This window comes from Dipodomys spectabilis, unplaced genomic scaffold (genome assembly GCF_019054845.1).
Source record: "Dipodomys spectabilis isolate Male_0828 unplaced genomic scaffold, ASM1905484v1 ptg000414l, whole genome shotgun sequence".
In the NCBI taxonomy this organism is placed as follows: domain Eukaryota; kingdom Metazoa; phylum Chordata; class Mammalia; order Rodentia; family Heteromyidae; genus Dipodomys; species Dipodomys spectabilis.
The window spans coordinates 74,236-146,324 of NW_024871091.1; positions in this window are offsets into that span (position 1 = coordinate 74,236).

A 72,089-nucleotide genomic window follows, 5' to 3' on the forward strand; every position below is an offset into this window, starting at 1 on the left:
TTTCCTTGCACTGAGGGTTTTGTGGAGAGTTCTGTAATGATTCAGATTTTCTTTCTATTACTTAATTTGAATAATACAGTTATGCATGCATGATTTAAAACATAACATTAATCCAAGTATGTTAATGCGCCTATAGTATTAACTACATAGGAGGCTAAGGAAGGAATATCATTTGAGTTCAATAGTGCAAGTCCACCTTGGATAATATAGAGAGATCACTCATGTCAAAAACAAGAGTACCTCATCACATAATTATATAGAAATATTGTAGATGGCACTTCATACTTTACAAACCTTCAAATAATTTTAGTTTATCATCCCTTTATCTATAAATTTCCATGGCCAATTCCTATATTCCTTTATGTCTGTTTCCCAGCTGCCATGATGCAAAAGTCTCTGCTCAGCAGGGTCCTCTTTGCCATGGTGCACATAACCATTTTAATTCCCTTTAAGTTGTTCTTGAGGACTTTGGTAGAGTAATGCAGAAGTAACTAATTCAAAAATAAGTAACTTAAAATTCAAACTTCATGATCAAACTGATTCATTATGTCTATATAAAATCCACTTAGAGGTGAGGACACACATAGGCTGAAAATGATAGGATAAAAAAAATATAATTGCCAGAAGATAGCATAAGAGGCTGTTAATATCAGACAAAATATATTTCAAATTTGAAATGGCCATAAAGGTAAATAAGGATTCTGCTCTTAGGCCCTTCTAGCTAAGGAGCAGGAAAAGGTTTCCAGGGACAGGCTTCAAGCAGAGAGGGCTGAGTTGAGGTGGCTGGAGGTGGAAAGGAAGAGAAGGGAGCAAGAAGAGGTAAGAAAGCTACAGCAGGAGCAGATGGAGAGAGCAGAGAAGATGAAAGAAGAGCTGGAGCTGGAGCAGCAGAGAGGGGCAGAAGAGATCCACCTGCAGAAACAGAGACTGGAAGAAGCACAGAAGCAGCAGCAGGAAGAGGAGAGAAAGCAATGGCTCCAGCTGCAAGCGGCCCAGGAGAGGGCCTGGCAATAGCAAGAGGATTTTCAGAGGAAGCTGCAAGAAATGCAACAAAAAAAGTAGCAGGAGCAAGCTGAGAAGGCAGAAGGAATTGGAAATGCAGTTAGCAGAAGAACAGAAACATCTGATGGAAATGGCTGAAGAAGAACGACTGGAATACCAGTTGAGGAAACAGGAAGCAGAAGAGAAGGCTCGAGGCTGAGGAGAGAAGGCAAAAGGAAGAGGAAGCAAAGCTGGCTCTGGAGGAAGTCAAGAAACAAGCTCAGGAGAAAGCCAGCCAAAAAGCTGCTTTGGAGAAACAATTTCATTTCAACTGAGAACTCCATAAGGAAGCCAGTGGCTTGAAGTGGACACAAAACGTTTCCAGACCATGGGTTTATTCTTATTCCCAGTTCCTACAAATACCCAGGCCATAAGGCTAGAAGAAAACTAAAAAGTAAGTTGAAAGGTTCTCTCTCTCTCTCTCTCTCTCTCTCTCTCTCTCTCTCTCTCTCTCTCTCTCTTTCTCTCTCTCTCTCTCACACACACACATTTTTCATAATAAAATTTCATCCTGAGCCTGATTAGTTGTCTCACCTGACTTTTCTGAGTCCACATCAGCACAACACACTCTGTTTTACCCAACTGCTCTTCACCTATTTAAAATCTATGTTCTAGAACTACAGTTTCAGCGTTAGTGGATAAAATTATCCAGATTCTATAATTTCAGTTTGAAACAAAATTTTATGACATTCAACGTATTTCATTCCAGTTAATGTTTTTGAAAGAGTTCCAGGTATATGGAAATTATGAAAATTCTGAATTAGCTGATGCATATAGAAATTCTTTAAGCCTAACCTCACAACCATTAAATGTCTTTGTAATCACAAAAAAGGTAAATAAGGACATTACAAATGATAAAAATGTTAATTTTCTTTAAAAAGTTAAACAAATTGTAAATGTATATGCATGAAGCATGAAATCTTCCAGATCTTTTTTTTATTGTGAAAATACTGTACAGAGGGGTTAAAATTACATGAGCAAGATAATGAGTACATTTTTATCAAACATTGTTGCCTCCTCCTTTGTTTCCCCTTTCCATCTTCCCTCCCCCCACCCTCAAAGTTGTAAAGTTCGTTTTCCGACATAACGTCTTGTACATCTCATTGTTGCAATGGGTCCACCTGTATCCCTATTTAAACGATTTTTTTTCCTTCCCCTCCACAACTTATACCAACTTGCAGATCTTTTCTATTCATTTATTTTATTTTTATTGTATTGATAGATTTTAATTCATTAAGTCGCTTTGTAAGTTCAATGCATCTTGATTAATGTCACCCCTTTCACAATTCTATTTCTCTCAACCCTACCTGCCTCGTCAGTTTGCAGAGTTGTTTTATAAGTGAAGCAAATTTTGATAGTACTGAGTCAAATAGTGACACAATAAAATAAGAATTCAATAACCCAGTTTTAATAAAGGATAGGACCAAGTGATCATTAAGAAAGTATTGCAATATTGTATACCAATTGTATACCAATTGTATACCAATTATAATTAGCACACATATACATAACACCCATTACCAGCATACTATGCTCAGGTGCAGAAATCAATCTTCAGTACAGTCTATAGGTTAAGCTTCAAAAGTGGTTTAACAAATTGAAGAAGACTTTTAATTGTACATAATGCTTTTCCTCATTCCCATGAAATGAAATGAGAAACCAATGGCACAAGCAGACTAGAATTGTTTCTAACTTATTTATAAGGTGATATTTTGTTGCTTTGTATGTCCCTCCCCCACAGTATAACCCCTGCTTTCACTGTATTTGATGTTGGTATAATTTGGGGAGGGGAGAGGTAAAAACAAATTGTTTAAATAGGAATACAGGTGGACCCATTGTAACAATGAAATATACAAGATGCTATATCAAAAAACGAACTTTACAACTTTGGTTGGGGGGCAGATGGAGGACAGGAATGATAAGGAGAAACAAAGGAGGAAGCAACAATGCTTGATAAGAAATATACTCATTACCTTGCTCATGTAATTGTAACCCCTCTGTACGGTATTTTCACAATAAAAACTTACTAATAAAAAATAAAAAAAGAAAATGCACGCGCTTGCAGAAATTAAATGACATTTTCTTTTTAGTACGGTCATAGGGCCTGAACTCTGGGCCTGAGCGCTGTCCCTCAGCTCTTCAGCTCAAGGCTAACACTCTACAACTTGAGCCACAGTGCTACTTCCTGCTTTTTTTCTTTTTCTTTTTTTGCTTATGTGGTGCTGAGGAATCGAACTCAGGGTCTCAGGCATGCAAGGCAAGCGCTGTACCACTGAGCCACCTTCCCAGCCCAAATGACATTTTCTTAATCAAGCAATGAGTAAAAGAATAATCCACAAGGAAAATTAGAAAGTACTTTGAAATAAATCTGAATACAAATGCAAAATACCAAAAATTATGGAGCATAACAAAAATATTTTAAGAAGGAAGTTTATGGTCCTAAATATGAACATTAGAAAGAAAAGACATATTATATTCAGGTACCTAACTTTATACCTGAAGCTATTAGAGGGACATGATTAATGAAATAGAGTAGAGAAAAAGTTGTTCTTATTATTCCCTACCAATGAACAATCTGAAAAGTAAATTAAAATTGGTAAATTTATCATAGAATCAAAGCAATAAAACACTTGCGAATAAGTATAACCAAGCACAAAATGCAAATAAGAAACAACAAAATATCAGCTTTCACCCTTTAAGATGGCCTCTAATAAAACCAAAAAAACAAGCATTTACAGAAGTGTAGAAAAATGGAATGCATGTGCACTGTTGGTGGGTTTGCGCAAGTGCAAAAGAAAATTATATGAATGTGAAAACTCAGCAGTTTGACTTTTAGGTATAAATCTCAAAGGATTAAAATCAATGGTCACAACTAGATGCACAGCTATATTCATAAGAGTACTATTCAGGTCTGGGAATGTGGCTTAGTGGTAGAGTGCTTGCCTAGCATGCATGAAGCCCTTGGTTTGATACCTCAGTACTACATAAACAGAAAAAGCCAACAGTGGTGGTGTGGCTCAAGTGGTAGAGTGCTAGCTTTGAACAAAGAAGCTCAGGGACATTGCCCATGCCCTGAGTCCAAGCCACAGGATTGGCAAAAATAAAAAGAAAGAGTACTATTCATAGTTGCCATGATATGGAGCAACAGAAATACCTATTTTTATCCATATATGAATAAACAGAATGTGAGCTGTACATATAATGGAATATTATTCAGCTTTAAAATTATATTGAAGGTTAATGGTAGTAAAATATAGACCTAGTAAAATATAGACCCTAAGAATATTATTTGAGGTGAATAATGTAGTAGTAAAAAAAAAAGACAATTCCTATATAATTCCACTTACATAAGATACCTAAAGTCAAAGAAGTGAAATTTATAGAAACAAAGAATAATAGTTATTATAGAGACTAAAGGAAGTAGAAAAGAATTATTAGTGCCTCTGTAAGTTTTGTTAGTTTAACTAATACATGACAGAAGCAATTCAAGGGAGAAAGGATTTATTTTGGCTCAGAGTATCAGAAGGCTGAGCCTGAGCTCCGATATTTCTGCATTGTGGTTAAAGAGAACTTTAAGGTGGAAGGGTATGGCAGAGCAAACTTACTTATCATATAGCCTGCAGGAGGCAGGGAGGCAGGGTGCGGAGAGTAGGAGAGTAAGAGGAGAGAGTTAGAGAAAGGAAGTATGTTTGACTGTTTAGCCATTTCTCAGCTCAAACATTAACCATTGCAAGTGAGTGTAAAGTTTCAGGTGTACAAATATACCAAGTTTTCTTGATCCATTTATCTACTGAGGGGCATGTGGGTTAGTTCTGTATCTTATCTATGGTAAATAATTCTGTAATGAGCATAGTTATGCTGGTAGCTTTAGTGTAGTATTGTTTGTGGTCATTTGGGTAAATGCCCAGGAGTGGAATTGCTTGGTCATAGAGGAACTATATGTTTAGCCTTTTGAGGACCTCCATACTGCTTTCTAGAGTGGTTAAACAAGTTCACATTCCCACCAACAGTGTAGTAGCATTCTCTTTTGGCCACATTCCTGCCAGCATCTGTTATTTGTTTTCGATAATCTTCTATCTGGGGTGAGGTGAAATATCAATGTAGCTTTGATTTCATTTCTTTCATGGCCAGTGATGTTGAACATTTCTTCATGTGACTATTGTCTATTCTTATTTCCTCTTCAGGGTGTTTTTTTTTCTTTTAGGCTTTGTATGGGGGGGGAGATAATTTTTGTGCTGAAAGTTTTGGAGATCTGTTTCACAAGAACATGACTATATTTAGCATTGTTGATCTATATTCTAAAAATAGATGCCAAATTTTATGTCATATGATTTTTACAATGAAAATAAATAAAATGAATAAAACAGCTCATGTTTTAACTGTGATATCTGGCTCTAGCAGAATTTAGCTGCCTCTTAAAAAGAGTATCTAAAAGGAGTTTAAGATAAGTATTACTCATAAATGAATGAAGAAATTTGAAGTGTGTGTTCATGACAAATGTTAATAAAGCCTTCAGAAATGATTTTTTTCTACCTAGAATTAAAGGGATAAGATAAGGTGGTGATTAGCAGAACTTTGTTGTTATCTATGAGTGGAGAGAGCCCCTGCAGAAGTTCTGTGACATTGCTAGAGAAGAAATCAGGACCAAACTGCACCAACACCAAGGAAAACTTCATAATCTCCTATTAACCAAACCTAACATGAAGTCTATCCAGGAAACCCAGGTGATACCATTGTAATCAGCATTTCCAGACACAGAGCAAGATGGAGAGAGGGACAAAGAGAGAGCATTTCACATTTTGTGAGTTTCTTTCTTCTTCAGTAAATGGGAGTACATGTAATATTTAACTCCATCACAGAGTTAGAAAAATTGAATAGGAAAAATCCACATGAAAATTCAGTTGACACTTCGTTGACACTTGCCAAAACTGCCAATAATGGTTAGCAGGTACTATTCTCTCCCAGTATAACCACGACTCGACTGTTCCTGCAATGAAAGCTTATACAATAAACCACTCCCGCTTCAGAATGTCTATTCTTTCCAGATGTGTAGGAATGACCTAAATACTTAAGAAAGTTGTAATGACTCACTATGTTAAATTTCATTTGAATGTGTTACCATATTACTGTTTTTAAATTGAAATAAATTCTGAATAGCAACGTAATTTGGACTTTTTTAATCTTACTGGGGTTTGAACTCATGACTCTATGTTTACTGGGCAGCCATGCTACCACTCACACCAAGCATTTAGTCTCTCTTTTTTTTTGCTTTAATTAGTTTTCAGGTAGGGTCTCATATTTTTCATGGCCCAGCTGTGAGCCTCCTACAAAAAGGTCCCTACATGCTGGAAATATAGATATATAATACTACATCTATTCTTTTTTAATGGCATAGGGGATCTCACTAAATTTTTTGCCTAGGCTGATCTTTAACTGATCTTTCCAATATCTGCCTCCCATGTAAGTGGAGTTACAGACATGACCCACCAAGTCTGGTGACTTTGACTATTTTAACATTCTATCATTTAAATTCGTTATAATTTCCACATTACCTGTATTCCATCTACCAAATCACCAACTGTGTATCACCCAGAAACTCTAACACTATAAGTCTGGAGCTTTTGGGGAGCAAGTGGTAGACAGAAGCATTAGTGAGAGAATCTGTTGAAAGGAGATTAGGAGAAAGGAGTTAAACTTCAGCCTGTGGTGATGTCTGAACCCTGTCATTGACCACAAATCAAAGAAGTAGGCACTTACTGAGCCTGCCCAGAGAATATGATTTGATCATGATTTGTGAAAATTTCTTTGGAATTCATTCACTTTCTAGTACTGTTAATCATTGTAAGTTCAGATGCTGAAAATGTTCTAGTTAGAAAAGTATCTTATTTTCTTTTATCATGTGCCTTATTGAAACTTGAGAAGTCTAAACTTGAATTTAATAGCAAGAGATTACATTTGTCTTCCCCTGCTCATGACATTTTGTGCATTATCTTATCTCTTTTGCATGCAGTAAGTATCTTTGCCTGCTGACAAGTAAAATTCAACCATTTGCTTCTATTCAGCAGTGGAAAGTAAGTTGCTCTTTATGCCTGACATCTTCTTTCATACCATACATGTTACAGACTTCAATATAAGCAATTTTAATACAGGTTCAGAGTTTGAATGATATGAACATAAAATGAAGACTAAAAATGAATGAAATAGAATATGATAGCAAAAAAGGAATTCTTGAAAATCAGATTCTTAAGAGCAACTTAAAAGGAAAACTAGAAAAGGTAATGATAAATAGAACTTTTCTCAAGACACATACCATTTGTTAACTGGAAGACCAACATCATGCTGGATAGCTCATGTCTGTAATCTTGGCAACACAGGATCTAAAATCTAATGATTCCCAGTTCACAGGCAGCTAGAGCAAAAAGTTGGCTAGGATCCACAGTTGACATGAAGTGTAATAAAAATAAAAGATGAAAAACAAAAATGACAATGTTCTTGAATCTCAAGAAATAGGCAATAAGAACTTTTGTATTTTTCCACTTCAATAAATGGCAACCAAACCTATCGGCTACCAATAAATCAATTCTCTCTTCATACTGGATCATTTTGAGATCCTCATGAACACTTAAGAGTATATGTCTTTTTTTCTTTCCAAACTCTTATATAATTTATTCTCAAGAAGTAGGTAAAAGGTCTGCTTCGGGCCATACAGGACCTGGCCCTCACATCTCTTGGCTAAATCTCTGTCGTTACCTAGGTAACTGATACACATGGAGGTAGTCACCTCTCCCTCCTATGAGGTCACACCCTTAGCCATGCCACCCCACCCCCTGTCACGCCTCCCATCAGACCAAGTGAGAGTCCCAGGCCTTGAGGTCACATGCTCATTGGGTGTGGACATACCTTCCTTCACTTGACCCCACCTTCGCCCCATCCCTTCTCTACTTAAACCCAGGTGCCACCTCAGCCCCTCCCCTTTTGGTCATGCCAAAATAACCAGCGGGACTCCAATAATTAGCAGGTCGGTAATCAGCATGGCTGGGTGGCCCAGCTCACTGGAGAGGGTGGGGCATCAAGAGGCAAGCCTCACTGCTCCACAGACAGGGCCAGTGGAGGGGGCGGGATATTGAGAGGCTGAAGTCACCACCCCATGGGGCATGCTAAGCCATCGGAGGGGCAGGGCATGCCCCCAAAATGGTGAGGGGTGCAACCTATATATTAGGCTGCATGTTGCAAGTCCTGGGGAGAGTCCTGAGGAGAGTAGGGGGAAAGTGAAATGAAAAAGTAGAGCTATGGAAAAGGAGAGAAGGAGTGGAGAGAGAGGAGGGGGGGAAGCCTGCAGGAGTAGAGCAGGGCAGTCCTGAGGAGGGCAGAGCAAGCCTCAAAAGGTAATTTGGGACCTACTGCAGAGGTCATTTGGGACCTCCTCTGGAGAAGCTTGTGGAGAGGCAATTCCTAGAGCACAGTAGGGTAGGCTTGTGAAGAGTGGAGAGCCTGCAGAGAGGGAGGAAGAGAAGAAAGGGAAAGGCCTTTCCTATTGGAGATTTGGAGCTTTGGAGTTTAGGAAGTCTGAGGTTTGGAGGTTTGCAGACCAACTAATAAAGGTTGGGGGCTCAGGACTGCCTGTTGGAGGCTTGGAGGTTTGGTGGTTGAGGCTGCTCTTGGTTTTGGATATCTAGCCCAGGACAAGGTAGTCACAGGATCCCTTTCTGGTGTAAATAGTGTAAATAAATTTCTTTTGTCCACCTTTAACTAAATGACCCTTCAAGGAGGTCCCAAATGGCCTCTTGAGGCTTGTCCTGCCCTCCTTAGGCCTGCCCTGCTCTACTTGGGCAGGCTTTCCCTTCCTGCTGTCTCTCTGCACACCATGTTTCTGCAGCAGCTCTATTTCTTTCTTTTTTTTGACTTTTAAAAATTGTGATAATACCGTACAGAGGGGTTACAATTACATGGGCAAGATAATGAGTACATTTCTTATCAAGCATTGTTACCTCCTCCTTTGTTTCCCCTTCCCATCCCTTCCCATACTTGCCCCACCTCCCCTCACCCAATCCTCTCTCGCCCCCCCCCCACCAAAATTGTAAAGTTAGTTTTTCCACACAACGACTTGTACATCTCATTGTTGCAATGGACCCACCTGTATCCCTAGTTAAATGATTTGCTTTTTTTCCCCTCCCCTCCACAATTTCTTCAGTGCTCTCTCCCTGAAGTCTCCCCAGGACTCTCCTGAAGATTCTACGTCTTTTCAGGATTCCTCTAGGGATTCCGGATCTTTCCTCTACTCTCTTCTCCTCTGGACTCCCTTCAGGGCTCTCCTCAGGACTTGGAACAAGCAGCATGTATATATAGGATGTGCCCTCTCTCTTTCAGAAGCATGCCCTGCCCCTCCGGTGGCACACTCCATGAGGTGGTGATATCAGCCTCTCGATGTCCCGCCTCCTCTGGTGGCCTGGTCTGTGGAGTGGCAAGGCTCTCCTTTTGATGCCCTGCCTCCTTCAGCGGGCCTAGCTATGGGGCCTGGCTGATTATCAGGGCCCTGCTGGTTACCTGCTGGTGGCCCTCTCCAACCTGCATGACAGGGACTACAGTTTGATAAAAGTAAACGTCTCTCCTGCCTGCATACCGTGTGGTATTCTCTTTATTGGCCACCTAAATAAGCCTACCTCTTAAATTTACCTAACATAAATGGTGCTAAGCGATATTCAGACAGGAAGACTAATTTATTCCGAACTGCTGTCCCCCTCCCGCCAGGTGGAGAATGGTAGAGTCACACATGCCAAAGAAGCATATATGAGGTTTCCTGGGTTTAAGTAGGGAAGGAGTGGTGACAAGATGTGGCCAGGTGAGGGAAGGTGTGGTCACACCAGATGCAGATGTGACCTCAGGATGCGGGAAGGTGATTGACTCCAGCTGTGTCAGTTACCTAGGTGTCAGGGGTACTGCACAGAGTTAGCCAAGAGGTGGAGAGCTAGGACCTGTACGGCCCAGGGCTGACCTTACAGCAGGCAGGGCCAGGCCGGGTGGCACAAGACTGTACTACCAATTGCTCAGGGAGAAGAATGGAAAAATCATGGTTGGAGGTAAGCAGGGTTGGCAAAATGTAGGCAGATGCTGTTTCAAGAAGAAAAGGAAAAAATGTGGGCATGGTAGTGTAATCTTAGTTGGTCATTTTCACATACCCATAAACACTAGCTGTAAGATCATAATTACTCTCTCCATGGCTCTTCCTCATCCTATGAAATACATAAAGTATTTGGGGGCCATTCCCATATTCCACCTCCTTCACCCTGTCTCTCTGCTTCCCTCTCCCCCCCTCTCTCACTCGCTCATATGCACACATTCCCTATCAAAGACAGACCCTGTTTAAAACTTCTGTCATTCCCATTCACTTTTTAGTGTGTGCTAATTGTTCAAATAGGTTTCATTATCATATTTCACACATGAATATTTAATATTTTAACCAGATTGTTTCTTTTGGTCTTATTCCCACTATCACCTCTCATTTGTTCTATTATCTTCATTGATAGGGGCACTCTATTTTTAGGTCACACATATTTAGAACATAGTTATGCCCATATACTAAACAGTTACTTAACTATAGAAAGGCTGATATCTTGAAACTTATGCATTATGAAGGATCTAGATAGACTGTGCTTACCCAAATTATGTAGGTGGCATTCTTTCACACACACACAAAAATATTGCTCTTTTTGCTGTTTTAAGTTCCCCAAAATGCCACTTTGGCTATGTATATGATTTTTATTCACAAATAACTCCCTAGCAAGGACTAGGAATGCAGTTCAGTTGTAGAGTGCTTGCCAAGGCCCTGGGTTCCATCCCAGTCCAATAACAACAGTCTTTCCCAACCTTCTGTAGAAATATTTCCATTAGAGTATTAATTTTAAAAAAAGGAAAAGGAAAACTGCAGTTGAAAATTTGCATCAAACTGTTTTACCCAGTTACATTTTTAAAAGGAAAAAAAAGTGTTAAAATACTAATTCTAAATATTGAGATTTTATTACTTTATGATGCATGTTTAGGTTTTCTTTTAATAATTTTGATTCTTGATTATTGAATTGGATTCATTTATACCCTGTGGTATATTTTTATTTGGAAACTTCAAATTTGTATTTCTATAAGTTTTTAAATATAGTTTCATTTAAAAATAATTTGAAGATTTAACCGTATTTCTCATATGACAAAACGTTTTATTTTTTGTTGTTGTTGTTTTGTTAGCCCTGGGGCTTGAACTCTGGGCCTGAGCACTATCCCTGAGCTCTTCAGCTCAAGGCTTTGAGCCACAGCACCACTTCTGACTTTCTGGTGGTTCATTGGAACTAACAGTCTCACAGATTTTCCTTCCTGGGCTAGCTTTGAACTATGATCTTCAGATCTCAGCCAGCCTACTGAGTAGGTAAGATTACAAGCATGAGCCACCTGTGCCCAGCATGAGAAAACTTTTGAAGTAATATAGAAAGATAGATCTCTTGATTGCTTATAAATCTGCTCTAAAACCAAAGGCAAAGAGATAGAAAGAGAACAATTGGAATTAAGAACAAAGATAATACAAAAATATCTACAATTCTGATATTTTGGTTATACTAACAATCGTAATCTAGAATAAAATTGATTAAAAGTAGCTTTAGGTGACATGATTGAAAATGACAAAATAAAAAGCCAGGTGCCAGTGGCTCACGCCTGTTATCCTAACTATTCAGGAGGCTGAGATCTGAGGATCACAGTTCAAAGCCTGCCTGTGCAGGAATGTCCCTGAAAGTCTTATCTCCAATTAACTATCACTGGAGCTATGGCTCCAGTGATAGAGTATTAACCTTCAAGCACCACGACAAAAAAAGAGAAAAAAAATCCCTAATTGTTTCCATTTTTCAGAAAGTTGAGTCATTATTAAAATTGAATTTGTGAAATAGAAAAGCTTTCGCATGTTCATTAATTAGAATTAGTAATATTGCTAAAATAGACAGTGAGGATATCTTTTTTTTGGGGGGGGGGGTCTGGTCATGGGGCTTGAACTCTGGGCCTGGGCACTGTCCCTCAGCTCTTCAGTTCAAGGCTAGTGCTCTACCACTTGAGCCACAGCACCACTTCCGGCTTTTTTCTTTTTGCTAATGTGGTGCTGAAGAATCAAACTCAGGGCCTCAGGCATGCAAGGCAAGCCCTCTACCACTGAGCCACCTTCCCAGCCCCGCTAAAATAGACAGTATGCAATGAGTGCTATCAATTCAGTTATATTATTTTCAAAAGCCCACACATACGTTTTACAAAACTGGAAGAAATTAATCCTAAAATGTGTATGGAGATACATAAAAATCAAAATCTTTAGCAACAAGACAACTAATTAGATTATACTGTAAGTATTCCAAACATACTTCAGAGATAAAATGTTTAGAAGAGCATGGCATTGATATAAATTCTGGATTAGCAGAGCATAATAAAGAGCTCAGAAATAAATTCACACATGATCCTTGACACATGCAAAAACTTATTTCACTTTTCAATGACTTTATGTTTTATTTCTGACCTAGAAACAGAACAATATTCACTGTTTCTGTTTATTGTAATTGTTCTATGGTTGTATTTTATGAGGATAAAAGTACAATTTGAACATTCATATGGATCTTATTTCTACTCTAAGCTATACTTGAATTAGCATTTTGGTCTCTTGCACTTTAAAATTACTTTTTAATTTTTTTTTTCCAAACCTGGGGCTTGAACTCAAAGCCTGGGCACTATCTCTGAGCCTCTTTGGCTCAAGGCTAGTACTCTACCATTTGAGCCACAGTGCCACTTCAGGCTTTTTTTCTATTTATGTGGTACTGAGGAATCGAACCCAGGGCTTCTTGCATGCTAGGCACACACTCTACCACTGAGCCACATTCCTAGCCCATATTAAGCTTTGTTGATATTACCTTCTTTTATATGCCAAAAAGTAATGGTATTTTCCATTAGTGAACACAAAATTGCTGTGAATGTATAAAAGTATGCAGGATATATTATGAGATTTTGATTTCTGGACTATAAAATAGTATATAAATATAAAGTATTGTTACAAGACAGAAGAAAATATTGGAAACTACATATGATTTTGTCATGTTGATGAGTCATCTGTGAGGAATGTAAGACATATTACTAAATCAAGGTATATTGAAGATATTTAATATCCCTAAGTACAACCTATTTGAAGTAGAATAATTATAAAAGCTAAAAAATCATCAATGCATTGAGGACATTAGGTCATTCTGATTGCTTTATAATTTATGTTTGATATGAAAAGCTGGTGATGTAACTTATTTCATATACACTGAAAATCTAGGTAGATCAAAGATTCAGGTACAAAAAACCTAAATTTTGAATAATTCTTTTATGTTGAAGTATGTGCAATGAAAAATTGCCCTCTAAGGTAGGACCACTTAAAAAACCAGATTAAAAATGGATTAAAGGAAATTATCAAATAATAATGGAATATAGAGCAACTGCAAGTGATAACTTTAGCGACTCTAATCCAAGCAACTGATTAATTCCTTATTATAAAACATTGAATTGGTAATTAAATGAACAATAGGATTTTCTTCAAATGCATACTTATGTCAATTTCCATTTACAATAGAGGTAAGGACACCAAAGTTAATCTTAATTTGAGAATGATTTTTAATACAAGATACACTATGACCATGGGAAAATCACATGATCCATAATATCTCAGTTAATCTTCATGAATGCCTTGTCATGTTGTTACTGAGATTTCCACTTACTTATTGCTTAAGTGAAATTTGAAAGATTTCAATATTTTCCTAGAGGCATGCATTGACCTCCAATTCTGAAATGTAAACTGTTCACTGCAAAAATCTTATCTTCTTTCTGTAATTGGGAAAGCTTGCAAAGAAAACAAACTATTCTAGAAGATTGTGGATTTGTGGCAGTACTGTAGTTTGAATTCAGGGCTTAACACTTACTAAGCAGCTCTTTTTCCTTTAGGTATTTTTCTGGTAGAGTATTGTATTATTTTGGGACAACTTACCTGGACTATAGTCGTCCTATTTCTAATTTGTGCATATAACTGGGATGATAGGGAAGTATCACCATACCCAGATTTTCATTGGTGATGATGAGAATCTTGATAAGTTTTTACATAGGCTGGCTTCAAGCAATGATCCTCGCAGTTTTCACCATCTCTATAGCTAAGGTAAGCCACTATATCAAGTAATTATTTGCTCTTCATTCTGTAAGAAAGTTAGTTGGATATTATACTAACAGATGTATTTAGTAGTAAAAAGGCACAGAAGTTTGTAGGAGCATAATATCCATGGGTAAGAAAGAAATAATGAGGGACTAGGAGGAAACATGAATTAATCAATTTTTATTTATTTCATACTGTGATCAGAACAGCATTCCTTAATATCAGAATTTAACCACAAAACTATTTTGCATGGTTTTATTGTTGGTTCATTGGCATCATTCAGTGTTATATAGGTACTTAACATCTTATACAAGTGAAAATTGGAATATTAATTAGAGGGGTTTTTTTGAGCAGTGAAATTTCTTTAGTCTTTGCTAAGATTAGAAGAAATTTATCTAAGTAATGATGACTTACTAAAGGGAAATTAAAACAGTCTCTAAATTTTCATATTCAAAAGTAGGGCACAAGATTAGTAAACCTCATTTAAGTGGAAAGGGTACTAAAATACAAGTTAACAAAAAGTTAATTATCCATTATTGGTGAAAATCTCTAAAAGGCAGTCCAAGTTTATAGTATTAGGATGAAAGCAAAGGAAAAAAGCCAAAAATGTTTAGTGAGGATCTGTTATAAAATCAATTAAGTAGGTAAAATGACAAAAAGTACCAAGGGTGAAACATAGAACACAATATGACTGGTTTATTTTATAGGAATATCTACTCAATACCTATTCTCTAGCTATATTTTGAAAGCCAACAATTTGTTCAGTTTCTGCTACATAAGGACACAGAGAGTAAATATACAACTATGAAGCAGAAAGTGGCATCTCAGCAGACACCAAATCTACCACTACTTTGATCTTGACGTCATCAGTCTATTTACTTATTTATTTGTCAGTCATGAGGCTTGAACTCTGGTCTTGGGCGCTGTCCCTGGGTTCTTCAGCACAAGGCGAGTGCTCTACCTCTTGAGCCATAGCGCCACTTCTGATTTTCTGGTGGTTTATTAGAGATAAGAGTCTCACAGACTTTTCTGCCTGGGTTAGCTTTGAACCATGATCTCAGCCTCCTGAGTAGCTAGCATTACAGGTGTGAGCCATGAACGCCTGGTGACTTCATCAGTCTTTAAGCCTCTCGGAAACGTGTATTCATTACCTGACCTGAATTATTTTTATGTCAGCCAAAACAAACTAAAAATATTATCATTAATTAGATTTTATAGATAAGAACAGAGATACAGAAAAATTGAGTTATCTGATGTTGTAATGTCATAAATTACACAGCCAGGACTAATGTATGTATTTGTGATTCTTCATTGCTTATCTCTTCTACTATCCCATTGTGCTTCTTTCACAAACAGAAAATGAGAGAAGCACATGCAATCACTATTAAATTAATTATCAGAGTCATCTAATGAGACACTAGGCAGAGAGCTCTTGATGAGCTTCTCAGTCTCAATAAAGTTCCCCCTCAAAGTTTCAGTTTTCATTTTGACTTTATATATGGTCATCTTGAAGTAATGCTGTCTCCTATATGTGTTTAAAGACAATAATTACTAAGTTTCTTGGGGTATCTTATTTTGCTTATTTTTCTCAACTTAAAATGCAAATATATGAAAATACATAGGGAAGTCCTCCTCCTGAAATTGGTGTCTTTTTTAATTTAAATTTTATTGTAAAGATGATGTACAGAGGGGCTATAGTTACATAAGTAAGGTAATGAGCACATTTCTTTTTGTAAATTGTTATCCTCTCATTTTCTTCCACTTTTTACCCTCCCAGTGGCCCCTCCCACAAAAGTTGTAAAGTTTATTTCCAACATAGTGTCTACAGAGTATCACTGCCGCATTGGTTCACGCTTTGTCCCACCATTTCTTTGATTTCCCCTTCCCATGCCTAAATCAGATAAACTTATATACAAGACAAAGGGTACAGGAATCAAAAACAGTAACAACAGGGAATAAACCAAAGGAGAAAGAAAGAAAAAGAAATACCCGAAAACAGTACAATAAAAACTAACTTGTTTCTTGTAGTTCTTTCAATAAGCATCATTTTATATGACTGTATTCACACAGCTATTCAGCCATTGCGACCCTCTCCTTTGTTCTCAGTCTGTGAATGCTTAGAGCGCTGTTTAATTAATCCTATGCAAGTATTATTTGTCATTTACTATCCATTGGATTATCCGGTAGGCATTGTCTTTATAAACACTGGATACCTGTGCTTACTTTTCCTCCCAGAAAGTAAACGTTTTTCGCAAATTAAGTACCTTGAAGTGTTTTTGAAGCTATTCTCTGTGCTATAAGCTTGTTTAAAGCACTTTAAAATATATAGAGAGAATGATGGAGGGGTGACAATGCATTGTCTTCATAAATGGACATTTTGAACTGAAATCCCTTTGTACAAACTTTTACAGATAAAAAATAATTCATTAATTAAAAAATACAAATTGTGACATTTAAAAATCTCCAAAGAAATGTTACCAATGAGTAAATTTGCATGGAATGGATTCTTTTCCACTTTTTTAAAATTCTGGGTACAGAGGAACATTTATGATGCATAAACAGAATTCATGAAGTACTAACTTTGGACTAATTTCTGGAAACTTTTTGCCTTTGAGGTAATTTTAGATTCTGAAGAAACTGACATAAAAATCTTGCCATTCATACAGATTAGACCAGTGTAGGCTGTCCGCTCACTTCTAAAAAAAAGTCACTATGACCAGTAGGATGTTCTGAGCTAATTGTTGTATGTCAACTTAGATTGCTTGCTTGCCCTCCCCATCTCCTGCCTACTGGTTATTTCCACATTGACCACAAGTGGAGGAGAATTTTAACCTAATTTCTTCATATATTTTGAAGTAAGGCAGATGGATGAAGTTGCCAAAAAATGTGCTTACACTGTTTAATCTAACTGAAAATCAGATTCAGACTTCCAGTTTTCCATCAAGCTAAGATGGTTTAGTGAGTTCAATATCTAACCGAATCACAGTGGTAAAGTTACAGATCATTTCCTTGTTTCCTTGAAAAAATATTGGATTATTGTGTGAACCAAATGTATGTTTTGAAGAGGTTAAGAAGGAGAGAGGTATCAACTATGTAAATATTCGAGTGTATTTCCAAAACACCTGAGATCTATCGGAATTTAAATTTACTCACTGCTGTATGTTTCATTTTCCCTATTTCACTGTGTGCATTTACCTGTCATAAAGGCTACTATTATTTGTTCACTTATAAATTGTAACATTTGACAATTAAGATTTGCCACTAGATTTGTAAATTAAAGAAAATGTGTCCCATTAAAATGTCAAAAAATAAACATGTTCTTTAATGGATCACCTAATTGAAAGCCAAACTTCCCTTAGTATGTCTTGAAGAATCATCTCTGAATTTAGATTCCAAATCATATGATTTTTAGGTAATGTCAAGTTTTTATTGAAGTATTTGTGCCTATAGTCATTCCAAAGTGCCAAATGGTAAATGCTATGAGAGAGCATTCATTTTGAAATGATGATGCATTCGATTCACCTGTTAAATGATTTCTAAAGTGAATGAAGAGAAAGCTCAAATAAAAAGTAGAAAATTCAGTGTTCAGTTTGCACCAATGTTCTTTGAGTTTGTATCTAGTTATATAAAGCACAGACATTTTTATGGAGAATAGCTTCTGTTTCCAATGGGAGTTTTACATGAATTCATTTCTTAAGTCCTGAGGGGGGAATGTTAAGGATATGAAATTGCTAAGTGCTTTTGAAACGATGCAATCTACATTATGAGTATCTCGAACACTTAATCTTAGCATTAAGGAATACATCTGCATATACTTTTCCTGCTCATTTATTTTGAAAAGGTAGTAAAATAGAATATATATAGCTATCTGTCTCTCTACTCAATGTAAAGTAAATCCCTTAGCATATACTGACAACTCCTTCAGGGACAGTGCTCCACTGAAGATAGGCCCAATGCTACCATTTCCATAGACATTACATAGTGCCTGTTCTTGACTAGATTGTGTGTGTGTGTGTGTGTGTGTGTGTGTGTGTGTGTGTGTGTGTGTGTGTGTGTGTGATGGTCCTCAGGCTTGAACTCAGGGCCTGGGCACTGTTCTTGACCATTTGATCCACAGTTCTATTTCTAGTTTTGTGCTGGATAATTTGTGATAGAAGTTTCACAGATTTTTCTTCTTGGACCTTAACTTTGGACTTTCATCCTCATATCTCAACTTCCTGAGTAGCTAACTGTGCCCAGGTAGGCCAGGTATTTTTATGTGCAGTGTACATACGAAATCAAAAAACATTTTTACCAGTGAATATTTTAGAATATCATATAATAGTAAAAGTAGGTACACTATAATTTAGAAGCTCCTGGAAACTCATCACTCCTTGGGAATAACTGGGAAATACTATAATTCATGAATAATAATTAGATATACTGAGAAAAATTAGAAAAGAGAAGAAAAGAATTCAGAAGCATCATACTGTATAAATTCACCCTATATGCAGAGAACTTAAAAAGGCCCATATAAATAAGAATCCTGATGTCATACCAAAGGTATGTGAAGACCGAGAAGATGTGAATTATTCCATATTACAATCTAGAAACCAGTATCTCTCCATTAACTAATCTTTCCAGTTCACATTATATTTAATTATTTAGTAAAAATATACCATGGTTGGGTGCTGGTGGCTCACACCTGTAATCCCAATTACTAAGGAGGCTGAGATCTGAGCATCACAGTTCAAAGCCAGCCCGGACAGGCAAGTCTGTGACTCTTATCTCCAATTATCCACCAGAAAACCAGAAGTGGTGCTGTGTATCAAGTGGTAGAGTGCTCGCTTAGAGCTAAAGAGCTCAGGGAGAGCACTCAGACCCAGAGTTCAAACCCCACTACTCACAGTAAATAGATAGATAGATAGATAGATAGATAGATAGATAGATAGATAGATAGATTACCATGAATAATTTCTAGCCAAGCTCATTTCTTTTCATTGGCAAGGATCCTTGCATGTTTCATCTAGATTAGATGAATATTTTATGTAACAAGTCAGTGAAAGATACAGAATTGCTTTTATTTTTCAAACTTTTCCTATGCCTGTATTCTTTATTGTAAGCATCCTATAGAAAACAAACTCTTGAATATTATTGTTATTTATATAGCAATTGCCATATAGCTACATTTAAATTTTCCTATTTAAATCATATCAAGAGACCAAGTAAAACTATGATAACAGAGACATAACCAGATTGAATAAATATTACCTTTTATATTGTTATTGTAAATCTGTCATTAAAAATAAGTCAAATGAATATTTTTCCTAAAATGTGAGCAGATGGCATACAGTATTCCCCAGTATGCATTCTTGAATAAAATTATATATATGCTTTGAATTGTAGTAAAATGGATTTCTTTGGAGTTCTGTCATTTAAGATCAGTGATGCCTTAGAAGTCCTAACAAAGCATCCACTGTCCCATTATCAAACCAATGTAATCACCTATACAGGGTAGATAATAAAATTAAATAAAAAAACACATACACTAAACATATAAAATTGTAATTACATTATTTCAAAAAATGAATATAAAGAGCAATGCCTTGTATTAGTATAAAATTTTGTATTTTTATAAAAAGAAATGTTGTTTTGTTGGTATGAATATAAAATAATATACACCAGGGAAATCAGTATGGAGGTTTCTAATCAAACGACAGTAGACTACCATATAATCTATTTATACCTCTAGCTGGACATGTATTCAAAGTCAAGATATATCAGAACTTACATATCTATTCTTATCACAGCGCTATTCACAAGGGCCTAGCTATGGAAGAATTACAAATGATGAATAATGTGGTATGAAAGTAATAATAAATATTATTTACTGTAAAGAAGAATGAAATTATATCACTTACAGGAAAAAAAGATGGTACTGCAGAGTATTGTTTTCAGCAAAATAAGCCAGGTTCAGAAGTCCAAAGTTCTCATATTTATTCTTTTTTTAATTGTGAAACTATTGTACAGAGGGGTTACAATTACATGGGCAAGATAATGAGCACATTTCTTATCAAGCATTGTAGCCTCTTCCTTTGTTTACCCTTCCCATCTCATCCTCCCCCCACCCCCACCCAACCCTCCTTCCCCCTCATATTTATTCTTTATGTAGAATTTTGACCATATATACATAATTTTATATGTGATTATATTACATTATATGTATATTGTACACACAGCATTGCTGTAATCATGAGAATGACCAGAGGGGTGTGAGAGAGGATGTGAAAAACAGGATGATGGAAGATGAACAATATTTATTGAAATACATTCACAAGGCACCCCACTAAAACTTGTTGAAAAAGAGAGGGAAAGAGCAATACAAAAGAGATTAATAGAAGGGGTGAATATGATCTACTCACAATGTATACATGTATGAAACACCACTGTGAAACCTATTGCACAACTATAGCACATTAATAGAAAGAAAATTAAATAAATTTAGATCTGTGTCCCTCCCCTACTGTCTTAACAATACTTTAGAAATATGACCACCAAACATTCAAAAATTCATTTGTTGGATAAGCTTCCAATATGGGCAATTATCTGGTTAAGATTTCTTTTATTAGTTGAAACAAATACCAAAAGTAATTTTCACAAGCAAGATTTTAAAGCAGCTTATTCTGTTTTTATTCTAGTCACCATTAGTCCCTATGAATATGATATCAAATGCATGCTTTTAGCAGGTATTAAAGGATTCTTATAATGAGTCACAAGAAGCTGATTAACAATCTCATGGTGTTTTTCACTTCTCTTTCCTTTAAGTCAGTTTTTACCAGGAGGCTTCTTGAGTAAACCTTTTGCTGTTAATGGAAAATAATAAATCTTAATGGATTTTTCCCTTACCATAGTACACCACAGATTCTGTTATTACCAATATGTGAAACCTATAATTCCCCCTAAATCCTGCTGTTTTAGCAGTAGAATGATGTTAAATGGTTTTATTCTTTTAAGAATCCCTGATTTTAGCATAATACCCTGGGGAATCTTAGCATGACTGATAGGCAAGTATACATACTGGAAAGAAGGAAGCCAGGTATAACTGTACAAGAGTGGGTTAAAAAGCTTTTTAAATTCTCTACATTTCAAAAACCACTTTCCTTATTTGTTTAAAAATATTAGGGTCAATTCTATGTAAAAACTCTCACCTAAAATAATAAATGCAATGTGAATGGAAAAATAATGTATGAATACATTACTTGTTGAAACATTTGGCATTATAGTACTTCCAAGATAACATTTTGTGTACAGTCAGGAATTTGCAAGAGTGTCTTAGAACTAGTATAACAAAGCACCACAAATGGTGTGGCTTGAAACCACAAATCATTGTCTCACATATTCACAGTTCTAGAGTCTGGAAATATTCCTAGAGTTGACATGACTGTGTTTCCTATAGGGATTCGAAGGAAGAATTCTTTTTGCTTCTGGCCCTAGGTGTTCTTTGGCTTTGGGTAGCATCACTCCATCTCTATATCCTTGGTAATGATGCACATGCCATGTCTATCTATGACTATTCTACTGTCAGAACACCAGTCATATTGAATTATAAGGCCACTCTATTCCAGTACCACATCATTCTAACTTAACTGGTTATGTGTGCAATTACTTTAGTGTAAATAAACTCTCATTTGAGGTACTTGGGTTACCAACTTCAACTTATCTTTTTGTAAGGACATAATCCAATCCCGAACAGTTTGGGGTTTTTGTTTGTTTGTTTGTTTGTTTTTTGTCGGTCGTGGGGGCTTGAACTCGGCCTGGGTGCTGTCCCTGCTCTCTTCAGCTCAAGGTGAGCACTCTACTGCTTGAGCCACAGCACCACTTCCGGTTTTCTAGTGGTTAATTGGAGATAAGAGTCTCATGAACTTTTCTGCCCGGGCTGGCTTTGAACCGTGATCCTCAGATCTCAGCCTCCTCAGTAGCTAGGATTACAGGCGTGAGCCACTGGTGCCCAACTTCAGTGCATTCTTTATATTGTTCAAAATTAAATAATCTGGTAAAAATACTTTTTCTGTCCTTGTGCTTCAAATGTAATAGCTCTTTCTTACATTAGAGATTAATAATGTGTTCATGTCTGTTACAAACTATATAGTTTCTTGATGTATACACAGACAACTACAATTGCTTATTTTTCTTTACTCTTCATAAACTGTAGGCATCAGATTATTACATTATTAGTTGCTTATTATTTTCGCTTAGGAATTTAGGCGTTTTCAACAAATCACTGTAAATTTATCCTTTGATGACATAAATGGAGGATTTTCAAAGTAATTCATGTATTTTTGAAAACAGTCACTTCATGAAGAAATGTAAATTTTATGTTATGACAGAAATAGGGTTCAGTATTTATTTTTTTGTCAATTTATTTCCATAGATATATGTTCTGAGAAAATTAGTTCAGTTATTACAGGATACTTGTCTAGAGTATCCTGAAGATAATTTTTCTGCTAAAGTCTCCCATTTGTATCTTTCAATTTTGTTTTAGATAAAGTACTGAAAATCACCTAGCTTACAAGAGAAAATAAAAACCATGAAGTTTATGAGGGTTTTTTATTCACCCAATTACTTAATATTGTCACCAGTATTCCAAATTGTCTCTTTATTAATCTTTGGATTTTAAAACCTTTGGGGCAATGCATTACAGTAGCCTAGAGACTGAAGAAATGTCTGGACCTTCTTTTGAATAATTGGAGAGGAAATCAAGAACACATAGAGCAGTGGCACTCACTAGACACTACGTTGAAGATAAACTATACAACTTGTATGTGGAGACAGGAAGGAAAAAGTGAGTGAGAGTGAGTGAAGGGGTGATACTGGTCAAAAAGAACAGTATCATTACCTTACTTATGTAACAGTAACCCCTCTACACATCGATAGATAGATAGACAGACAGACAGACAGACAGACAGACAGACAGGTAGATAGATAGATAGATAGATAGATAGATAGATAGATAGATAGATAGATAGATAGATAGATAGATAGATAGATAGATAGATAGATAGATGAGTTTTCATGAAAAGTGCCATGATGGAAATGTCAATGCAACCAAAACACTCCATATTTACTATAGAGATCATCATTGAAAAGTTCTGAAGCATCAAAATTTAAATAAGTTAAATCTCATAGATTACTAAGTAAAATGAGAGGATATGGGTTAAGAAAGACAATATTGTCAAGTGAAGATGGAAATAACATATACTACTTTAAGCATCATAATAATTCTCACCCCCATACCAAGATTAGCTACTTTTGTTAATATAGATAATACCAGAAGTGTAGTGTACTTAAGTATGACAAATTAGCAAAAGTTACTTAGGCCTGTCACATGCTTATTCAGATAAAAACCGATGAGGTAAGAGTGCCTATAATAATACAGAGCTGAAGATTGCCAATTGCATCCTGAATAACTCTGGATTTTATAGAGATTTTAAAGAATAATGCCTTGCATATGTGGGAAGAAAATGGGATCAAATTTGGTGTCACTATGATTGCTCAAGACAAAAGTGGCATAACTGAAGTGCCACAGACTGCCTGATTCTAAATTTAACTTGGTATTTAAATCTTTCCATAAGTGTTTATAATCTATCTTTTAATGTGTTTTCTATTTATTCTACCTTTAACATATATGATATGTAAGTTGTTTTATTCCAATCTATATTTGATCAGTTTTATAAATTCTAACCACATCTTACAAATTGCTCATTTACCCATGATCACAAATTCATTTACATATATGAGTGTTCCTGTTATATTGAATGCCATATTACTATGCATCCTTATCACTTCCCTTGAACCTTCTCGTTTTTTCCCTACCCTTTAGTCCTCTGGTAAGGAAGGGATGGGGAACAAGCATTATGAAGGCAGCTGAAATCTGCAACATGGAACGTGAAACCAGAAGCACATGGTGGTGATATTAGTGATAGAGTAAAAACGAAGAAACGTGTTCACGCCTCATATCACTTGCTGAATGCATTGGTCATATTATTTAGGAAGTGTTTAGAAGTATAAAATAGAAAATACAATTTCAGAGCAAAAACTAAATGTATTTCTATTTCTAACTTTAATTTGTAGAAATTGGTATTTCTCAAAGTTGATGGATAATACATAATACTTACTATATATTTATACATATTTAAGTGAATACATCTAGGAGTTCATTTTTGTATGGATAATTAACTATTATTACACTCAGACATTTTTATTTTTTCAGATTTTTCTTTCTTATAAGAAAGATCTGAAAGAATGCACTCTTCAGGAAAATGATTGACTTATCTATGTTAAACAAAGGGAACATCAAAAACAAGGCTATCATATTGTAATTGGTGACAATTAGAATCATCGGATGAATGTAAAAAGAAATTGATTATTTTGTCCCTTTAAGTTTTAACTGTTTAGCTGATTTTATTATTTGAAAATGCTAAGCACGAAATAAGGATACAATTAGATGTACAAGACACTAAGTTGAAAACGAACTTTACAGCTTTGAGGTGGCCCGGAGGGAGAAGCTGGGGAGGTGGGAAGGGAAAAACAAAGGAGGGGGTAACAGTGCTCCAAAGGAAATGTACTCATTACCTTACTCATGTAACTGTAACCTCTTTGTACAGTGTCTTTACAATAAAAATATATATTAAAAAAAAGAAAAAGAAAGAAAATGCTAACTACAAACTACGTATATAACTGTTGTTTTCATGTTATTAAAATTGTGGGTTTAGGGCTGGGAAGGTGGCTCAATGGTAGAGTGCTTGCCTTGCACGCATGAGGCCCTGAGTTTGATTCCTCAGCACCACATAAGCAAAACAAGCCAGAAGTGGCACTGTGGCTCAAAGTGGTAGAGCGCTAGCCTTAAGCTGAAGAGCTGAGGGACAGCGTCCAGGCCCAGAGTTCAGGCCCCACAACTGACAAAAAAAATGTGGGTTTAAAAACACTTAGGGTGAATTCAAACGAAAGACAGCAACTCACCAGGTGGAAAATATCTTCTTAAGCACTAAACAGGGTGTATTGCCATTTTTTTCATTGTATTATATATATATATATATATATATATATATTCATTGCCTTATTTATGGCATCAGAAAATTCATGATACACAAAATCCAAGTGGCTCTAAATATTCTTTTTCTGGGAACTCAGGTGCATATACAGTCATCTGGTCATTAAGTGTGAATATTAGAATTTAATAAGTGATGATGACAAAGAATGTACAATCCTTAAGAGTTTAGTTATATTCTACCCATTTTCCTGCAGCAAGGCTTATGAAAACATTGTTTTCTGCAGTCTTACTACTATTAATTGTAGTCTTTAAAATTGTTGACTATTTTCACAACTAAAAAATAAAGTTTATGCTATTTTAATTGTTGCAGAGTGCTTGCTTTCTATGCATGAGGTCCTGTCTTTACTCCCTTCTAGGTCAGTAAAAAAGACAGAAAAGAAAACAAAAAGACAAAATGCAGTTTTTTAAGCACAGCCCCTATGTTGTATACCAAGTCTCCAGAATATATGCAAATTGAATAAATAATTCAGATTTATTAATATAAGCTAATATATCTTGTTATGTTTAAATTCCAATTGTAGTGAGAATTTTATAATTGAATTACATTATTTTATTTCCCTTTTACTTCTTAGAAGATTTTCTTTGAATTATGATATTGTGTTCTGAAAACTATACATGGATATTGATGCCATGAGACTGGTGAAGGGAAGAGTAACATATAAAAGCATGTGGTAAAATAAAAACCTGCAGTAGAGTTTATATATATGTATTATATATATATATATACACAAACATATATATACACACATATATATGTATATATAATGAGAAAATTCTTGGGATAATGGTCTTTAAGTTCTATTGTTTTCTACATAATTTAAAAGGTGAGTTAATAAAACAATGATTATAAAAATATATAAATTAGTACATAATATGTAGATATATTCTGAAACATTGATATAGAACTAGAATCTGTATTCTAGCAAAGATAAATTTAAATCTCTTCAAATTACATTTCGTGAATTAAATATGTGTTGATATCTTTGTAGTAACATTAAGAAAATACACACAACTATACAAAAAATGTAGAGGGTATCTCCAAACCATACAGTAAAAAAATTCAATGAAACACTAAAGAAGCCAGTGTTAGAGAAATCAAGGAACAAAATATGATAATGATCAACAAATAGGAAATATTAAAGTGGCAAAAGTCCTTCTGTATCAGCAATTATCTTAAATATGACCATTTATACTAAACCCACAACTGAAAGATAGACATTGATTGACAGAATGAATACACACTATGTTCCAAATATATTCTGTCTTAACACATTCACTTGGCATCCAAAGGCACAGCTGTAAAAGATAAAGGATAGAAAATCATATTCCATACAATGTCACTAAAACAAATTTCAATGGCTCTGAAAATATCACATAAACTCCACTTTAAATCAAGTTCTCACAAGACCCAATGAAAGTTGTTTAAAATGTTGATTCATCAAGAAGGTAGTGTCATTATAAATATATACAAACCACAGGGAAAAACACAGACAGTATGAATCAACTATTGACAGAACTGGAAGGGTAAATAGTTCTGCAGTAATATTTGAAATTTAAAATCTCTAAATCCTTTGAGATAGAAAATCAATGAAGAGATTTACCAGCAACATAAATCAACTAGATCTCAAACAATGTTTATAGAAAAATCCCCAGAACAAAAAGTAACAGAGATTTGCCTTGTGTCTTTGTATGTAGTCAGTCCTGAGAAGGCTCCGTGTGCCCTCTTTGAAAGAGAATTGTTTCATATTCTTGTGAGGCCTGATAGCTTTCTACTATTGTTAATTTTTCTATCTCTTTTCTAAAATACAGGATTGCTGTCCTATTAATGAATAATGTTCCATTGTATTTATGTATATAACTTTGTTTATATATTAGTTAATGCATGCTCAGATTATGTTTATATCTTTTAACTCTTATGAATAAGGCTGCTATCAACATTTGCATATTCATTTTTGTGTGCTTATCACCTGTCATTTATATGTGTACACACAAATGTAATGGTTTAGCCCGTAATGTCACTACAAGTAAATTTTAAGGGAATTCAGAATGGTGTATAAACGGTTTGTAGCATTTTACCTGCCCATCTGCAGTACGTGAGAGTTTGGACATGTTTTGGTTTTTCTTTTGTGTTGTTTGTTTCTCTAGCTGGTCTGAAATCATTGAGTTACTGGTATCATTAAATGAACCGGATTTTCCCCATCACATTTTATTTTTGGAATAGTGAAAAAAGTGGAAATAATTCTTTAAATGGTAGAATTCAGCAGGAAAGCCACTTAGATTGATTTTTTTTCTTTATTTATATACATTCAGTTCTAAATAAGTTTCTCATTGTACATCTATTCAGATTTTCTTTGTTTTGTTTTTTTTTTGTTTTTGTTTTTGTTTTTGTTTTTTTGGGGTCTGGTCGTGGGGCCTGAACTCTGGGCCTGGGCGCTGTCCCTCAGCTCTTCAGCTCAAGGCTAACGCTCTACTACTTGAGCCACAGTACCACTTCCGGCTTTTTTTCTTTTTGCTTATGTGGCGCTGGGGAATCGAACCCAGGGCCTCATGCATGCAAGGCAAGCACTCTACCACTGAGCCACCTTCCCAGCACCTCTATTCAGATTTTCTATTTTACCTTGGGTCAGTTTAGCAATGTGTATTTTTCTAGGAATTTACTCATGGTATTATATTCCTTCTTTTTTCTTTCCTTTTTGAAACCGAATCACACCATGTAGCTCAGACTACTTTAACCTGGAGATTCCCTGCATCAGCCTCCTGAGTGGTAGAATGAAAGTTGTGACTCACCAGGCCCAGTATATGCCTTATAAACTCCTTTTAAAGCTGCAAGCTTTTTAGTAATAATTCCTCTTGGCTTTCTGATTTAAAAAAAAATCTAGGCATTTTCTTTATATTGCAACTAAAGGTTTCTCATTTTGATTAGTCTTTTCAGGGAATTACTTTTTGAGTTTCTTGATATTCTCTAGTATTCTGTATTTCATTAGTTTTCTCCCTAATCTTTATTTACTTCCCTTTCTTTTAATTTGGTTTGCTTTTCTTTTCATCATGTTTTATGGTGATATTAGGATAATTATTTGAGATCTTTATTGCAATAATTATTGTGGAAAGTCTACTGAAATTGAGCTTCTGAGACATAGAATTTGAAGGAATAAAAGGTAGAACAGTCCTGCTCCAAGGAACTATCTGAGCCCTAAACTAAGAGATGAGGATAAAAGGGGTCCTTTACCCTTGCCTTCACCTCACAGCCTTACAGTTTCAGTTGTACTAATTGATGTGATCATGTCTCCTTTACTTTTACCATGCTTAGATTTCTACAAAAAGTTTCTCCCTTTGTTGTGTTTCTTTAGAAAAAAATAGTTTTCAAATGTGGTGTGTGTTATCGTGTGTATGCATGCGTGCGTGCGTGTGTGCGCGCGCGTGTGTGTGTGTGTGTTTGTGTGTGTGTGTTTGTGTGCTTTAACTATCCCTAAATAGTTATACAATTTACAGTTGTTTGGTGTAAGAGAGGGTCTATGGATTCTTTGTGCTACCATTATACATGTACTTATTTATTTTTGAGGAATACAATTCTCTGAGAACTATACAGTGTCATCAAGTGTGCTAAAAGTTCAATTTAAAATCACTAAAATGTTTGAAACTTTGTAGAAAATGGATTGGGAAAATATTCTGGTGATATCACAAGGAAGTGACTGTGAAATAGAGTGATAAGCAGTTTTCAAAATGAAACAACTTATGAATGAGAGGCAGTTCATGAGAGAAGAAGAAAAATATTTCCAGTCATTTAAAAATGTGCCTGTATTTCATGAAGCAAAATATCTGTGGATTGTGAAGAGAATTCAAAGCAATTTTTCACAATAGATTCTTATCGATGTTACAGCAACTGGAAACTTCTTTCATATTTATCAAGTGGTTTCCTCTGATGATTACATTTTTGTAAAGTTGTCAGGCTTTGCTGTTTTATTTTTTTGTTGGCTTAGGTTATATCATAAGCTATGAATCCATTTCTATTTTTAAATATGTATGCTAATAATACACTAGCAACACATGGCTGCATGCAGTGAGAAAGTGAATTCCTACACATGCTAACATTTTGATAAAGATGTCTGTACATTTGATCAATGTTTATGATCAAAAATGTCTCAAAACTTTATTGAGATATGCTTTGGAATATAAAATAAAAATAACTATTGGACACAACCATTACCTGAAAAGTCTTACTTGAAGGACATAACAGAAATTTATATACTTCTATGGCATTAATTTATCATTTGACAATATAGATTTTACCTTATTTCCAAGTTTCATGCTCATTGACTATTCTGACACCAGGTTTCCTTGTCTAACTTTCTGTGGTTAATGATTCCTTGGTCCTCTTTTATTTCTTACAATAAATCTGCATCAGAAAAACTACTGTTCTAATTTATCAAGTAATTTGCAATCTCAATCTCCTTTCTTACGTCAACTGATTTTCTTCAAATTCTACTTCCTTCCAGATTAATGTTTAGGTCTTCAAAGTATTCTTTCATTATCAATAGTATTTATTTGCTTTTGATCTCTTGGAAAATAGGCAAATTCTGTGAAATTCTAAGGGCACAGGTAGAGGAAAAATAGAAAAATTTTGTATGATAGATAAATTTTCCATGAAATTCAAAGCTCTAGCTCCTTGATAGTGGAATAGAAAGAAATATAAACAAGAGGACTCTGATGAGTACTACAATATGTATAGTAGAATCTGATTTCCTAGTGAGAATTTAGCAGTAAGCAATGCTCAACTCTCAGCTCAGCCCCACTCAGAAGTCTCACAGACTTCAGTATTTAGTACAGGCCTTTGTAACAAATGTCATTACCAGAGTTCAGATTGTTTTCAATTGTCTGTATTGTTGAATAAAAAAACTGGTGATGTACATGTAGTGACTCATAGCATGTATTCGTCTCTATCTGTGAGTGACATGAAATAATGGGCAGCAATTTCAGTTCAAAGATGCTTTTCTTTTTTTAATAGATGTGGCTCAAAAGTCGATGTCATATCTTCAAAATGGTCACATCTGTACAATATCTATTGGAAACTGGCAATTTCCTTTCTCTAGTCTTCAGAAATATTATTGACTTTTTTCCATTCCTTTATGTCTTTGTCTTGTGTTTGCTTCTGTGTATGCTGCAAGAAATTGCCAAGAACTGGATGTATAAGACAATCTAAACTCATTAATTTATAGCTAGGGAGTCAAAATTGTAAAAATAATTTTCACGACTCAAAATGATCAGGTTGAATGTGTCATACACTATACAAGAACCTACTTCATTTTAATTTCCACATCTGTATATTATCCTCATCCCTTACCTTATATGTCATTGAATCACACTATCCTCCTGTTTCTTTTCCCACAAAGAATTCTTTATCTAATGTTCCTCTACCTTCCTCTTTTATTCATATTTAGACTGTCCTGGAAAATTCACATAACTACCCTATCCTCTAGCATTTAGCTTCACTATGTATATAATATTCACTGGTTATTGAAATGAACTCCTACATATCTCTTTGAAATGCTATTCAGTCTTTCATGGCCATTAAATATGACGACAGAAGAGCAAGAATTAGACTATCACTAATGGTACCCTCTTCTCAGGAAACCTATCATAGAAAAGACAATTTTGTATTTGCTAAATATTTATTTGAAATTATTATGCATCAGGTACCATTCTAACTTCTTCACAAATATTAACTTTCTTAGTTTTTATTAAAAGATTCATTTTGCATGTATGGAATAGAAGACATGAAGCACTGATATAACTTGGAAAGCTTATTCAATTTTTCATTGGAAGAGATAGTATTTGAACCAGGCAATCTGGCTTAAGTGGCTGAATTTTACTAAATACACAAATGTTTCTATGTGTACAAATTCTTACTAAATATACCAATGTTTCTTTTAAAAGATTGAATAAAATTTCCTGCTTTGACAAAATTTCAAAACAGACAAAAGTTCTTACTGTTAGAAACTCAAATATCCATATGATTTTTCATAAATTGTATTTTGTACATATTTTCTACATATTTTGGTAATTAAATTGGTTGTATGAAAGGTAAAAAGACAAGTTAATAGGTTTACATAGTTTTATTGACTAGACGTCATTTCTACTTTTTGTTTCTTCTTGGCCTTGGCCTACAAAAAGAGCCTAGCATATCTTTCATTGAATTCTACCTCAAAGCATTTGGTGATCTGTGAAGATTTGGGAAAGATTCTTCTCTCAGCTTTAATATGCTTTTGCATACAACAGAAAAACTGAATCTATGTTCCAAATTTTTGAATGATTTAAACAAAATAAGATTCATCACCTACCAAGGATAATGCTTTGGCTATAGAAGACATTACTTTTCAGGGCTGGGAAGGTGGCTCAGTGGTAGAGCGCTTGCCTTGCATGCATGAGGCCCTGGGTTTGATTCTTCAGCACCATATTGAGAGAGAGAGAGATGGTAAACAGGCCAACATATTTTATTTTTAACACTGCAAATTTCCATGATCATTTTTTGATTTAGTTCTGTATAGTTGCTCAGTCTGTGGCTCTCTGCCAAGCCAAGTGGCCATGATTTAAAACTCCAGAGAAGTGACTAAACTCCTCTTCATGCACTTAAGTGCCAATGCCTCTTCTAACATTTTGTACAGCCAATTTTCTGGTGAGCAATCGACTTTACCTACACAAAGAGATGAATAACCAGCAGTGTTGAGGAGTGACGGGAGCATTAGACAAGAACTCATCACAAAATACGAAACGGATAGGCTAATTGGAAAATCACAGCAGCTACATGTCTCATGATAAACATTTTATTTCTAAAATTACTGGATGGTACAAATGAGGAGGAGAATTTATATCATTTTCAGAAAATTTGCATGAAGCAAATTTCTATTTCCAAGACTTATCCCTAGGTGGGATTTGGGCAGGTACTTTTCCCAAGCTTGGCTAACATCTCTGAAATGGAAAACAAACCATAGGTCATGTCTTTGAGATAGTCATCTCTCTTCTGTCCAACCTGTTATCCATATGTTCTTACACAGTTTTAAAAGACATTTTGATTCCAATGATGACTTATTCAATCCTCTATTCTTTATTTATTGTTTTAATACTATTATTTTTCATTTTTCTCATCTCTATTGTTGCCTCTAAATTCTCCAGTATTCACGGTATATGCCTAATAAAAAGGAATATTTAAAGTAAGGAATTAAAGAGAATTTGCATCTTTAGAGTAAATGATCATATTATTTGCAAATCAGGATTATCTGATATCTTGTTCTTCCCCTTTGTTTCACTTTTTTTCCCTTGCCTTACTGCTGTTGCTAAGAATTGAAATACTAAGCATGGAGGAAATGGACCCTTGTCTATATATCCTTTAGCACAAAAAACTATCTGATTTAAAGGTTAAGGAAATGAGATTCCTCATTAATAAGACTAGTAACATAGCTGCTTTAAATGGGTTTCTATAATGAGAGAAATTTATTCCATTAGCTTGTCAGACACTAAATCATTTTAAGAATGTTACCTTTATAATATTTAGTAAATATTACTATACACTTCTGAGTCAGGGTAATGATCATTATCACAAGTTTAAGCAAAATTTTATGGTATATCCTATATTTATTTGTTTGAATCCAGTTATTCATTACTAAAGAAATATGAGAAATAATAAATTCCTATTGTAAAATTTTTAGAAATGTGTTTATAAGGCCTCAAATCATCAACTTCACAGGCTGTATATCTACTGTGAGAAAAGACAAATATACCTTGATTTCTGTTCAGAAAGTACTAAAATATTTTCAGGCAGCAAAGACAAGAAGGTCATGATCTTCAAGGTCAGCCTAGGTAAAAAATTGATGAGATCCAATGTCAAAGGTAATTTGTATCTAGATGCAATTTTTTCATAAACTGACGTGTTGAAAGGTCATTCACTTGCACAACTAATTAATAATAATAAAAATGTAATGTAAAAAATGGCCAGTATCTCTATTTTTTGCTGACTTACACTCATTTGGATATATTCACAAACACTCTATGGGGTTTCAGGGTTTTTTCTGTTTTTTCAAGGTTTTTTTTTATAACTTTTATTGTAAACATGATGTAAAGACTCATGGAATGAGTACATTTCCTTTTAAACTATGTTACTCCTTCCCTCTCTCTCTCCAAGTTTTTCAAACCTCCTGTCCCCAACAAGTTGTATAGTTCTTTTTCTATATAATATCTAGTGAGTACCATTGTTGCATTTGTTCACCCTTTGCCTCTTACCCTTCTGAAGACAAACTAGCAACACAAAAAGAAAATACAACAAAGACAGCAACAACAACAACAAAATCCCAGTATATGGAATTCTTTTTGATAAATATTATTTTATATGATCATATGCACATAGCTCTTGAGCCTTTGTGCTCTGCTCCTATCAATATCTTCCTTTGGTCCCACTGGGTGAATGTCTAAAGACCTGTATAATTTATCATACAGTGTATTTATTTTTACCATCATGTGTGTTTGCTTGTAGATTCATAGGCACAATCTAGTTACCACAAAAGAGGAAACCCATGTAACCTGTGTTTCTTTGGATCTGGCTTACTTCACTTAGTCTAATTTTTTGCAAGTCTTTTAATATCTTATGAATGGTACAACATCATTCTTTCTGATAGAAGAATAGAATTCCAGTGTGTGTGTGTGTGTGTGTGTGTGTATCTATCACATTTTCTTGATACTGAGGGACATCTGGGTTGACTTTAAAAATCTGAAAAAAGAAATTAAAGCAGACTTAAGGAAATGGAAAAACCTTCCAACTTCTTAGATTGGAAGAAATAACGTCATGAAAATTGCAATATTGCCCAAAGCAATTTACAAATTCAATGCAATACTATCAAAATCTCACAAACTTTCTTCAAAGAAATAGAGAAAGCAGTCAAAAAAAATCACATAGAATAATAAAAGATTCCAAAGAGCAAAAATAATCCTTACTAGGAAGAACAGTGCTGGAGGAATATCAATACCAAATTTCAAACTCTATTACAAAGCCATCGTAATAAAAACAGTTTGGTACTGGTACAACAACAGACCTTAGAACCAATGGAATAAAACAGAAGATCCAAAAATAAACTCACAAACATATACAACCTAATATTTGATAAGGGATGGAAAAACATAGGTTGAGGAAGGACAGATACTTTAACAAATGATGCTGGCAAAATTGGCTATATGTAAAGAAATGTGAAGCTAGATCCTTATATATCATCCTGCAACAGAATCAATTCCAAATCGGTCAACAAAGCCTCAAGTAAGGCCAGATACCATGGAAACAGTAAAGGAAGTGGTAGGGGAACACTAGAACTCCTAGGCACAGGTCAAATTTTTCCAAATAAAGGTCCAGCATAAAACAAATCAAGAAAATTGGATAAATTGGATTGCATCAAACAGAAGAGTCTCTGAATGGAAAAGGACAGAGCAAACAAGATAAATATAAAGCCCATAGAATGAGAGATTTGTACCAGCTATTCATCAGACAAGGGACTCATATTGAACATGTACTTAGAGTTCAAGAAATTAAACACCCCAAAAGTAAACCTCAAGGAATCAACAACCCAACTAATAAATACGCTAAAGACTTGAAGACTTCCCAGAAGAAAAATGTCCAATAGACAAATGAAAAAATGTTCTACATCTCTGGTCATAACAGAAACATAAAACAACAATGATTCCACCTCGCCACAGTTAGAATGGCCATTCTAAAAAAAAAAAAAATAGCAGCAATAAATGATTGTGGGGATATGGCCAAAAAGCAACTCCTTTACACTGTTGATGGGAATGTAAACTTGTTCAACCAGTCTGGAAAGCAATATGAAGGTTCCTTAAATGACTAAATGTAGAACTTCCCTATGACCCAGCTATTCCATTCCTGGGCATTTATCCAATAAGACACAAACAAGGCCATAATAAAGCTACCAGCACAACCATCTTCATTGCAGCATAATTTTGCTTTTTAATGACACTCCATATTGATTTCCATAGAGGTTTAGTAGCATAAATTACTACTTAGAATATACAACATTATCCCTGCCCCAGTACTCCCTGGCATTTGTTTGTGTCAGTAAAAGCATATCAACTCAAAGCCTCTTCTGCTTCTTAAGCAAGTGCTCTAAGTACTGAGACACGATTCCAGCCTTCATTTTCAGTCTTTATTTTTGTGATATGGTCTTGTTTGCTGCTCATAGAACTATCCATTTGCATTTAGCCTTTTGGTAGTTAGGATAGCAGGTACAAACTACTATATCTAGATAGTGGACCCATTGCAACAATGAGAAGTACAAGTCGTTATGTCGAAAACGAACTTTACAACTTTGGTGGGGGGGGGGCGGGGAGCATTGGGGGTGGGTGGGGGAGGGTGGAAAGGGATGGGAAGGGGAAACAAAGGAGGAGGCTACAATGCTTGACAAGAAATGTACTCATTATCTTGCCCATGTAATTGTAACCCCTCTGTACAGTATTTTCACAATAAAAATAAATAATTAAAAAAATTAAATGACTATTTTGCAAATTAAACTTGAATTTGTAGTGTTTGAATGTCAAAAGATTTTCCTGTGCCTTAGTTAAAATCTAAACATTACAAAATTGCTGGCTCTACTGACAGTTATGGAGAACTGATAATGAGAATATTGCTGAATAAAAATTAATCCATTAGAACAATAAATGGGGTTGGTACTATATGTAATGACATGAAATGATATGCAATTCAGCTACAAAAGCAGGTAATGAATGAAGTAGCCATTGAAAAGAGAAAGTATCCATTAATCTTAAATAACAAACTACAAAGCTGAGATGAATAATGACATTTAGAGAAGCAACTCAAAAAATACCAGATCCCATCAATTATCTTTTTACCAGGTGTGTACATTTCTTAAATTAATATTCAAAACAGATAATGATATGGTAAGGCAAACTATCTCCTACAGTATTACAGAAGTAAAGTGATAATGTGCCTTTAAAAGATTTGGCTACCTGTATCTCTATTGTAACAATGAGATGTACAAGACATTATGTCAAAAAATGAACTCTATAATTTTGGCAGGGGGGGGGGTTAGTGGTGGTGGGGGGGGAGATGGGAGGGCAGGGATGGGAAGGGGGAAAAAAGGAGGAGGCAACACTGCTTGATAAGAAATGTACTCATTACCTTGCCTGTGTAATTGTAAACCTTCTCTAAGGTTTTCACAATGAAAAACTTATTAACAAAAATGATTTGGCTATAGATAATTGTAATGAATATTTTCTACTTACTAATTCTGATTATAGAAATGGCTTCAGGAAAGAAAGACTCAAAGTTAAAAATGTTCATGGCAGCACATAAATTCATAAAATTTAACCGAAATTGCCCCTTGTAGATGCTTAAATAAATAAATAATGATGGCTTTGTACAAAAAGCTGTCATGCAGTTTCAAGAAAGTGTATTGCAATTCATTTAAATAGTATGAATTTTTTCACAAAATTCATTGACATCAAGTTATGGAATCATTTTGAAAATATGATGTTTATTATTTAAGAAATATATTCACTCATGGAGAGAAGGCTAATGGCTCACACTTCTAAAACCTCAAAATTTCTCTTATGGCAGAGAAGTTGAGCATTTCTTTATGTATCTATTGTCCATTGTTCTTTAGTATTTAAAGAAGTCTCTCTTTAAGTCTTTAGCCCACTTATTAATGGGGTGGTTGTTTCTTTCAGGATTTGTTTTGGGGAGATTTAATTTTTTGAATTCTAAGTATATTTTAGATATGAGGCCCTTGTTCATTGAATGGCTAGTGAAGATCTTCTCCCAATCTGTGGGCTTTCTATTGGTCTCACTAGCTATGTCCTTTGCTATGCTATATAGAAGCTTTGCAGTTTAATGCACTCCCATTTGTCCAACCTTTCTTTGATTTCTTGTGTTTCTGGGTCTTTATTATGAAAATTTCAGACTTTGTCAAGGAGCCCTAGAGTTTCTCCTATTCCTTCCTGTAATGTTTTCAGGGTGTCTGCTTTTACTTCGAGGTCTTTGATCCATTTGGTGTTGATTCTGGTGCAGGGTGAAGTATAAGTACTTTAGTTTTCTATAGGTGTTTAACCAATTTTGCCAGCACCATTTTCTGAAGAGGCTGTCTTAATTCCACCTCAACCCAGCTATAATGGGTATAATAAAGAAATCTAGTAACAAAAGATGCTGGAAGAGATGTGGTCAAGAGGGAACTCTACTGCACTGTTGGTGGGACTGTAAACTTGTTCAACCATTCTGGAAAGCAGTATGGAGGTTCCTCAAAAGACTACACGTAGAGTATAACTCAACAATCCTACTTCTAGGCATTTACCCAAAGGACCACAAACAAGGCCATACTAAAGCTACCATCACAACTATGTTTATCACAGAACCAATTACCATAGCTAAGATATGGAACATACACAGATGCCCTTCAGTAGATGAATGGATTAAGAAAATGTTATACACACACACACACACACACACACACACACACACACACACACACACACACACACACTCACACAATGGAATTCTACACTTCCATCAGAAAGAATGACACCATCCCATTTGTAAGAAAATGGAAAGATTTGAAAAAAAATCATATTAAATGAAGTAAGCCAGAGTCAAAGGAAAATAGGTCCCATGGTTTCTGTTATTTGCAATAATTAGTATACTTCTAGTGTAATCTTATCAGATGAGCAGAAAAGTTCAAGAGCTATGTACATATGACCATATAAGATGATGCTAAGGAAATGATCTCCAAGACATGGACATAAGAGTTTTGTCTTTGTTGTTGTTTTTAATGTGCTATGTGATGTTTTATTTCTTTTGTTTGTTCTTCCCCCTATATGTTATATCCTCTGTTGTTATTGTATTTGATTTTGGTACCTTGGTATTTATTGCAATTAACGAAGGGAAGGGGAACAACAGTATGGTCATACAAAGGACAAGTGGGAAACAATGCAACAGTGATATTTACAAGACAACCTGTCAGAAATGATCTGTACAACTTTGTGGGGGGATTTGGGGAAAAGGGAAAGTAAGAGAATAATGAGGGAAGGGGTAACAAGGTTGACAAGAAATGTACTCATTGCCTTATTTATTTAACTGATACCCCTCTGTATATCACCTTGACAATAAAAGAAGAAAATACAAAAACTACAAAATACAAAATTAATCAATTGAGAACAACCATTTAAGGTTTGTGGGAATCAGTAACAAGTTGAGAAGCTTTTCTGCAAAACATTGCTGAAAATCAAATAGTAAATATGAGACTATGTGGCTTATAGGGGTGATACTAGAAAATAGCCTGCTGTGAAAAAGAGTACCTTATTTCAAATAGGGACTGAGATGGTTTACATTTCAGATTGGAGAACTCATACCCCAGTATCAAATACTGAAGCTCTCCTAACTCTGAGGTAAAGGGAATATATAGTGTTATAGAGAAGTGACTCAGTCTTTAGTAAACAATATGACTGATCCTACTGTTCCACTAAGAATGTGAAGACATCAAAATCCACAATCATTAGCTTCTGTAACAAATAAATACTCATCTTGCTTGAAGGTAATAATTCAAGAAACTAAGGGCAGAAGGGAATACATTCACAGAGAAAGTCATATTTTCCTAGGTTTTCACTGAAAAGTGGGAATTCCTACTGCTAGGAGAAATAGTAAACAAGATTTAGGGATATTTTAAAGAGGATCCTGTTAGCACTCTCTGCGTTGTAGCTTTTTCTTTTTCTTTTTTTATTTTGTGTCAGAAATGGGGCCTTAACTCTGGGCCTGGGTGCTGTCCCTCAGCTCTTCAACTCAAGGCTAGTGCTCTATCACTTAAGCCATAGCATCACTTCTGGCTTTTTTCTGTTTATGTGGTGCTGAGGAATCAAAGCCAGAGCCTCATGTATGCAAGGAAAGCACTCTACCACTGAGCCACCTTCCCAGTCCCCACTGTAGCTTTTCTTAAGATTAAAAATTGAGGTTTGATACATTATGATGTACATTTTAGACAGATATCTTAAAGCCATATAGTACTGAGAGAAGTAGTATTGTTATTCCTTTTTTCTTAAGAGATTTTCAAAAGCCCATAAAAACAAAACTGTGATAATGAATGCCATGTGTTGTATTTTTTTTAAAAAACACAACATTTCTTGTAAATGAGTGTTTTAAATTCCTAAGAATATGACTAAAATGACATTACAAATTAAGATTGCCATATGCCACAGAGGAAGGAAATAATTTACAATTCATTTACGAGTCTTCAGGGAAAGGGGAAATACTTAAAGATGACAAAAAGCCTGTCAACATTATGCTATAGCCTCTTTTGTTTTTGTATAACCGTTACTATTTGGTCTTGTATATTTTTATGGAATAAGGAAAGGAAAAGGTTCATCTAGAAACTGGTGCTGATGTGGATTAACCTCTTATTTAACTGTAGCAACAGCTTGAAAGTCATTGAAAGGAGCTAAGAAACAACAGATGTCCCTTTGAATAGTCATAATACTAGAAGCTTTCAATTCTGTTGGCACATGTAAGGCAGGCTTCCCACCTAAGATGATCGTATCTATTCTCATATAAACAAGGACATTTTTAAGAGTAAAAGCAGGCACTTAAGAGCTATGCAAACACAGGAAATGGAAACAATTTTCTCCCTCTAGATACCAAAATTTAAGGTTTCTTGCTATGGTCTTTCTGAAATTCAGTTCTTTCTGGATGCCAAAAAGCTACTTGTTTTGTTAAAGGGAGCTAAAATATTGTTTATAATTACTGTTCTGAGTTCTCATTCTAGGTCTTGACATAGGGCTTTTCTCATCATTCCATTTGACATTTGTAACATTCATCCTTCTTCATTCACCTTCCTTCACCATCTCGGCCCTTCTCCCATGAGCATCCCATCCACAGACAGGATCTGTCTTACATTTCTGTCATTTGTTTCTCTGATATATGTTATTTCTTTAAAGGATTTCACCATGATATTTTACACATGTACAATAATTTAAAAATCATATTGAAAACAACAACAACAAAGAAAACTCTGGTGTCCATATCTAGGAGCTCATTTCGCTTAGCATCATCCTATATGGTCATACATACATAGTTATTGAGCTACTCTGCTCATCTGCTAAGGTTGTCCTAGATGTATACTAATTATTAAAAATAAGAGAAATCGGGGGGAGGATTGGGTGAGGGGGCGGGGGGAGGCTGGGAAGGGATGGGAAGGGGAAACAAAGGAGGAGGCTACAAGCTTGATAAGAAATGTACACATTATCTTACCCATGTAATTGTAACCCCTCTGTACAGTATTTTCACAATAAAAAACAAATAAAAATTACAAAAAAATTACAAAAACTAAAAATAAAAATAAGAGAAATCATTGGACCTATGTTCTTTTGAGTCTGGCTCAATTCACTTAATATAATTTTTTACCAAGTCTTTCTGTTACCTTACAAATGGGGCAGTGTTATTCTTTCTGATGGAAGCGTAGAATTCCAGTGTGTGTGTGTGTGTGTGTGTGTGTGTGTGTGTGTGTGTGTGTGTTTGTGAAATTTTCTTAATCCATTCATCTATTGAGGGGCATCTGTGGTAGTTCCATATCTTAGCTATGGTAAATAATGCTGCAATAAACATAGTTGTGCTGGTAGCTTTAGTATGGCCTTGTTTGTTATCATTTGGGTAAGTGCCAAAAAGTGGGATTTCTGGGTCATAGGGGAGCACTATGTGTAGTCTTTTGAGGAACCTCCATACTGCTTTCTAGAATGGTTGAACAAGTTTACAATCCCACCAACAGTATACTAGTGTTCCATTTTGGCCACAACCCCTCCAGCATCTGTTGTTACTAGGTTTCTTGATTATAGCCATCTAACTGGGGTGAGTGGACCTCAATGTTGTTTAGATTTGCATTTCTTTTATGGCTAGAGAAGTTGAGCATTTCTTTATAAGTTTATTGACCACTCTTATTTCCTCTTCAGAGAAGTCTCTCTTTAAGTCTTTAGCCCAATTATTAATCAGGAGGTTGTTTCTTTGAGTATTTGTTTTGGGGGGATTTAAGTTTTGAGTTGTAAGTATATTTTAGATATGAGGCCCATGTGCATTGTATGAGCTAGTGAAGATCTTCTCCCAATCCATGGGCTTTCTACTGTCTTGCTAGCTATGTCCTTTGCCATACAGAAGCTCTGCAGTTTAATGCAATCCTATTTGTCCAAACTTTGATTTGTTTCTGGGTTTTTATTAAGAAAATTTTAATGTACTACATGATTTCTTTTTTCTTTGGTGTTTCCCCCCTGTGGTTTATCCCCTGTTGTCACTGTATTTGATTTTGGAACCCTGGGTTATATATATATGAATTAGATAAGTTAAGGGGGAAATGGTGAAAGAAAGGACACAAGGGGAACCAATGCTACAGAGATACTCACAAAGAACTGTGTTGGAAATGATCTGTGCAACTTGGCGGGGAGGAGGGGGAGAGGGAAAGAGGCAGAAAAAAATGAGGGAGGGGTAACACATTTGACTAGAAATGTACTCACTACCTTACTTACACAACTGTAATCCCTCTGTAAGAAATTTGATTGAACCCTTCATTGCTCTCATTTTTCCCAGTCCCACTACCCCCTATTATGCAACAGCTTTCAGTTTATCATTTTGCTATCTTTTTTCATAGATGCAATGTATGTGTTGTTTATCATCTGACATTCTCTTCCTCACCTTAACAAATAGTGCCACATATATTTGTGTATGTGTATATATGTGCATATATATTTTTATATGTGCACATATCTTTATATATGTGCATTCACGTATATAGGTGCAGGTGCTTACATATTTTTGGGTTTTAGATCTAGCATCAACATATAAAACAAAAAATGTGAAATTTGTCTTTTGGAAATGGCTTATCTTGCTTTACATTATCTTCTCCAATTCCTTTCTGCTAATGGTATTTCATTCTTTTTTATGGCTGAATAATATGCAGTTGTATATAAGTACTTTATTCATCTGTTGTAGGACATCTAACTTTTTGTTAGTCATGGGTCTTGAACTCTGGGCGTGGGCGCTGTCCCTGAGCTATTCAGCTCAAGGAGAGCACTCTATCACTTTAGTCACAGTGCCACTTCTGGTTTTCTGGTGGTTAATTGGAGATAAGAGTCTCACAGACTTTCCTGCCTAGGCTGGCTTTAAACCATGATCCTCTTATCTCAGGCTCCTGAGTAGCTAGAATTACAGGCGTGAGCCACTGGTGGTCAGCTGAACATCCAACTTTGAGGTTATCAGCTTTCAATTGATGAAACTATGAGGGTCTAAACTCTAACTCTATATAACCTTAATTCTTTTCTTCACCTTAAATAAACTTTTAGCACCTCCTGGCTGAATGATGGCAAGAATAGTAGAGAAATCAGAAGACAATTCCATGGTTGCAAATTTTCTGACAGGATGGAAGGATGGCAAGCAGAAATTTCACTCTGTGAAGGAGTTACTCTTTATAGAATTATGTGACCCATGTAGTATAATAATACTGAAATCTTCAATAGCATCTTTGGCTTTATGTGTCCTTTATACCAGAGTAACTTAAAAATGAATGGATGCATCAAGGTTCTGAAAATATCACACAACTATAGGCATTTTGCAAACAGTAGGGTGAGTTATGCACACACTAGTGCCAAAGAATTATACTGCCAGAAGAAAATTTGCTGTTTTTTTTCTTCCAAAAGCTATTCTACTCTTCTTCAGTGCAAATGTGAACATACCATTTTTCACTAGGATTCTTACAGAATTCAGTGAATTCAGACCACACACACATCAGTAAAGTGAATGGATTCTCACAATTGTAACTATTTCCATGGTTGGAAAAATAATAAAATGTTGTTAACATCTTCTGAAATTCATCATTTTACAGTCTATACGTCAGTGGTAGCTCACACTTTCAGAAAAAAAAGTTGTCAACTGAAAAACAAACTTTATATGGCCATCCATTGATTGTTAAATACAGCAGGATTTTGAAAATATTCAAAGTGCATGGTCACTGCCCTGGGCACCTATAGCTCATGCCTGTAATCCTACATACTCATCCAGGACAGTAAAGCCTAAGAGACTCTTATCTCCAGTAAATCTATCAAAAAAAATCTGCAAGTAGAGCTATGGCTCAGTTGGTCCAGCATTAGCCTAAAGCAAAAAGAAATTCAGCACCTTAGCCCCAGAGTTCAAACCCCACAACCAGCCTAAAAGCAAAAACATAGTAGGAAAAAAACAAAGGAGGGGGTAACAATGCTCAACAAATGTTGCTTTGTATGTCCCTCCCCCATGATATAACCTCTATTTTCACTGTATTTGATGTTGGTATAATTTGGGGGGAGGAAGGGAAATAACAAATTGTCTAGATAGGGATACAGGTGGACCCATTTCAACAATGAGATGTACAAGACACTATGTCGAAAAACGAAGTTTACAACTTTAGGGGTGGAGTGTAGTTGTGGAAATGGGAGGGCAGGGATGGGAGGTTAAAAACAAAGGAGGAGGCTACAATGCTTGATAAGAAATGTACTCACTATCTTGCCCATGTAATTGTAACCCCTCTGTGCGGTATTTTCACAATAAAAAGCTTATTTTTTAAAAAAAGAAATGTACTCATTACCTTATTAATGTCACTCTAACTTCTGTGAGCAGCATCATTACAATAAAATATAATTTAAAAAAACACACAAACAGGGCCGGGCGCTGGTGGCTCACGCCTGTAATCCTAGCTACTCAGGAGGCTGAGATCTGAGGATCGAGGTTCAAAGCCAGCCGGGACAGGAGAGACCGTGAGACTCCTATCTCCAATAAACCAGCAGAAAACCGGAAGTGGTGCTGTAGCTCAAGTGGTAGAGCGCTCGCCTTGAGCTGAAGAGCTGAGGGACAGCGCCCAGGCCCAGAGTTCAAGCCCCACGACCGACAAAAAAAAAAAAAAAAAACACAAAAAAACAAACATGGTCAAAATTGACAGCCCATAATACTACCAATCCAAGAAATTGGTTTCTCTATTACCTTCTTACTTTTTCCCTATTTGTGTTCTTCAAAAGCTTATTGATTTGCTGCAAGCACCATGGTAAATAGAGAATATATAACAGTAAAACAGTCATAATTTATAAATGAATAATCCTTTAATCTAGTGAAAGAAAATGTCATTAGTTATATTTTAAAAATAAATCAGAACTATGATAATATTTAGTGGTAAGAGAACATATAAGGAACTCTTCCTACTTTAGAATTCAAATGGACATTTCTCTATAGTAAGAGACATTTAACCTGACATAGAGCTAGCCAGAAAATTTTGACTTGAGGCGGAAATATATTTGAGGAAGTAAAATATTGATAATAATATTTTATCTTAAATTGATGCTGTTCTTAAGTGAGTCCCAATTCTCATTTGACTCATTCTTTCTTGACACTTCTGCATTATTTTCGTGGCTCAACAATTTATACAATGGTGTTTTGCCTTCAGTTTTTGCTCAGATAAGACGTCTTGAATCATATTGATTAACCTTTTTCAGTTCTAAAAAGCCAGTGATCCAAACAATATCTGATCCTAAACTGCTCGAGGTATTACAGTAGATTGCAACCCACAAGGTCTTTATTTATCTTAAGAACGATTTGAAATGTCATCTCCAATGAGTTTCAAATGAAATTCAAAAGACTTAATTTCTTATTTCTCTAACTTTCCATAAAACTGGATCTTAATTTTGTATTGAGAGTAGCTTAAATTGGATACACTGTCTGAAAAGCATTCTCAGAGAAGTGAGTCTGAAAAATGTACACCATGCATTCATGCATTCAATGAAAATGAGAGAAACTGATGAATATAGATCCATTTACATGCAAATGAATGCATATATACGCACATACACACTTACACACAAGCACCTACATACATACATACACTCACAATGGCCTGAAATCTGCTGGCATGGTGATCTTGGACTACCTGTCTTCCATAACTGTGATTTTACTTATTCATAAATTATCCCTGTATGGAGTATTTCTTTATAGTAGACTCAGGAGCATTCATTATCTCCTACTCTAATTAACGTCACACTGATTCCTATGTGAGTAGGAATTTTTAATTCCCTGATCATTATATTCATCATACTGTATTGTAAATGCTTCTCCATTGTCTGTCTCCCCTGTTAAACTGGAAGCGAATTGAAAGGATATAAGAATAAATAATAAGAAACCAATGAGCAGAAATTGAAATTCTAATTCTAATGGTGTCCTGGACTTCTTGAAGTGATTTACAAATTTTACCTCTTGCTGTAAAAACACCTTTATTTATTCAAGCTCTAAAGTCTCTTATCTATCTGCTAGTTTGTTTTAGAAAAGGTACATAGTATACTGTAGAATGACTGAAGATCTGTTCATTTCAGTGTCGATTAGTTGAACTCTCCTTTGTGCAAGTAATGATAGCAGTGCAAAGCTAAACAAATTAATGAAATAGTACACTCAATGTAGTGTGGCACAGGGAAGTACAAGGTGCTGATAGAATGGACACCCAAGTGTGACTCTAGCATATGCCCAGCTGAATAAAGGTCTTCATTATGCATCAACACACTGTGAATAATAATCAGGAACAAGAAATTAGGATCATTAGCCTAGCATGCTATCTAGTTAATAAATATTTCATCTAGCCTGTAAAGCCCTCAGAAAAGTTCATGGATGAAATAAAAAATCTCCTGATAGTTTTATAAAGAAAAATCATTGTGTCTGTACTCTTACAGAGAGGAGTTGGTCATATTTTAAGTCTAATATGGGAAAATTGCCTCAAAAACCAAACTTACTGTTTTGAATTGTAGTAAGCAGTTTATGTCTATTTCGGGAATTATGTTAAACAGCACCAGCTTAGTATTAACTTGTAATTAATAATAATGATAACAATAGTACAGCCAAGTGGAAACTGGGCTTGTATTGAATACTACCTTATATGAAGTACTGTGTAATACTATACTTTCCTCTCAACATATTGGCTACTGACTGATGTTAAGAGATCACTAAATTGTTGTAAACACTTACAGATTTCTACTATTCCTCTCTGTCTACATTACAGTGTGCTAAAACCCTTTTATCTGTTTGTCTTGTAATTCAAGTATCATATCTTTGGTTAACAGATCATATCATCATTGCCCAAGAATGACCTTGTCAAATGGAAGAAAATTTTCACTGATACTACTTAAAAATGGAGAAATATAGAAAAAAGCTCATGGTAAAAGCATTTATGAAAGTACATAGTAATTTCCTTATGTCAAAGGTTAGAAATATTTACTGTGGTTCAAATGCAATCTAAAGATTTCAAACTTTTAAATGAAAATTCACAAGACAATCTCAATTCATAGGCTAAAAGATAGCTTAAAAATCAAACAAATCTCAATTTTCCAAATAAATAGTTTTGGACAAATTATAAATATTGGAATACTATTCTTAATATATTTGAAGTTTGGGTTTCCAAACATTAATTTTGTGAATAAAGAAATGCTGTGATTAAGCCGGGCGCTGGGGGCTCACGTCTGTAATCCTAGCTACTCAGGAGGCTGAGATCTGAGGATCGCGGTTCAAAGCCAGCCCGGGCAGGAAAGACCGTGAGACTCCTATCTCCAATAAACCACCAGAAAACCGGAAGTGGCGCTGTAGCTCAAGTGGTAGAGTGCTTGCCTTGAGCTGAAGAGCTGAGGGACAGCGCTCTGGCCCAGAGTTCAAGCCCCACGACCGACAAAAAAAAAAGAAAGAAATGTTGTGATTATTCAAGTACATATACATATATATGCACATACATATGTGAATGAAAATAACTGGAGAATTGTACTAACTGAAAAAGGAATGCTTAGTTATTAATTTCAGTTCAAGATATTGGATATGCTACTACTGAAATAGTTATATTTAAGGATAAATTTGTTTTTATTTCTTGTTTATTATTAATAGTCATAAATCTTGAATAGTATAGATACTTTGAATTTTTCTTCTTTTTATTATCTTTAAGAAGCTGTCCAAGGGAGTTGCTGTTTAGAAAAGCAGTTTATGGATACTATATATGTTATATAAGTCTAGGACAAGCAGAAAAGGTCAAAAGCTATGTACATATGACCATAGAAGATGATGTTAAGTGAAATGAACCCAAAGATAGGGACACATCTGTTTTTTTCTTTCTTGGTATTGTTTTTAACATATTTAAATGTATTATGTGATTTTGCTTGTTTGTTTTGTATGTTCTTCCCCCATGGTATAACCCCTGTTTTCACTGTATTTGATGTTGGTGACCTACATCTTGTATATACATTTTTCTAATTTGGGGAGGGGAAGGGAAATAACCTTTGAACATTCTAACCCATGTTTTCCCTACCCAACCCTTCCCTCACTCTTCTCAATGTTGTAGGATATGCACTGGATTCTTGACTGCATTCTTCCCTTCTTCTCTTTTTTTGCCTCCCTCTTTACCCTTGACCCACAGCTCCCCTTTTGAGTACCTGCTTCCTGGTGTTTTATTTTGCTGAATTTTGACTGTGCCTTTCTAAGTAATTATTATTTTAGTTCTTCCTTGAATCAACCATATCTCAGGTAATACATTTGTATACACTTGTATACCACCTAATGTATTTGCTGGTGAGTTTGGAAAGTAAATCTAGCTTCCACATATAAGGGAAAACATGCATCTTCTATTTCTCTGAGAGATGCTTTGAATTTTTATATGTTGTTAAAACAGAGTCCTTATTATTATATTGTCAGATGATACTTCCAAAATGACACAACACTTTTAGAATTTGTGGATGTCAGCATATTCCTATATGGATAAAAATCATTCTAAATGTAAAACAAAACTTCAACCTGAGAATGTGAGGCACGCATCCCTGAGTTAGAAAGTGACAGACTAAATATTTAGAAACAACACAGACTTGTATGTAACTATATTCACTAGTGGGAATTCTCTCATATTCTGAAAAGAGGTCTTTGCAAATTATTCATATGTTCTGTGGAATACTTACAATTCTGCACCTACTTCAGCAACGTGTTTGCATATGATATACCATGAATGTTTTGTAATATCATATTTGGCTGGAAGGGAAATGTGTGATATTCTGTAAAATTCGATTGTGTAGATACAGTCTATAATGTTTCTTTAAGTTATTAGTATAAAATGTTTAATTTTTATGTAGAACTTATCCTTTCTGTTCTTACTACCAAATCACAAGGCTGCTGTGGGAAATAGAGACCTTTAACTAGTCATCACCTTGGTTCAAATCTTCACTCTGCCACAATGAGATGTATTCAATTAATCCAATTCTGATAAGGGAACAACATTCAGTACAGGGATGAAATATGTGAGAATACTCTAACATTATTTTCTTTCTAAATAGGTTTGTTGAGGCATAAGTAATATACAAAGCTACTCATATTTAATGTAGTTAATTGCTGCATTTAGAGACAACCCTGATTTTTAAACTAGTTTAAATATAGGAAATATAGAGACAAAGCAACCTCCAAGTGAGGTGTGCTAGCCATCGGTTCTTTGTACTTGTTTGTTCTTTGTTTCGCTCAGGCTCAGCACAGTGTTATCAGCAGCATATCAAGCTATTATCCTATGGAAACAGAGCCAGAATCTCTCACATAATCTCTCTTACATTATAATTGGTGCAAATAGCTTTTCTAACCAGAAGATTCTGTACCTTTCTTTGGCCAGGACTATACAGTTCCATTCTTCATCATTATTGGCAAGAAACTGGGATTAATCCAAAAGCTGTGGACAATGAGTATCAACTGCTAAGTATCAACTGCTAATGTGGTTGGATATTTTGTACCAAATTATGTATGAGGAATGGGACATACATGGATTTTGAAAGTTTTTTGGCAAGAAAAAGAAAATAATGGACGATAGATGGGAAAGCAGTGAATGGAAAGTACTTCCCTGGATATTCTGATGAGTAAATGAAATTATATTACATAAAGTCGTTAGTGTCCAATAAATAATTAAGGTCTCAATAGTGATATTATCACCATTGTTGTTAGTATAATAACTAATTGAAAATTTAATAGTGGCTATATTTGGGATGCAAAAGAAATATACTTTGACTTACAAATTCACTAGCTGAATGACTTATTCTCTGCCTGGAACTGGAAGTATTCTCTAAAGCAATAATTAAAATTAATGTTTCATTTTTGTCGCAAACTCCTTTTTATTTGCTTTATCAAGTCCTTAAACATGTAGAACATATCTCAGATCCCAGCATGAATGAAAATAGGACACAACTATACTTGTCAACCCGCATTTAAAACAAGTATTCTTGAGCTTCCCTGTACATCAATTCTTCCATTTATAAAATGGAAATAGCAGCATTCCCTTCTGTGGAATGTCCTGGGGAAGATTTTCAAAATTATGCACACAAGTTAGAAAAAAGACTGACACTAGGTACTGATGGTGTTGCTTTCAAAACTTCGCATATATGTGCCCATCATTTGACAAATATATTACAGATAGAACACTCTCACAACTTCAAGTACTTTACAAGCTAATAAAGAATTTCTTATAATGAATGTATGTACCAAGCCATGAAAAATAACTTGAAGTGAAAGACCCATCAGCACAGCAGAATCATGAATAAGTTCTTTAGCCAAATAGATGAAGCCTGACTCCTACACTTGATATCATGGACTGAGGAAAGTTATTTCACCTCACTATGTCTCACTTCTATCCGCTGCATTTATAATTAGATATTAATAGGAACTTATCAGATTAATATTAGTGCTAAATAAAGATATATATCAGGAGACTTACACAAGATAACTGCTCAATATTTGGTAGCTGCTATAATTTCTCATTTCCTTTCAATCATAGTAAATGCCTCTGAGATTGTGTTTTCAAAATAGTCCATGATGTGGTAGCTAAAATAGCGTTTTAAAATTTTTCATTTAGTCCAGTGACTCAGAATAACCAGTGTGTGTAGAAAAACAAGGATTGACTAGTTCATTAAGCCTAAAATGTTGATCCAGTCACTGTGTGTACTCACAGCTTGATTATGATTCTTTTCAGTTATGCCCTGCCTTTCTTAATATGTCTGACAGGAAAGTGATTGAATTTTAATTATTCAATTGTAAAATTTATGCCTAGAGGCTACTGCTTTAATTTAGCTCTACTGCTGAGGTGATGGGGCATTCCGACTCTGACCAGTCTGATCCTAGATTTGATGTTCTCACCCAAAGAATCTTCTTATTCAGATGCTGATTTCAAACACATTTTATAGCTACCAATCAAAGCCATTCAAGTAAGAGACAGGAAATTATATCATGATGTAGGTAAGACATGGTCATCTAGATGCAAGTACAAAAATAGATAAGTAGAAATGTATTGCTATTCTTTTGTTCTAGGATCAAATTATAATTTTAACAGAATGCAGACAAATATTGCAAGAATGTTTAACATGGTCACACAGAGGGGCAACTAACTTGTCAAATGGTGTAAAACTAATAAACATAAAGAAAAGACCAGTCAATTAACCTTCCCTGTTAACTACTCAGCCATTCTTTTTTTTTTAAATTTAATTTAATTTTATTTGTGAACATACTGTACAGAGGGGTTACAATTACATGGGCAGGATAATGCGTACATTTCTTATCAAGCATTGCAGCCTCCTCCTTTGTTTCCCCTTCACATCCCTTCCCAGACTCCACCCTCCCCCCAATCCCAATCCTTCTCCTTCCTCCCCCTTCCCCCCCCCATCCCCCCCCCCCCCCCCCCCCCCCCCCGCACCGACATTGTAAAGCTCGTTTTGGACATGAGAACTTGTACTTCTCAGCCATTCTTTGTGCCAAGATAAACGATCATTTAACGCTTCTCAAACTCTTGGAAAATATATGAAATGCTACAACAATATCTGCTGCTTTAGGTTTTGTTTTTTTTTTACTGTCGTCTATTTAAGGGTTTGTCTATTATTGTCTTTAAACAATTGAACAAAGGGGTTTTAATTCAGCATGCCAGGTTATGAGTACAAGGCATCTTGATCAGTGTCACCCTTTTCATCATTCTTCCTGTCTCTCACAACCCTACCCATTCTTTCACTTTACCTGGCTCCATTTTCATACACATACCTCCATTATTATGACTGCATTCTCATTATATTCCTCTTTCTGTTGGCCCGCACCCCTCCACTTAAACTCTTTGCCACAAAATCTTCAATACCAGTTTCCTGGTATTCAGTTGTAAAAGGAATTACACCATTGAAATCCTCCCCTGCATATATCTTACTTTAGTTAAAATGATTTTGTATATATGTATATGACCTTGCATATGTTTACAAATATATTAATAAATTAGATCTAGTTTTCACATATGAGAGAAAGTATGTATCTTTTGTCTCTCTGGACTGACTTGCTTCATTTAACTTTATTTTTTGCAAGTCCAACCATTTTTCTACAAAGGATGTAATAACATTCTACTTGATGGATGTATAAAATTCATATGTACATTTTGATCTATTCATCTGTTTAAGTGCATCTAGGCATTTATATATCAGCTACGGTGAATAAACATGATTGTACAAGTGGCTTTGCTACATTCTGGCTTGCAATATTTTGGATAAATGCCCAAGAGTGGTATCACTATTTCATAGGGTAATTTGGTGTTTCCTTTTTTTTTTTTTTTTTTGAAAATAATCTCCAAACTTCCCTCAACAGTGCTTGTATGTTAAAGCTTCTTGTTTAGGGAGAGAGGGAAAATGTGAGAGAGATAAAGTCAGACAGATAGACAGACAGACAGACAGACACGCAGACAGACAGAGGAAGAGGAAAAAAGAGGAAGAGGATGATGAGCAGGAGGAAGAAGAAGAGAAGGGCGGAAAAAAACAGAGAGAGAAATGAGGAAGGAGAAGGAAAAGGGGGAAAGTGAGGAAAATGAGAGGAGGAGGAGGAGGAGGTGGGAAAGGAGAGAGAAGAAAAGAGAACAGTGATGAAGAGAGGAGATGGGAGGCCAGGAGAGGGGAGGACAGAACAGGAGAGGAGAGGGGAGGAGAGAAGAGAGGGAAGGGGAGGGAGAAGAGGGGTTACTTGGAATATTTTCAGGAATAAGGAGCCCGATAAAGGAAGCATCTCACAAGCTTAAAAAATGAAATGCATGACAACTCCACTGTATAATTCTATGCAGCAGCGCATCAGAATGATGGTAATCTGGGCCCTGCCAGTGACAATGGATTCCATTCACCCACAAGATAGAGTCTCCAAGGTGCTCACACTCTCCAGGGTTATCCAGAGCTGTCTCTGGTTTTAGTTCTGCTTGACTCAAAAAATTCTCTCACCTGCATTCTATTCATTTCCTCAGTTCATTCTTCTACCTCTCTCCTCTTGACCCCACCCCTTGCAAGTACCCATTTCTTAATACTCATTTTGAGTTCTTTTTTGCTTTTTTTTTTCTCCAGAGCTGAGGATTGAACTCAGGGCCTTGTACTTGCCAGGCAAGTACTCTTCCACTGAGCTAAATCTCTAACCTATCCTACTACAAATTTTGTTAGGCTTTGACTTTGTCTTTCAAAAGAATTATTCTAATGCAAAAATGCATTGTACATGCCACAGAACAGAGAAAAAGAAGGGAAGGGGTGAGTGGAAAGGGGGGGTGAAGATGTTGAAGAAGCATGGTATACATGAATTATTCTGTTAAATCGCAAACATTCAATATATACCCGAAAAATTAAGAAAAAATGAGGAAGGGGCACCATATTGAGGAATCCAATCCAATTTTAGTACAATGTTGCTAGATCAAGGCGACTCTGACTTCTTGTGTAACTATGTCCATTGGCATTGCATACATACGGGCATGCACATTTACAATGCTGTATATATTCATTAAGACTTCTTTTTAATATAAAAATTTCCTTGTCTTTCCAGGTTGTTTTTGTTGTGTCTTCTTGATAGTCATGTGAGTTACTGCATATTCCTTAAGTGAGAATTGTTTTTATAATAAAGCACGAGTTACACAGTTTTCCTAACTAGATGATGAAATATTTTGGGGAGGTCTACTTAGCATACTAGCACTTACCATTATATATGTTCTATATTGAGAGCTATAGAAGTAAAAAGTAGCAAAAAGTAGAAAAAGAAGTGAACCATTCATTCTAAAGGCTTTTTCAGAAAGTAACATTCTAACTCAGAGTATACTGAGTATATAAAAGCACAGTACAAGCTAAAAAAGAACAGATTATTTCAAGACTCATAAGAAAATGAGAAAAGTCTGAGAGACTGAAAATAGGATGCTATGTGGTATAGAGCACAGTAGACACAATCTCATAGCTTGTTTCTATGGCTGGCTGGTGGGGTGATTAGATCCAGGTTTACCAAGTTATCTATAATAATGTTGTGGAAAATTAGTTTAGATATCATTGCTTATTTAATGGGAGATATAGAAGGTTTTTATTTTACATGGGGATTGACATGGCTTAATTGGATTATTAGAAGATGACCTTTGACTATGGCAAAGCACCTGCCTATCAAGTATGAGGCCTGAGTTCAGAACCACAGTACTGGCCAAACCAAGAAAAGTAGTGGGACAAAGGAAGGGGTAACAATGACTGACAAGTAATGTATTCATTGCCTTGCTCAGGTCACTGTAACACCTCTGTACAGCATCTTTACAATAAAATAATATTAAAAAAAGAAAAAAAGAAAGTATCTAGAGGTATTCCAAGAAAAAAAATCATTATTAGAGGAATTTTGGAGCTTATAGGGGAAAAAAAGCAGAAGTAAAACTACATATGAGCACTAAGGTATTTGAACCAGTCTTTAGATTCCCCTTAATGTTCACTGAAAAGAAATACTAATCAATCCAAATCAGACCAAAACTGGAATGAATTTGGCTGGAAGGCTAGCAACTGAAATCTTACAGCATCCAGGTGATGATATTCAGGGAGGCATAATTAACTTGACTTACACCAATCACAGTTAACAGTCAATAGGCTAAATATGGTTGTATGACTGAGAATCAAGTCAATGACACTAGCATATATGCTAAAGGTAGCAGGGCGCATGTGGTTAAGAAGCAGGCTAGATTAAATTCCTCATGTTAGTTGCTAGTAGGTTATCATGATATCAGTAGATCATCAGTTTTCAGAGGTCCTTCAAACCAATTTACAGGGCTTTTTTTTCCAGTCCTGGAGCTTGAACTCAGGGCCTGGACATTGTCCCCAGGCTTATTTTGCTCAAGTCTAGGACGCTACCACTTAACCCACAGAGCCACTTCTGGCTTTTTCGGTTTATATGGCACTGAGGAATCCAACCCAGGGTTTCATGCATGCTAGGTAAGCACTCTACCACTCAGCTACATTCCCAGCCTGCGAGATTTTGACAATAAAAATTAAGAAAATTACAATGAACAGAGTCGAATAGACTGGAAAAAGTCTTCTGTGGATGTGTCCTTCCGTTAACCTTATTGAAAGTGTTACCTCTGCCTCTGATACACATAGTAAAGAATTTTTTTTCAAATTCTGTAATTTTCTGAAATAATTGGGTTTATCTTATGAACATCTAAGAAATTCAGTATCATTCTAACTGCATGGTATGATAACTTTGAAGGAGAAACTGTTGCAGATGATCTGGGTTCCTGTTTGGAGACATAACAATTTTAAAGAAAGGTTTTGCTGGATGTAAGTTTTCAATAAATAGGGTCAAATCATGAATATGTTGAGCCAATGATGACAATGATGATGTTTTTAATACATTAAGTAGACTTTCCACATTTAAATTGGGGCAATTCATTAATAGCAAGTAGTTTATTCTTTGGACAAGACCCGCAGAATAGAAGACAAGTTCTAGGTACTGAGAAGGCATTGCCGAAACTGATAAGTATTCTACATTCAAACAGTTTTCGGGCACATTTCCAGAGGTAGAAACAGCATGTAGGAACTTTTTGCATATGGTAAGTGGTTTAAGTAAGGTGCCCATTTGTGTGTTCATAATAGCAAGGTCAGTTTCATTCTGTCCATTGATATGAATCTGGGTTCTAATATTATACACTGACTCATACTGGATGTGATAGTACTTACGACTAAGTACAACTGGGACAGACATGGCTTAACTCTTAAGGCTTAAAGAAATAGAAGCATATTTAGTATTATTATGAAAAGTTTTTCTTCTGTTTCCATATGTTCGGAGACCTTATTACAGTGACAATCAGAGAAAATTACACAGATGTCTGTACTTTGCCCTTAACCTTACTCCCCAAAGAAAATAACTATAAATTGTAGAAAAAAGTAAAGAAAATGTATACCACATTCTAAATTGAATGGAACTTGGATCACTGTTACTAGAAATGATTTAATAAAAGCTATCATTTTTACAAATGGGACTTTGTGATCAACAGAGAACAGGAATAGAAAACAATTACATTTAAATCATCAGCTTGACAGAGTATAATGGATGATATCATTCAGTCAGAATCAAAAAAGCAGTAAGTTGAGGCAAAGAAACCAACTCAAGAAAAAAAAGTGTGGAAAGGGTCCCATTGCTACCACTTCTTCTCGAACATTAGTTTCCCATATTCTCAATGAAAATTATAATTGTTCAAGTCAATGTGTCTTTGAATACTTTTGAATATAAAATAGTGAAGATCAATAGCTTTCATATTATCTTTAATCAACATGGAAAGAAAAACCATGAAAAATGAATAGAGGTCCATATACAGAGATACATTCTTCAAACATGGCACTCAATTATCTCTGAAGGGAATCTTTCTTTAGACTATGTGGCTAAAGGAAAGTGATCCTTGTGTCCTATATGGGATTCAAATATACTGTTTTACAAAGGCAGTACGATGTATGCATTTTCTACATGTAACTACATTTCTACTCTCTCCCTTCCTCCCTCCCTCTCATTTTCTCTCCCTCACCCACCTCCCCCCCTCTCTCTGAGTACTGGGGCTTGAACTCAGGGCCTCATATTTTTTAATTTTACTGTAACAGTGATATACAGATGTGTTGCAGTTACATAAGTAAGGTATGGAGTACACTTCTTTTTAATATTTTGTCTTTTATATTAAATTTCATTTTATTGTCATGGTATTACACAGAGGGTTACAGGTACATTTGTAAGGTAATGAGTGCATTTCTTGTCAAATATTGCTACCCCCCTCCCTCATTTTTCTCCCACTCTCCCTCCTCCCCCATTCCCCCCAAATTGTAAAGTTCATTTCCAACAGTGCCTTGTGAGTATTGCTTTGCATTGTTTCACCCTTTGTCTTTGACTAACCATTTTGTTGTTCCCTTACCTTCCCCAATTCAGACAAATATACAAGGCACAGGGTACCAAAATCAAATACAGTGACAACAGGGATAAGCCAAAGGGGAAAAAAACAAAAGAAAAAAGAAATAATTTCACACATTACATTAAAAACAACAACAAAGAAGATAAAAGAAAGACAGCCTCTTCAACAAATGGTTCTGGAAGAATTGGTTGAACACCTGTAGAAAACTAAAGCTAGATCCTTATATATCACCATGCACCAGAATCAATTCTAAATGGATCAAAGTCCTCAAGGTAAAAGCAGAGACCCTGAAAACCTTACAAGAAGAAATAGGAGAAACACTAGGGATCCTTGGCACAGGTTGAAATGTTCTTAATAAAGACCCAGAAACATTATAAATCAAAGAAAGTTTGGACAAATAGGATTACGTTAAACTGCACAGTTTCTGTCTGGCAAAGAACATAGCTAACAAGATAAACAGACAGCCCACATATTGGGAGAAGGTCTTCACTAGTCATACAAAAGACAAGGACATCATATCTAAAACATACTTAGAACTCAAAACAGTAAATCCCCCCAAAAACTTCCTCAAGGAAACAACCACCCTATTAATAAGTGGGCTAAAGACTTAAAGAGAGACGTCTCTAAGAGGAAATTATAATGACCAATACTCAGATGCAGAAATGCTCAACTTCTCAGTCAATAAAAGAAGTGTAATTCAAAACAACATTGAGATTTCACTTTACACCAGTTAGAATGGCCATTATCAAAAAATCTAAAGCAGATACTGGCCAGCAAAAGGGATATGGCCAAAAGGATGGGGCCAAAGGGAGTACTACTACACTGTTGGTTGGAGTATAAACTTATTCAGCTACTCTAGAAAACAGTATGGAGGTTCCTCAAAAGACTAAACATAGAGCTCCCCTATGACTCATCAATCCCACTTCTGTGTATTTACCCAAATGACAATAAACAAGGTCATACTAAAGCTACCAGCACAACCATGTTCATTGCAGCATTACTTACCATAGCTAAGATATGGAACCAACCCAGATGTCCCTCCGTACATGAATGGATCAAGAAAATGTCACACACACACACACACACACACACACACACACAATGAAATTCTAAGCTTCCATCAGAAACAGTGGTATGACCCAATTCATAAGGAAATGGAAAGGCTTGGAAAAATCATATTAAATGAAGTAAGCCAGACCCAAAGAAACATAGACTCAATAATTTCCCTGATTTGTAGTAATTAGTATCTGTCTAGGATAGTCCTAGAAGAGGATCATAATAGCTCAATATGTACAGGTGACCGGATAACATGATGCTAAGCAAACTGAACTCCAAGATATGGATACATCTCTATTTTTAAGTTTTTCATTGTGAAAATACCGTACAAAGGGGTTACAGTTACATGAGCAAGGTAATGAGTACATTTCTTATCCAGAATTGTTGCCTCCTCCTTTGATTTTCCCTGACAATCCCTTCACATTTCTTTTTGAACAGTGTTACCTACCCCTTCCGTCATTTTCTACAGCTTTCCCTCTCTCACTCTCCCCTTTCCCCCAAGTTGTAAAGTTAATTTCCAACATGGTGTCTAGTGAGTATAGCTGTTGCATTGGCTCACTCTTTACCCACTATTTCTGAGGCCTCACATTCTTGCTTGGCTTTTTCACTCATGACTGGATCTCTACCATTTGAGCCACATCTCCATTTCTGGATTTTTGTTGATTTCTGCCCTGGGTGGCTTCCATTGTACTTACTTTTTAATTGCTTTACTTATTGTCTTTTCTGCCTTGTTTTGGATGTGCACTTGAATATTTTAAGTTACAGAACCCTAATATTGGAGACAGCTTGGGTCTATATCCCTTGACTTTAATTCTATTAAATTTTAGTATACAGATGCTATGTATTTTTTTGCTCATTGAACACACCACCATGATAGCTCATCACTAGCTTACTCCTCTACATAGGGACACAAGGTTATTCACCCCATCTATAAGGATTATATAAAACTTGATCTTTCCTTAGACTCACTGGAAAGTCAAATATGAACACTGAATTCTATTTTCATGACTTCTAGGTCTAAGATGACTATTTCTCAAAGTAACATACCAAAAGGTGTGCTCTCTATAATAATGAAATTAGGAATGGCTGTGAACTGTTAATAGGTAGAAAGGATGGTGGAAATGTCAGATATTTCCATCTCCATTTCTTGACTCAAAATTTGCAAACTGACTTTTGCATTTACTCCTGCCAGGGTGGGCCAACATATCAGAAGGCCAGACCTATGGGGCCAAATGATCTAGAAATTGAACCCCCGAAAACATATATCCAAAATAAACCTATCTTTACTCCATGAATGGCCTATGTCAGGAACTTGGTTATAGTGCTATGATACTAAGTAACACAATGGCCCAAGGGAAAAAAAAAGTTTATTCTTTAGGCTCAACATACTTTGCCTCAACTGAAAATCTAAATAGAAAGCCTTAATTTTGACTAATTGTTTTAAAGACCTTTATGTTGTTGGTATGTTTGAGATAAGGTGGATCAAGCTTACCCCAAATTTATAAACCACCTGCTTCAGTCTCCTGAGGGCTGGAATCACTGCCATGCTCACCCACATCCTGCTGCCTTGATTATTAATGGTATCATACAATGAGAGATTTCATTAATTCCTTGGTAGCTGGGAAGCAATAACATGTAATGTTTACTAGCCAGCTGTTAGCATGCATGGATGCATACCGAAAGCAGAATCAGCAAACAATTGGCTCAGTCATTGAAACATGTTTTCGTGCCAAGCACATGAAGTTTTAATTACAAGCGCTTTGAAATATTCATGGTTATTGAACTTCATTATTCCCACGAAGAAACAAGATAAAAAGTTCTTTTGAAATCTGATGACAGAAAACACTTGATACTGACAACACACAGTAGTGTAATGCTTAATTAATTACTCATAGGAAATAAGCATTTTGTCCTGCGCTGGTATGCTCAAGCTCCACAGTATAGCAAATGAAAAAAAATGTGTTTTCTGTCATGATTCACACATTTTTATCTGAAATCTTATAAACATAGGTAACAATGACATTAATTAATATGAGAATGATTTTAGGTATGTGTCATTCCAGGCCAAGAAAACTTTAGAATTTCCTAGCATTGAAATATCATCTTGTTCTACACTTCCTGGGATCTCATGAATTCTACTATGTGGTCAAAGTCCTGGAAACTTAATGTACAGAATTCCACTTCTGCCTGAAAGTAGATATGTGTTCTTTAAGTAGTAAGCCACTGAGCCCATGTTAAATGCTATGATCCATGCTGGGCACATACATTACTGAGAATAATAAGACATAGCTTCTGCCATCAAGGATCTCCCACTGTAGACTGAATTACTCATCATTTTGTTGTTCCCCTTCCCTTTCCTAATTCAGGTAATTGTACATACAATACCCAGTGTACCTAAATTGAATTCAGTGACAACAGAGGATAAACCACAGGGGGAGAACAGAGAGAGAGAGAGAGAGAGAGAGAGAGAGAGAGAGAGAGAGAGAGAGAGAGAGAGAGAGAGAGAGAGAGAAATCATTTAGTACACTGAGAACAACAACAACAGAGAAAAAACTCTTCTGTCCATGTTTTGGGTTCATCATCTGATATAGTCATATGTACCTAGATATTGAGCTATTCTGTCCATCTACTAACATTATCCTAGATGTATACTAATTATTATGTATTTGCTCTTAATGATGGTCATCCTGACTGGAAGGATGTAGAATGCCAGATTCACTTTCACTTGCATTTTTTTATGACTACATATATTGAGCATTTTTCTTGTATATATAGATGCCATTATTAATTTTTCCTTTGACAATTGTCTCAAGTTCAAAGTTATCTAGTAGTATTAGTTGAAAAACTCGTAATTCCCCCTAAGTAGTATAATTCTACCACCCAAGTGATAAAGATATTATTTTATGTTTTTCCAAAAACTTTCATTATTCTGGGCACCGGTGGCTCACGCCTTTAATCCTAGCTCCTTAGGAGGCTGAGATCTGAGGACTGTGATTCAAAGCCAGCCTGAGTAGGAAAGTCTGTGAGACTCTAATCTCTAATAAACTACCAGAAAACTGGAAGTGGCTCTGTGGCTCAAGTGGTAGAATGCTAGCCTTGAGCTGAAGAGCTGAGGGACAGGGTCCAGGCCCAGAGTTCAAGCCCCATGACTGACAAAAAACAAAATCATTGTTTACCCTTTCACATTTACATTCTGAAAAGAGAAGTATGGGGGAGACTGCAGTCAAAATTCAGAATATATACTATAAAATTAAGAGTGAGGGAAAGGCTAGGTTGGGAGGGATGAGTGAGAATGTTGAAAGTGGTGACATCGATGCATTGCATTAATAAACTGTTGTGTTGAATGGAAACTCCTTTGTACAACTGCTTAAAGATAGTACATTTTTTTAAGTTGACAAAGAAAAATCAATGAATCAGTCTCATGGTTCATTTCCAAAAGGTGACTACAATGGGAAGGGGTAAAGCCTCATCTTACTATTCATTGTGTTGCTGGTTTTTAAATTTGTAGTGATTTCAAATCCTTACTCTTTCCTTAAAAATCTTTTTAGTAGGTGTATTCATTATAAAGGTTACATAGTGTATCAATTTAACTACTGTTTTATTATAACATCTACTTTCCTTATATATATCCAGAAATATTATTTTATGTAAGTTGGAATTTCACCTCTAGTTTTTTAAATCAAACTGGGAAAAATTGCCTGACCACGATACCCTAAAATAGTGATTAGTAATCTCTATTTGAGACTGAATGTTAAATAATAATCCTACTAAAATTTCTCTAAATATATTTTTCTTCAAAATGGTTGCTTGAAATCTTTTCCATTTTTTGTGAACATCACAAATCCATTCCACGTGATTCTGATGAAATGAGTTCATTTCCTTGAGAAACAACGTGTGTTCATACCCTCTTATTGTCTTCATTGCTTCTAGATAGATTTGAAGAGTCATCTTTCCTATAATCCTCTATAATGTCACTCAAATTGTGCTTAGGATTCCTCACTCACCTACTTTTTGACATCTACTAAATTATTTTCATCAATAATTTCATGTCCTGAATTTTCTATTTTTTTAAAAAAAATATTGATTTTACCACCTCTATTAGTCCTAATTTCTAACCTAATGAGTAAACTTATTTTTGTACATTTTCCTCATGATATTTTCTGCATACATAATAAATATGTCTCCTATAAGTTTTTCTCTATATTTAGTGTTTTGACATATCTACCAATTCCCCTGATCAGACTAGCTTCCATACTGGCCACTCTAAAAATATTCCTGAAACGAAGTTTATAGAAATTCTATTTCTAAGTAGATCTTTATATCCTTCAATTGTTCAGCCACAGTCTATATTCAACGTAGTGTCATCATATTGCTCTTCTATCTTTCCATTTAAGTATGTTACTCCTCAGAAGTCTACCCCTATGCATTCTTCATTTAAATGTTTTCTGGATGATGCTATCAAATGTGAGAAATTAATTATAGATGTTCTGATGGTTTCAAAATGTTGATTCCAATCTGAAGACCTTTACTAGACATTATGATAATTTTCTAAAAATGTTGACTAAACAAATTTCAACAAGGTCCAATATGATGATACTTATTCTGATTTTCTCTCTCACTTTATCTTCATTGGGTTCATAGAATTATCACCTGTACTGTCACTAAGCATATTTCATTTAATCTCCATGGCTGTAATCCTATCCAAATGGTTGCCATTTTTCCCATGAACTACTAGAAATATCCATCTTTGTCATTGTACAACCATTCTTCCTATTCCTTCACTCTTTGTGTCTACCATGCCTAATGGCATCTAACAGATTCATTCAAATCATTACACTTCCCTTTTACAAAACCAATAAACTTCATTTGATGTCTATTGTTTACAAATGTGAATTTCTCACTAGGAAATCTTTATCTGGATTATACAAACACAGCTACGTGGTCAATTTCCTTTCTTATTTATCATGTTTTAAAATTAGAACATACTAACTTTCAATTACAGGGTGTCAGGAATGGCAGCAATATTTGATGGTTCTTTCAGATAGATTGGGATATTAAGATGAAATGAGGACCCAGAAATAATAGAGAAATGCCTCCATAAAAACTATCATCAGTGCACGATTAGATGGGAAGTTGACAAGCACATTACAGTCAACAGCTGGAAGGTTGGATACTTCAACTTGATAGATGTCAGTGAATAGACTGCAATTCTACTCTAGACTCATTAGGCTATGAAAAATATTCTATGTGTACTATTACAGCATTTAAATGTTGGGTTTAACTAAACCTAATGATATGTCAAGAGTTTCTTTTTCTAACAAATGAGGAAAATCTTTAGATTTTGGAAAAGAGCCATATTCTTGACAGTCCTTAGGCAAGCTTTTTGCACTTAAGACATTTTGATAGGTTATGCACAGTATTATAATCATGTTTTGTCAATGAAATTATAGGTTTATGCTGTTAAAAACAGTGAATGAATCTCTTCTTGGAGCCAAAAATATCATAAACTCCTATATGTGTATTTTTTCCCTTAAGCACAAGCATATTTCACTATGTAAAAGATTTTTTTTAACATTTCTTTACATAACATCTAAAAATACAGTTAATGGTCATATTTATTTATTCAGATTCATAATTTTTACTCCATTGAATTTAGGATATATACCTGATTAAAACAACTTGTGAAATAAAATATAAAATAAATTTAAAATATATAGTGTTCTGAAAATTATGATTTACTACATATGCTAGCCCATCAAGGATATTCTAAATGAAGCTTTTTTAGTCTTAATATTGGGTTACAAAATAATAAATTAACTTAAATTTTCCTCTGTATCACAAATTTTATCAGTAAAAATAACTGCCACGCCTACTCCAGTGGAGTCTGCTTAGCATGGGAAACCTGCTTTCAGACCTGAGAATGGGGCTTCAAAGAGGCCTACCTCCTGGAAAGGCTGGCAAGCCCCTGGGAAAGATGTTTTTCTGCTTTTCTTTTCTTCACTGTATAAGAGTGCCTATTAATCTTTTACTGTTTCTGCTGTTCATTGTACTTACTCATTGTCAACGTTCCCTTATTCAAAGCTCTTTCTTAAGAGTGTTGACGACTCCAATATCTGATGAGTGTCTTAAAAATATGACTAACTCACCAGAGTTAAGTGCTACCCTGAAACCCCTCTTATGGAGGCTAGTAGGCAAGTCATAAGTAAATATAAAAGTATTGGGGGTTTCACGCTGTCACTTCAGCAGAAGGAATTGTTTGTAAGAGATTTACAAGAAGCTGTAGGCGCGGCTAGAACAGAAAGAATGTATGGCAATTGCTGGGATAACTACTTAGGAGAAAGAACTTCCTGTTACTCTCTTTTATTTACTAAGAGACTTGCTAGATCTAGGCCTCCATGGCGCTTACTATTAAAGAAGAAACAGGAAAGATCTTATGGGACAGTTAAGGCCTCTTTAAAAATAGGTAATGGTTAATTGGTGACAAACATGGAAACCCATTGTATTTCTTAGAGATAAGCCGGAAACAAGTGCCTATCAGGCGACCAACTGGTGACCACCCAAGAATGAAGCCCTGCAGCAAGATTGTGTAACCTTTTGCCCTTTCTCATGGAGACTTTTGCTATAAAAGCTTGTCATCCTCTGCATTAAATCGCACTCAGCATCCACTCCTCTTGTGTGTGGGTTGTCTGTTTGCCATCTCCCCACCTATTCCAGTTCCTCCACTAGGTATCCTCCGTCGTCCCGACAGAGCCGGTCCGAGGTAAATAACAATATCTAATTTAAACTTTCTTTGATTCTTACTTTATGTTTAAATACAAATACTTTGAAAACTATGCCTTCATGTATAGTAGGTATTTGTTCTTAATTTCTCTGTCATTAAATTTTTTCTTTAGTAAATTTCTTAGTTTACTTTTTGAAACCAGTTAGTGATTAACTTTCATGTTACAACTTTATTTTATATAAAATTTCACACACAGTAGATAAAATTACCTAATAAATCTATTTCATCACTCTTGCTCTCTGTGATGTCGTTTCTTATCTTTTACTGCTTCATGTTAAAGCGAAAACAAATATATTATTTTGTTTGGAGACAGTTCTCAATCAAAACATTAGTAATAATAATTTAATTCTTACTTCCTTCTTAACATAGATATCTATCACTATAGATGGTTCTATATATTTTCAATTTGGTAAAATGTGCTTGTTTTTTGTGTCAAGATTATGTTTTTCCTAATTCACTGTTGATTTACCCTGACCCAAATGATTGCACAAGAGTGTGTTGCTTTGTTTAAATATATGTGTGAATTTTTCTATCTTACTGCTGATGATTTAGAGGTCCAAAAGTTAGTTGATATTATATTGACCTTAAATTTGTTCATGACAAAATGTAATGAATCCTAGAGTATACTGTTTTGTCATATTAACTGAAATTTTCTATTGCTAAGTAGGAAGTCTTGCTCATGTCTTTTATGGCTATTTGGTCTATGGTGTTGTCCATCCACTTTTTCCATGTTGTTTTCTGTCTAGATGTTCTATCTAATATTGATATTGTATTTTACTGATATTGTATACTTGTAAATTCTTCCCTTCCAATCTACCAGTATTTGCTTTATTTTTTTTAAATATTTTTTGAGGTGGTCCGGTCGTCGGGCCTGAACTCTGGGCCTGGGCACTGTCCCTCAGCTCTTCACCTCAAGGCTAGTGCTCTACCACTTGAGCCACAGAGCCACTTCTGGCTTTTTTTTCTGCTTATGTGGTGCTAAGGAATTGAACCCATGGCCTCATGCATGCAAGGCAAGCACTCTACCACTGAGCCACCTTCCCAGCCCCTAGGATTTGCATTATATATTTAAGTATTCTCATGTCTGGTATACATATATTTCCAATTATTAAAGCTTTTGCTCAACTGAGTCTTTTATCATTAATTAATGATCTTCTTCCCCTAAATTTTTTATTTAGATAACATTTTTTCTTGAATAATAAGAGATTCTTTTCTTGCTTTTGATTTCTATTTGTCATGCAGAATATTTTTGTATTGTTTACTTAAGTGTATATACATCCTTCAAGCTGAAGAAAGGTTTCAGCTCTTTTTTCCATTTAGCTATTCTATATTTTTATAGTAGCATTTAAAATTGCATATAAAGTCCTTACTGATAGATGAGTATTTAATAATCCTAATTTGTTATTTTCTATTTTCCTTTTAGTTCTTTTACTCATGTTTTACTTTTTTCCTATCTGCCCTTATATTTTCTCTTTAACTGATAACCTTTTATTTAGTTTGCTTTTATGAACACTTTATAGGTTTTTTGTTGTTTGTTATAAAGGGCTTCCATCTGATATCTTCTAGTTATGCCAGTTTATTTTAAGATGATAGCAGCTTTACTTGTATACACAAACTCTGTATTTTATTTCTCTTACCATCATATTCTATGCTATTAATAAATACTGTATATTTATTTTAATTTTATTTTATTGTAAAGATACTGTACAGAGGGGCTGGGAAGGTGGCTCAGTGGTAGAGCGCTTGCCTTGCATGCCTGAGGCTTTGGGTTCGATTCCTCAGCACCACATAAGCAAAAAGAAAAAAGCCGGAAGTGGCGCTGTGCCTCAAGTGGTAGAGCGCTAGCCTTGAGCTGAAGAGCTGAGGGACAGCACCCAGGCCCAGAGTTCAGGCCCCATGACCGGACACTCCCCCCAAAAAATATACTGTACAGAGGGGTTACAGTTACATGACTAAGGTAGTGAGTACATTTCTTATCAAACATTGTTACTCCCTCCTTTCTTTTTCTCCTATTTATCCCTTCCTTCCTTAACCTTCCTCACTTCTTTCCCCCACAAAAGTTGTAAAGTTTGTTTTCAACATATTGTACTTCTCATTGTTGCAATGGGTCATCCTGTGTCCTTGCTTCAGCAGTTTGTTATTCCCCTTCCCCTCCCCAAAATAGATGAATCAATATGTGAAAAAAGTAGGCAAGATTCAAATATAGTCAGCGTAATAGTACAGTTTACAAGGAAAGATGTATAGCAGAGAAAGGAGATTCTGTGGCATGATGCCACGGGATGATGCTACTTCTAATCACCATCAACCACCTTCAGCCATCTTTAGGGATGCAGGCATTGGCCTAAGTTAAATATAAAGCACTGGGGACAGGAAGTGAGAAGACATGCATATTTAAAACAGGCCCAAGTCATAGACAGGTTCAAAGGTTCAAAGTTGTAATCAATCTATATTTCATTTCTCAGGGTTAGTCAGGTGGGGCATAATTACAGTTAGAGTCATTGCCAGTAATCCCATTTTTTCAAGATTGTTTTATTGTCACCTTAAAGTGACTATAGGAGAGAAATTGCTCAGAACATCAAATTCCTCCTTAGAACCAGCCCATGTGGTATCACTTTCTCAAGAACATGGAAGTTTACAGATTTTGGCCTCTAAGGCATGATTTTATTGGTCTGGGCAGGTAAAGTAAAAATATACTAATTTAGAACAATTTGTTAACCTGCCTTTAGCTGGAATAAAGTCTATTTTTAATCCATAGATGCTAGACTACTCAATAAACCTTGACGTCTAATGACCCTGGTGTCCTCTTACACTAGTCAACTGTATGTTGGAAAGCTTAATTCAATTCTTTTTCTCAGAAACACCATGATCTTCTCCAGTTTAGGGTCCCTTTGCATTCGCCATTGCCCAGGGATAACTACTAGCTACATATTATAAAAAGCTGCAATTCTCTTTTTATTTATGTATTTACCCTCATCAGAAAGTGGCATATTTCTCTTCTCTTGATGTTTACTTGCCCTTTTGATTTAGCCTAAAGAAATCATTTTTATATTTTGTAAGTGAATTCTACTGTGAATGACTTAGGGACAACTTTTGCAAGGTAAAATGTTTGTGGCTAGCATTATTTTTATTATGCCATTTTGGTAATATTGGACAGGTTTGTCCAATAGAAGGGAATCTGATATTACCAAAATATCTGCTGAAACTTTCTGCTGACACTTGCATGATTACCTGTATAAAGTAAGTCAAATAAATACAAAACAATCATTTTGCCAATACATCTGATTTTACTTTTGAGAATTTGATTTTAATATTTCATATGAATCTCATATGATTCGTATTAATTACTCAAGTTTCAGATGTATTTAATCACTCTGGGAATGTTTAAACATGCTTTCTTGGTATGTTCTCTTTTATTCTATAAGTTCTATATTTTCATCTATTTTTTGTTTTTCAGATAGAATGATTTTAATGACGTAGGTTTGCTGAGTATTTTTTTTCTGCATAACCTAGTATAGAATTTGTCTATCGAATTTTCTAGTTCTGCTGTATTCTTTACTTCAGGGACATTCAGTTGATACTTCTTTGTATTTTCTGTTTAGTGAAATAGTCTGTTCATGCATTGCTGTACTGAAATTTATGTGCATTTCTACCACTAGTATTTTGAATTCTTTGTAAAGTTGATCTACCTCCATTTAATTCAGGTGAATTCTTGAAATTTAAATTATTGTTTAATTAGGGCACATTCCATGTTTCTATACATTCTCTAATTATTTGTGTTGGAGTGTGTGCAAAAAGTAGTCACTTCTAGTATTCAATTGAATGGTCTTATGTAGGGGATTCACCTCACCAATGAGCCCCACCAGATACTTTGAATGCTTCTTCAATATTTGTGTTCATATTAACTGTTGTATTTATTCTTAGTGACCTCCAAGAGAAAAAAAACACAGGAGAAGTCCTGTCAGTCCAGGAAGACGGGAGAGAGAGAGACTCTTAAAAAGCAACCAGGAAAGCTGAAGTACTGTATAAATAGGTACTATTACCGTTCTGAGAGAGAAGGTGGGGACTGTATTTATCACCTATTTGCTTGGAGCTGGGGAAATAAATTGTCGTAATTATCTTAATGTACATGATTGCATGCTCTTCCAAACCATTGTCTTGCTCTCTGTCATCCATGGATCCATCCTTGTGCAACAGATTAGAAATTCCTTTCAGATAGAAATTCAGGGGAAATATTGAATTCAAGTTGCCTGTTTTAATATTTCAGCTTTATATAATCAATTTTGAAAAAAAAATCTTTTGCATACAGTTTGCCCACTTCATTAGTCACTTGTGTCAAATGAGCAATTTTCATCAATATTCTTTCATGAAAAACACCATGTAGCTAACTATGAAAGCTTTTGTATTCAGTGTTCATTGCGTCTCATTGTATCTATTTTGCCAGGATGAATATAGTATTGTAAGATGTTCATGTCGTTTTGGGGAACTGTTATTTATGTAACATAGAAATCATTGTACTTATTCTCAGAGGCATCTAAAATATGTTTATGTCAAAGTTTCTTGTGAAAGACGAATTTAACGCTGAGGACACTGCTTTTCAAATATTTTTATTATGTTTAAATAGTTGTACAAAAGAGTTACCATTCAGGAAAGCAATTTATGAAAACAACGTGTCTTGATTAAGGGCACTGTTATATTTGGAACTAATTTAAAATATTTTATAATAGTAAAATCAAAATTTTCAAGTATTCATTCTCATTCTAATTCATTTATTTTCAGAATGTTTTGATGAAAATACCACATTAACAGATTTAGTTTTCCTTCTGCACCCACAAATATACCCTTTTCTAGTTCTGTTCATACTGTCATTTAAAACTGTGCTACTTATGATTTTCATTGCTACTTTTAAATTTTAGTACGTCCTTTGCAGCAATTAATGTACATTTATTAGTAATCATACTATCTTAGTTATAAAGAATATTTAAGGAACATGAATATAATATTTTAATGATGCTCTAGTAGACATTAATTTATATAACACTCAAAAAGTAATATTTGTTGATGCCAATGATAAATGTTTGCAGGTATCACTGGTGGGACAGGGTACTAATGAGTTATAAGACAGTGGTGAATATATCTTCATAATTGTGCTAGTTATATGATATATTCACTTAGTAAAAATTCACTAAAATGTTCAAATAGTTGTACTAATTTTGCCTTTCATTATGTGCTCATTGTAAAATACAAAAATATTACATTTATGATTTATGCCAAAAAGAACATTCATCTACATAAATTATATCTGTTAATTCACGTGTCACAAATACTGCATAATCAAGTCAGTCTTATAAGTAATGGAATGTAATCATACAATTTTTAAAGAAGATCCATGTATAAGTCATGACTAATATTAATTTTAAATTTCTACTGTATTTTTTCTTTAAGATAACTAAATTACTTATGGAACACTTAAGTGTAAATGACATTCAATGTCTTATGACCAAATTCTGAATAAGGTAGATTTACAAAATGATCTTCATTACTTAATTGTCTACTAGGTTTGCTTGGTGCAGTACTGTAATTCAAAAAAACCTAACAAATAGTACAATAAAATATGTTTCTCTGAAGAAAACTTTTAGTGACTATTATATTCTAATTAGATCATACCTAAATGTTCTGAAAGATATTTTTAATAATTCTGTTGTGGTCAAACTAAAAGCCTAACATTATACATTTTTCCATAATTTTTGAAGATCATGTATTAATACAATTAATTTTAAAAATGAAATGAGAAGGATTTACAAAGAAAAACACACAGTCAACAAAATATCTATATACCCAAACGTACTTTTAAAAGGAAATGTATTTTCATGCATATATATATCAATTATATTAACAACACAATATGTTCCATACATTGTATTAAAAGTTAGGAAAACAAACAGCTCATTTTTTAATCCCTCTGATATTTATCTCTTTATTTCAAAATGATAATAATGTATCATTATTTAATCATTTATCATTTTAGTATTATTTTTGTCAACCACAGCCAAACAGTAAGAACATTGCTTACTTATACTACTTTGCATTGTTTAAAAATTACAGCTTTGAGTTAATCGCTTAGAATTGAAGATGAGTCATTTTCATAGTGTTTGAAGAGACTGGTGAAATCACCATAGAACACAAACAGAATTTCATCGAAGCAATAGAAACTGTTTCAAAATTAAAACAAAACTTGATATTTCATTTTGATTTGAATGTGAAATGTTTTCCCCAAGGTCTCATATATTGAAGCCCTAGACTCCAGATGGAAGTGCCATTTGAGAATTTGCTGAGAAATTTAGGAGGCAGGAAATATGTAGAAGAATTAGGTCACTGGGAGCATCTATTTGAAGAGTATCTTGTCCCTGGCTCTTTTCAGTGCCTCTTCATAGACACCCAATGGCGAACATGATTCTACCACCAAGACATTATGCTTCACCTCAGTGCTCAAGTAGTGCAGCCAGCTGACCACAAACCAGTATCTTCAAAGTTGTAGCAAGAATAAATAGTTCTTCACTAAAGGTGTTAATTATTTTATCACATGGATGCCTATGCCATATTAGAGAAAAATTCTCAAAACAACAAGAATCTCAGAGAAAAACTAAAGGAGCCAAAAGATGTGAAGTTGAAGTTACATGGGGAAAAACAGTATCTTTCAAAAGTAATGGCAAATAATGTTTTGAAATTTGTTGAAAATTATGGATCACAGGAGAACAAAACACTGAATAAGTTCCAAAAAGGAGCTGGAATTTGTTTTAAAAAAGGCAAAACAAAAAGCAGGAAAGATGATAGATACCTGCAATCCTACTTAGTTGACAGCCTTAGGTGATTTGATAACTTGAATCCAGGAGCTTGTGAGTAGCCTGAACAAAATAGCAAGATCTCTTAAAAATACATACATACATACGTACATACATACATACACACATACACACATACACACATACACGTATGCATCGTTAAAAATTAATAACAAAGGGAAAGTTTTTAGAAGCACCATAAAATAATGATGTGTTTGTTATGTACAGAAAAACAAACCTTATATGATAGCAATCTTCTTAGAAACAATGCAGACTAAATACAGTGAGGTGACATACTCCAAGTACCATAGCATAAATTTCTCAAGCTATAATTATAAACCAAGTGAAAATAACTCTTTTAAAATAAAAACAAAAATAATACCTTATTCAGAAAAACAAAAGCTGAGGAAACCAACAGCAGAGCAACACTATAAAATATATCGACGGGGATGGGAAGTTCTGGAGATGGGAAGGAAAGGATGGTAGGGGGAAAACAAAGGAGGAGGCAACAATGCTCAATAGCAAATGTACTCATTACCTTGCTCATGTGATTGTAACCCCTCTGTTCAGCATTTTTATAAAAAATTTACAAAAATAAAAAATAAAAACAGTAGCAACAAAGATAAAAAAGTAAAATAGACTGAAGAAATTCTCTACACCAAAGAAAAGCGCATGGAAGAAACTAGAGAGTAAAAAGCACTGAAAACTCTAAATATATGAGTAAACAACATATCCCTCTTTTTAAATCTCTTTTTAAAATACTTGACTGAAGAGAAAATAATAGCACAGTGGGGGGATTTACAATGTACTTGCACAAAAAATA